The following is a 58,177-nucleotide window of genomic DNA, read 5'->3' as shown; positions in this document are numbered from 1 at the left end:
AATTAAGTAAATTTTGAGTAAATTGGGAAATCAAACAGTCATTGTAGTATTTGAGATTTTTAAAACTCCACTCCCAAGTGTTGACGCTTTTTCTCAAGAACGCGTGAAGGTATTAAAGGTAGGTATCAAGTGGAAATTAATATCAAACTCACAAGTCTGACAACCTTTGACGCTGTGGAAACAAATCAATTTTTTAAGTCGTTTAAAAGATAAGATAAAAAAAAAATATTGCACAGAACGAATACAATTATTGTAGTACATAGTACATTTATGCTGCAATTATTAATGAAAACATCAAAAAACTTTAGGTATAGTCAAGATAGGGTCACTTTGGAATGAAGCAATGTTTTTCTATATAGAATATTAAAGAAAAATATGAAAACCTTAATTTGTGCGCAAGACGGCCTTGCACTTGACTGGCTTTTGCAACTATTTTTGAACTAATATCCAATGTTTAGGCTACTTGGGTAATATTTCATGCATCTTTTGTTTTGTTCACTTTGGTTTGAGCTTATCTGTGGTGCTTAAATAAAACATTATCAAACGATAATTAGGAAAGAAATCAGCTGTTTATATTTTACAGCAGTGATTTTATCTAACGTCTAATCAAAGATTATATTAATTACTCTTGTGAAAAACACCAGTAGCAGAACTATATATAATATATTATATCAGATAAGATATAAAATATTTCATGTTTCAACATTCCAGACAATTTTTAAAATTTCTGCGACGCATTTGGATGTTTGTTGTCTCATTTTATTAGCGAATTTCCTATAACATTTAAATTGGTAAGTAAGTGAAATATTTACCAGACGGTTTTACATACATATTTTCCACCAGACAACATTAATTTTAAAGCATTGATTTTTGTCTTATAGAACAATCCCACAAACTACAAATCCCCAAACTAAGCAACGCTTGTACTTATAGAAGCCAAGCCAGAGCAGCGATAACGTATATACATAGGTACTTACTCGTACAAAAACTTGTAACATTGAGCCAGGACTAGGCTTTGTAAGCAAGGTCAGTCTCACTATCTAAGTACTTACTTACCAACTAAACTGATCTTAGTTTATTAACCATGCACATCCATAGCCCGAAGAAGGTTAATAACTCTTATAAACAAAGGTATTCGCGTGGATGCCCCAAATAAAATCAAAATGTCCAATACGATAATCGGGAATCCTAAATTTCCTTGGATGCCCCAAATAAAATTAAGATGTCCAAAACGATAATCGGGAATCCTAAAAGATCAACTAAATGTCAAAATGAAAACTTTGTGTTTCACTTGGGGGCAAAATTTGTTTAACCGCTCCTGCTAATATTGATAAGCGAGCAAGCGAAATATTCCGAAATTAAACTACGAGCGTAGCGAGTGGTTCGAAAAATGGAATCTTGAGCGTTACGAGGAAACTTTGTCCCCTTGCAATAGTTACTTGTTTTACAAGGCCTGTTTAACAACTATTTATTCTAATTAAAAAAAGTGACTGAAATGTAATGACGTGAACAATCTGTATTGAATCCAACAATTTGCACAAATATGGCTCTGCATCTCAGGATAATAATAAATAATGATACACGAATATTTGGGCTAATTCGAGACATTTTTAGACGCCACAAGAGATAAGTCATAGGATGGACCACCATTATGTTACAAGAAAATGACGGTACATTAAATTCAAAAAAGTATGCGCGAAACTTCGACCACGCATACAGATTTTGAATATGCCGCCGTTTTCCGAAACCAGCCCACAATTATCATGAAACCTGTAGTTAACCATGTATATCCATGGATTGGAGCAGATTTATAACCCGGTCATATACGTGAGTTTTGGCATCTTTTCCCCAAATAAAGTCAAGATGGCTGAATTTGGGATCAGGAATTCGGAAAATACCTACTGGTCTACCAAGTTCATTAAACAGCCTTAGCACGTCGTTAATATGTGCCAACGGGTCCGAGGCAGAGTAGTGAATGAAGACCGGAGCTGTTATTCTTCCAAGATTGTACGCAGGTGCTCTGTAGCTGCCGTAAATTCTCCTATTTCTTAATGCGCCGTGATCGAAACGCTTGAACGTCTTGTCTTTCACACTTTGGCCGTAATGTACTAATTGCCTCGTAGAAGCTCCCGCTGGAGTGTGGGCTAGCTTCACTGGAAGCATTGTCTATAACGAAACAAGATGGGTTATGATTTAAGATATTTGTCACGCGGCCGTTTGCTCGCGACTCTTAACGACCTCCTTGATTTTATTTATGGCAAAGTATGACCAGGACGAGAGACCTAAATTCACTCAGAATCGTAAATTGGTATCTATGACGCCGGCACAATGATGGCAAACAGATCATTGGCACTGCCATTCAAATATAAAAACTCTATCGTAAAAGCATTCCATTCATTGGCTCTATCTATCTATCTATCTATCTATTTGTAAAGTGTGCCTTATCTTCAACCGGTTGATGTAAATTAAACATAACACGATAAAAAAACCGAGTCGGACTCGCCTACCGAGGGTTCCGTACTTTTTAGTATTTGTTGTTATAGCGGCAACAGAAATACATCATCTGTTAAAATTTCAACTGCCTGCTGACAGACTGACGGACAGACAGACAGACGGACAGACGGACAGTGGAGTCTTAGTAATAGGGTTGGGTACGGAACCCTAAAAACTACGTTTCCAAAGTTGTACCTACAATTTTTATCTGAACTGTTAATAGGAATTTATCAAAGTCTTACCGCATTATGCTGGGCCTCGTTCCATCCACCCAGAAGGAACAGAATGTTGGAGCAAATCGGTTGGAAAATCACTTCATCCATACACAGGGCCTGGCCAGCCCATGCCATGATGAGATTGTTGGGCATGAATTCACCCAAACCAATAATACGAGCCAGACTCTGAAATATGAGAAATTAGTATTAATGTATTTAAAAAAATACTTAGTGTGTTTTCACCATGAGCAAAATAAAGAAAGTGAATGTTACTCACATCTAGTGGGTTGGTAAATTGAGCAATAGCTCTCAATAGTAGGTTTTGACTGTTGGCAAAATAGGCAGAAGGAGCTAAAGCGTGCATGGAAATTATCTTCTCGTTGTAATCAGGTCGAAGTGAGCCCATGACGAAGAAAGTAGTAGTTCCTTGGGAGTGGCCAATGTAGTGAAGTCTGTCGTTGCCAGTGTGTGCTAGTATGTAGTCGATCATTGCAGGGCAGTCAATGTTTCCGATTTCATCCCAAGAGAATTCCCAGTAATCAGTGTTGAAGATAGCGTCAGGACGAAGCCTGATGTGCTCGCGCGAATATGTGTTCCCGCGAGCATTGCCCATCCAGACATCGTAGCCGGCTTCGGCCAAGAGATAACCTGAAGCAAATATAACAATACTATTACTATTAAGTAAACCCGATTTTCTGATTTAGAAAAAGAATAAACATAACTATACCTACGTGTAGAGAAAATGGTTACCTAAAAGCCCTTGAAGTAAAAAATGGAGAAACTCACAAGGTCAAAATTGAGAATGGAAATGAAAATTCATATGTTATGATAAGTAACAAGTTATTTTGAGGATAAGGATTTGTATTTTAATATTAAGGGCAAATTTGCACCTACAATGACTATTTTTAGGGTTCCGTACCAAAAAGGTACAAAAGGAACCCTTATGGTGCGACTCTGTCCGTCTGTCTGTCTGGCACATTGCTAAATATCTCGAGAACTACTGAAGCTATCGATTTGAAATTTGGAATGGTTATGAACAACGCTAACGTAGGAAGTGTAATTCTTTATTTTATTTTTATTAATTATGAAAAATACTAATATAAAGAGGGGGCAAAATTTCAAAGTCTAGTTAGTGGTCGAGTGGGATATCATTTGAAAGAGCTCGAATTGAACATAACAAAACAATTTTTTTATTTGTTGTTCATAGTAAAAAAAATACTTATGACGGAAAATGTGAATAAAATACCCCCCCCCCCCTTAAGTCAAAATTTTGCATCAAAAATTCAAGTGGAAATTCCATCATCATCATTTGCCGTATAACTCGGTCAAACCCTGCAGCTACCCACAATATTAACGATACTAAAAGTTAAGCTTGTAATTTACTTCCGAACTGAGACGAGAATATCGTGTGAGATCTCAGCTCGGAAATTCGGAGTAAATTACAAGTTTACGATTTTACGTTTTTTTTTAACGTATTATTTAAGGTTTTGTCTTGTTAGGTGTAAGTTTTAACATTTTTTAATAATTATGTATTGATTTAATCTTGTATGTACCTACGTGAAATAATAAAATATTTAAAAAAGAGTGACCAAAAAACATTTAATGTAGACCTACATACTTTCGACCACAAGCTCGTTGAACAGGATATAATGATGGGAGCTATAGCTAAGTGATTTACGGAACTTAGATTTTAGGAAGAGGAGCCACCTTGCTTTTTGGTACGGTAGGGGGTGAAAGGGTGGGGGGTGATTTGTCCCATACAATCATAAATTTATGCAAGCATCTGTTTAGGTTTCTGCAATGAGTTTGGAGACATTTTCGAGTAAATCAAAAGGAAGAAATCATTTAGGTAATTAAATCTTCAAAATACAAAATAATGTAAATATTGACTAATATTCACCTTATTCCCCACCGTATATAGCTACGTGCTACGTCGGATTACGTTGTACACCGAGCATAAGCAATGTAAAAAGTGTTTACAAATACATAGGTAATAAAATCTATAAAATACAAAATAATGTGAATATTAGTCCATTTGTTTTTTTTTTAATTTCGAAAAATAATCGAAAATGACACCAAGCTTAATGCAGAAACCTAAACAAGTGCTTTCATAACTTTATGATTGTATGGGACAAATCACCCCCCACCCTTTCATCCACACCGCATCAAAAAACAAAGTGGCTCCCCTTCCTAAAATGATCTAAGGGTTCTAATGACTCACTATACCCTTTAGCATCTCATCATTATCAAACTCCGTAATTCTCATAGCTGTAACTCACATCAAAATCAAAAAAAATCAAAATTGTTTTATTTCATTCAAAAACTTTACAAATATTATAGTGGCTGGTGTCTCCTTTTAAGTTATTTACAAAATAACCTGTGCTAGGAGGCACCGCTCTTCCATATCCAAATTACAATTATTTAGTATTATACTATTCTTAAAGCTATGTTTCTTTATTAATTGTGTGTGTGTGTGTGTGTGTGTGTGTGTGTGTGTGTGTGTGTGTGTGTGTGTGTGTGTGTGTGTGTGTGTGTGTGTGTGTGTGTGTGTGTGTGTGTGTGTGTGTGTGTGTGTGTGCGTGTGTGTGTGTGTGTGTGTGGCTAGGCTAGGCTAGGCTACATATCCTAGTAAGTCTTCCACCTGATCGTAGTTTTTATCTTCCAACCAATTTGTTATTTTATTTTTTACATCATATTGTAGCTTTGGGTATATATCTAGTGATTTATTTAAAGTATTATATAGGTGCGATGAACGCTTATTATACTGTCTACTAGCAAAAGTGGTGTTGGTTTTAGGTAGGTGCATAGCAATATCTTTCCTCCGTCTTGTCAAAATGTTGCAATCAAAAGTAGTTGTTTTGTGCTTTCTTAGAACAGAGGTTAGTATATATAATTTTCTGACAGTAAGCAACTTACACAATTGATATAACTTGTCAGTTGAGAACCACATCTTCTTAAAGTACATAATTTTGAGAAGACTACGCTGAGCTCTCTCTACGTCTATAAAGCGAGTCTTGGCAGCACCACCCCAGACAGGCAAACAATAGGTTAACACGGGCTGAACCAACGATGTGTAGATCTCTTTTAAAATGTCTCTACTGTGGCCATGGGAATCCGGGACAGCTCTTGGCACCGCATGTCTTAAATTTTTAAAAATCCAATTAAGCTTTCGTAGTCGTAATATAACATATTCGAGATGTTGGTACCAAGAGAGTCCCCGATCCACAAAGACACCCAGATATTTGGTGCTATCAACTTTTAGTATGGTGGGACAGGTTCGCTGGGAGCAGTTTAGTACATTGTTGCAGCAGCTATGTATTTTAATGTCGAAACTATTAACAGGTTGTGTATTACTGTATATACTGTGACATATATAATTTGTTTTGGTGGTATTTAACGTAAGAATATTGTTCTTAAGCCATTCATTAATAGTTACAAGTCCAGTCTCCGCGAATTTCTGAATATCTTCCCATGAAGCACCAGTGAAGACGATGGCGGTGTCGTCAGCATACGAAAATATATCTTTGTATTCCATTCACCTACACCTATCGACCACAGTGAGCTTGTAGTCGAAAGTAGGTGTACGTTTATTTTTGTCCACATTTTTGGCCATTACGCCATGTGTATTCTTTTTTCATAAAAAATAAAAAAAATTGTGTGCATATTTAAAAAAAGCATTTATTTTGGAAAAAAATATAATAGAATTTTTTTATTTTTCTATTTTTCCAAAATATTTATATGAAACCGTATAAATTAAATATCAGAAATAAATTTACCATCCTTGAGTTGCACGAAAATGAAACCAAACTTAACCACATAGCAAAACTTTATTTTTTACAAATTTCAGCCCCTGTGAGTCAAAAACTTGCATCTAATATTCGATTGGCTCCCCTTCTTCAATCTGTGAGTCAAAAGGAGCAACTGTGCAAAAGGAAATTCCATCATCATCATTTGCCGTAAATCGCACTTGATTTTCGTGTGCACCGCGGACTATAGATGGCGATCACAATAGATCAGAAAAGGTCGCAGAAGCTTAGGAGCCCGACATAGTCCCTAATAATAAAGAAGAATATTGTGGATAAAATCTTGTGTTCATGGAGTTACTCCCTGACTTATTATTTCTAGTTAATATACAGGATAAATCTAAGCTACAATCATTCATAGAAGTTTGACGTTTAAAATAACACACTGCGTGTGCTATCTAAATCGTTGCAGACTTTTCTTGGTCTAACTCTATTTAAATAAGTGTCTAAGAGCCGATACTTAATTTTTTGTATATCTTGAATGTTTATATTTACGAAAACTAATAAAAACATCAACTACTTACCAAATGCAGTACCAGGTCCCATCAATACCCAATCAGCTGAAGATGAAAGTAGCCCATGCATCAAGAAAACAACTGGTCTCCTAACATTAGGGTCAGTATTCTGATCTCGACCGTGTGGAATTCGGTGCATATTAAGTATATAACCATCACTAGTCGTAAGTGTATGGATTTCCAAGGGATACCCATACTTTTTAATCAGTCCGGGCTGAAACAGTTCGAAAGAGTTAGTTTTTACGGTTCCGTACCCAAAGGGTAAAAACGGGACCCTATTACTAAGACTCCACTGTCCGTCTGTCTGTCTGTCTGTCTGTCACCAGGATATAACCCATGAACCGTGATAGCTAGATAGTTGAAATTTTCACAGACGATAATCACGTTTAATCACGATAGAATACTGTTCAATATACTACAATAACATCCTGTAACTAAAATTAAGTATTCTTGCAAATAAACTCGCGTTCCAAGGGTTCCGTACGTTACACAATTTAAACTATGTATTTTTTATGTGAAATGTCTTTAAAAACCCCGTAGGGGTCGGATCAAAAACTAAGTAATTAAGTCCAACTCACGCTTGACTGCACATTTCTAATAGGTTTTCCGGTAATCTATAGGTAAAGATCTATTTTGCGTATTTTTTTTCAAATTTTTGACCCAGTAGTTTCGGAGATAAAGGGGGGGGAAATGGTCATTTTTTGCCTATTTTCTTGAATAACTTCTAAAATGTTTATCTTAAAATTATAAAAAAAATATATTTGAGATTCTCACAATGAGCTCTTTTATTTGATATGTAACACGATATAGTTTGAAAAACTTAATTTACTCATTTACCCCCCAAAAGTGGCCCCCATGTTTAAAATTAATTTGTTTACGTTACATGTCCGTCTTTGGGTCACTATCTTACATATGTATACCAAATTTCAACTTAATTGGTCCAGTAGTTTCGGAGAAAATAGGTTGTGACAAACGGACAGACAGACAGACGCACGAGTGATCCTATAAGGGTTCCGTTTTTTCCTTTTGAGGTACGGAACCCTAAAAACATAATAAAATTAATATTTAAGTGGGACTCCCTTACAGCAAACGTGTTTTTTTTTGCCATTTTTTGCTTAATGGTACGTAAACCTTCGTGCGCGAGTCCGACTCCCACTTGGCCGATTTTTAAGATTAACCTATACCTAGTCATCATACACTAGGCAGCGAAGGTCCTGAGGTTAATAAACATGCACCAAAACTATTCAGACCGTCATTTATTTAGTTAAGACTCATAAATCGACTTTTATGTTAATTGTTTAAATGTTACAGCATAGGTACATACTTAAAATGTTAGTTTCTATAGTTCTAGTACCTATATGTTAAAATTCAAATTCATATGACAAGTAAGTCATATCCACCAAGGTAGGGAAGGAAAGCTCCTGTTTAATGGAACTTACCACATCCAGACGAACATCTTCGAGGATATTATCAGATAGTCTAGAACCAATTTCACTATATTTTACAAGCAGCTCTAGCTCTTCGGCATTAGATATACGGCTGGCTGCTACGCTTACCACCGCCACACATAACACGAAAACTTTACCCCACATCGCACGGAAGTTCTTGATAATTCAACAAAATCACAGCATTTATACTGCTTTAGGTATCAGATAAAGATATAATTTTCATAAAATTAAATAAGATAGCAATTATTATAATTGATCAGTAAGTTTGATAGATGTTTATACCGCCTTCAAAAAAGGAGGTTATCAATTCGATCGTATGTTTTTTTTGTATGTATTGTCATTACTGAACCGATTTGAAAATTATTTTTTTTGTTTGAATGGATAGTCCTAAGTTGGTCCCGTTTTTATCAAAACCCAGTTCTGATGATGGGATCCGTGAGGAATCTAGGGAACTCCTCAAATCTTATAGGCATATATGTGTTTTCATCAACAATCCAATCATTCAAAACAGTGCCATTTGATGAAGTGGAACTGCTGATGATGACCAGAACGGGACTTTAACGACGCATATTTCACTTTAGGCGATTTGTCCTCTTCGATTTGTATTAAGATCTAGTTCTGATGATGGGTTCCATGAGGTCCAACTCCTCATATCTTGATAGCCTCAGATCCAGACCTGGAAACGTGATACATACTCGAAGCGCAAATATGTTTAGTGACATGACAGTTTGGCCAGACAGGAACGAGTCTTATAAAATGATGCATCACTCCTTAGAAAAGCTTAGGTAAATGTAAAAATGGAAAAATAAAATTAATCTTTAAAAAGAGTAAAACCGACTTCAAAAAGGATAAAATAAAATATTATTCCTTTTTATATGCGCTAGCAACTGAAATGGTTGAAGTCGGTGCCAAGCCAAATTTTAAAAGCGGTAACACCCCGACACACGCGGACAGTTTTTCGCGTTTTCGCTGGCGCCAATTGAAGGGGATAACCTGACTACGGAATTTGTGTACAGAACCTCTCCTCCTATATGTTATTCATGCTTACCTGGATCCTTACAAGAGTGAAAGAAAAAATAAACCTGGTTTTACGATTAGTTGGAAAAAGACCAGGAGGGCGATTTTTGATTTCGGTCGCTCAGATTCGTCACACAAATACGAGCAATAGAAATTGGGAATGTTGTGGTTTTCAATTCTATTACAAGAATTTTAATGCTGGTAGTGGAGATATTATTGAACGAAATACACGAAATAGAGCGGTCGAAATTAAAAAATCAGCCCCCAGTCTTATCCCAATATAAAAATATATTTAATACCGTGAAGTGATATTGTGATAATTAACCTTAAAAAAAGTACAACCGACTTCAAAAAGGGTAAAATAAAATATTATCCCATTTTATATGCGCTAGCAACTAAGGCCAAATAGTTACAATACTAGTTTTTTCTTTCTTATCAAACCACCAGAGGGCCTACTGCGAACCACGTTCGACGTGTTGCCCTCAGGGTTGGCATTCGATTTGACGGGGTGTTACCGCTTTTAAAATTTGGCTTGGCACCGACTTCAACCATTTCAGTTGCTAGCGCATATAAAAAGGAATAATATTTTATTTTATCCTTTTTGAAGTCGGTTTTACTCTTTTTAAAGATTAATTTTATTTTTCCATTTTTACATTTACCTAAGCTTTTCTAAGGAGTGATGCATCATTTTATAAGACTCGTTCCTGTCTGGCCAAACTGTCATGTCACTAAACATATTTGCGCTTCGAGTATGTATCACGTTTCCAGGTCTGGATCTGAGGCTATCAAGATATGAGGAGTTGGACCTCATGGAACCCATCATCAGAACTAGATCTTAATACAAATCGAAGAGGACAAATCGCCTAAAGTGAAATATGCGTCGTTAAAGTCCCGTTCTGGTCATCATCAGCAGTTCCACTTCATCAAATGGCACTGTTTTGAATGATTGGTTTGTTGATGAAAACACATATATGCCTATAAGATTTGAGGAGTTCCCTAGATTCCTCACGGATCCCATCATCAGAACTGGGTTTTGATAAAAACGGGACCAACTTAGGACTATCCATTCAAACAAAAAAATAATTTTCCAAATCGGTTCAGTAATGACAATACATACAAAAAAAACATACGATCGAATTGATAACCTCCTTTTTTGAAGGCGGTATAAACATTCTGAAACTTGAGTCCTGTATATGACCCTTGAGGGCTCAAAAGACCCGGATATAATGTTAAGTAATATCCTAGAAATGTTTTTTATCCGTTATGTATTTGTCTACCTATAGTTTCTGGAAATCCCTTCGGGCCAAAGTGCGCGGTTGACTGTATTTTAAGACGATCTAGGTTATGATCTACGGTAAAAAAATTACAAATACTGAAGTCGACTTCTTTATAATAACATATTAGGCATAACAACAATTCTACTAAATATAAATACATAGGTAACTTATTCTGTCAAGAGGATACGGTAAGTAAGCCAAAGCGATGATCGGAAGATTATGGTAATGAATTAGCCCTGTAATTAACTAACGCAATTAATACCCTTCGTCCGATCCTATCAGTCCCCAATCTTACCATTGATCTACTCGTATTTGATCTCGACAAATGATAGGTGTGCAATATAAATATCAGAACAAAATATGCATCATGATCAATTTATTTAATCAGTACTAACCTATGTCAAAAAAAAATTCATTTTCATAATAGGTATTATAGTTTTTATGTAATTAAAGCCTCAAATCGGAATTCTCATTCAAACCATGCACATCCATTGCCTGGAGAAGGTTTATAATTCGATCATAAAGAAGTGTCTTCGCATCGATTGCCCACATGAAGTCCAAGTGGCTAAAGGTCCGATCACTGATCCTGAACTTTCCTACAGGTCTGCCGAGTTCCATAAAGAGCCTGTCCACATCGTTCACATGCGCCATAGGATCAGAAGCGGAGTAGTGAAGGAACACCGGAGTTGTGATCTTGGATAGGTCATAATCAGGCGCTCTGAAGCTGCCGTATAGTCTTCTATTTTTCAAAAGGCCGTGGTCGTAGCGCTTGAATGACTTATCTGCGATGCTTTGGCCGTAATGAGCAATTTGCCTCACGGAGGCACCCGCGGGAGTGTGGCCGAGCTTGACGGGAATCATTGTCTGGAAATCAGATAAATGCTATTGAGATAAAAGCCTAATTCTTAAATAAATTTCATAGAGTAGATAAAGAACATTACAATATTATAATATCACACACCTTTGCGTTTTTATCAATCGAAAACAAATTGAGTTTGAACACTTAATTAAATTAAATTTCGATTGGCCAATACACTAGATAGGTAAGTCTAGTTTATTAAATTGGTTGGTCTATTTAATTATAGGTATATTCATCCACTTCTTGGATTATTATCAATTTATCAAGTTATATTTATATTAAAAAATTGAAGCATATACCGAATTATGTTGAGACTCATTCCAGCCTCCTACAAGGAACAAGATGTTGCTGCATATCTGCTGGAAAGTGGCCTCCTCCATGCACAGCGCATGGCCGGCCCAAGTCATAATTGCATTGTTAGGCAAGAATTCGCCCATACCGATAAGACGAGCCAGACTCTGAAAACAATAAAATTGGTAGTTTTACATATCCTACATCCCAATTATGTTACGATAAAAGGACCTAACTTCAAAATCCCGCTATCATTACATGACATGGTGTGTGCGTGACCAACTGTCTCAAACCTGGTGCTGACACCTAATAGTTCTATTCAAACGAGCGACCTTACAGACTGCCGCACACGAGCGCCAGTCTGTAAGGTAGGATAGCACCGTTTTGACGGTTCGGTGCGATAGTGTGGAAGCCCACGCCAGTACTACCTATTCCTAGAACTGCTCCAAGGTCGAGGTGCAGTGCAATGGTGTGTTACGGCCTTAATAATTGCTCGGAGCAATGTTGAGCCGAACGGAGCCGAGTTTGCCCGAAGCGCAAGTTTCGCACCCCTGTCTCCACAGACCTTGCAATAAATCGCACGCGGTTTTCGATTCATTGCCGACTACGTAGGTGCATTCAATTGATCTATCTTTTTGGTGAACTTGGGCGAGTTCTCAGTTCGGAGCGAACTACTAGTTATATAACAATAAACTTACGTCAAGTGGGCTTGAAAATTGAGCAAGAACTCTAAGCAGCAGATTTCCACTATTTGCCAAGTACGCTACCGGGGCCATGGCGTGCATAGAAATGATTTTCTGGTTGTAATCCGGCCGGAGCGAAGCCATCACGAAGAACGCAGTAGTTCCTTGAGAGTGTCCGATATAGTGAAGCCTTTCCTGGCCAGTGCGTTCCAATGCGAAGTCGATCATAGTGGGCAAGTCAATGTTCCCTATTTCATCCCAACTGAATTCCCAGAAGTCGGTGTTCAAAAGAGCATCGGGGCGAAGACTGAGATGCTGCCGGGAATAGTAGTTTCCACGGGCATTGCCCATCCAGATGTCGTAGCCAGCCTCAGCTAGTATATACCCTGTAGAACAACCAAGTTAATGACAAATCATGTGATTTCTTGACACTTGAGAATGTTGCTATTAATTTCTGATGCAGAATTGACAATCTCGTAGATATCGACGTCCATGACAATTTAAAAGCGACTGTATACAATCTCATGCATTTACCGTGACGATAAACTTTGTCGTTACCGTGAACGACCACGGTAGGGTCCGTCTACGCTAACTTTGTACCAACTTGAATAGAACAAAGTGAGGAAGCCTCATTATAAACGACATAAATTGATGAAGCTATTGACTGATAAAAGCTATTACAATGTAAAAGATTTCCTTTCTCAAGATATACAGCCAGATTTGTAGTAGTTTCTAGTTTTAAGATTTTTGCATGCTAGTACAACCTGTATAGTACAAATAGCAGAATAAGCAACCAATTGTCACTTACCACCTAAGACACTATTGTACCTACTTATTCTTTGCAAATAAATACTTACTTACTTACTTACTTACATATTTTCATAGAAATTTTACATTGATGATAACATTGCCACGCTTTGTTATTGCAAATGTCATGAAGAGTTACCTTGATCCGACTCTAACGTAAAGAAGCGCCCATTAGTTAATAATGATAACGAATCACTGAAATTATTAAACTTATCATTCATTACGTATCGTGTACAAAAACAATCGCCACCCGTCACAAAAGTAGCAAAAGGTGCAGCAAGATAAGTCTGCAACGATTTTGATAGCACACGCAGAGCAAGTGTTATTTAAAACGTCAAACTTCTGTGAAATTATGACGTATAATCTATATATCGTTGCAGACTTATCTTGGTCTAAAGGTCTTTAATTTTCGTCATTCATCGTGATCGTCAACCTTCCAAGCAGGGCCGGATCTAGGGTAGAGCGAGTGGAGCGGCCGCTCTAGGCGCCGGTTGGCAATGGGGGGCGTCAAAATGGCAAATGAGAAAAAAAAGGGTAAAAAGCTTCAACGAAGGACGCCAAAACCCCATTTCACTCTACCCTGATCAAGGACTCGGGCCGCCACTGCTTCCAAGTATGAGGAGAGTGAAGCATTAACACGATACCTACATAATAAAATTACAACCATGTTACCATGTTAACTATCATAACTATCTTTTACTTTCTTGACTAAAAAGGTGCCTTACTGAGTTTTCTGATTCAAGTTACCTACCCAATGCACAACCCGGTCCCATCAACACCCAGTCGGCTGAAGAAGACAACAGGCCGTGCATCAAGAAGATAACGGGTCTCTTCACGCTAGGGTCGTTGTTCTGATCACGCCCGTGTGGGATGCGGTGCAAGGTGAGGATGTAACCATCACTGGTTGTGACCTGGTGGGTCTCTAGGGGATACTGGTACTTCGTGATCAGCTCAGGCTAAAACAATTAAGTTTCTTGTCACTAAACACGTACTTACCTACGTTAGAAACCAGCATTAGCGCTAAATTAAATTCATTGATGGACCCTATGTAGCTGCGGCCTTGACAAAATTGGACTTGCTCGATAAGCCATTCAATTTTTATATAGATAGAACATATAATTATTTATATATAATATATATAGATAGAAGATAGATAGAATTTCCAGGATTAGAAGTTCGTGATCAACTTGCACTGGAAATTACAAATAATAGTTTAAATGTAAAGACAGATCTTTGCTTATGACTGGTATACCTACATACTTATTAGGACAAATACATTGAGAGCGCGTGCCTGCGTGTCTAATCGAATATTTGATACGCATGATTCAAAACGAACACTTTAACCCTAAGAGAATCTCAAATCTCAAAGGGTTTAAGAGTCCCCGGCAAGCTTGGTTCTCCATATTTACAAACGTAGTTACGCTCTCATTTTAAAACGACTAGCTAGATTGCTCTGAATCTTTGTACTTACAAGTACAAAGATTCAGAGCAATCTACATAAATTAATTATTGATAAGTCAGTAATTAATTTATGTAGGTTCAGATACAATAGTTAAAAAAATACAGAGAATTTATGTTTTTCATACAAAACTTGTTTTTGCTCTATTTCGTTTGTTTTAAAATTTCGAAACTTAATTTTGCCTGCAATCCACTGAAATCTTCTTGAACTTGTCACACTTGTATACTAGAGCTATATAAACTAATTACAGACCTAGATATACCTCATGTCATTGTAAAGGACGCTCCAGACTACGCGGCGCGAAGCCGCGAACGCGATTGTGAAGTCGATTTCGCTGATTAGCGAACTAGACTCCAGACTCGCGTTCGCGGCTTCGCGCCGCGTTTCGCGCACGAGTGTGGAGGGCCCTCAAGTTTCATTAAAATCAAACACGTAGTTTTAAAATGAGAACGAAACTCCGTTTGAACACGGTTTGCGCCGGGGACACTTAAAAACTACTAATACCCAAATGGCTGCTATCAACCGGCTTTTGTTATGTTTATTGATTCACTTACCACGTCTAGTCTAGCATCTTCATAAATGTTATCCGAGATCCTTCCGATAAACTGCTCATCTTTAATGAGCTGTTCTATATCGACAGCGTGGGGCGAAGCCTTGGCCACCAACACTGCGCCAGCGCACAGCAAGAATCCTAGCCACATTTTCGCAATTGAAAAGACTCATGGACATCTGAGTACGTCGTTGTTTTTATACGGAAACTAAACTGATATAAGGATTTGCTAAGATTAGTGTTAAGGGTAGGTAAATCAATGATTTATGGACACGTCACGTGGGTACCTACGTAATTATTATAATATTTTTATTCTAAGCAATAGGTAAATTATGTTCCTAATCAAAATAACGAATGAATTGTCTTTTTATATTTGTGCTTATATTCTAATATAATGTGTATTTAATTTACTGTAATTGTGTGTATTGGAGTAGGTTTTACAAACGATTTTGCAACACGGGCTCTTTTTGAACTTTCTCTGATTCCGCTATCCAAAGGTTATGTGAAAGAGATTGCTTTCTCTACCTCTATCCGTAATCGACTGTTGTTTTTTTTTAAACTGTTTCTTTTTTGCAAAAATAGTAAATAGATTGTTAACCAAGGGTTGAAAGGCACCCATTCCTGTCCGGGTAATAGTCCGAGACGGAAATGGTGCCTTTCAGCCGAGTTAAACACTCTACTTTTCATATCGAATGCGAGGAAACCAAACAAGACGGCCATGATTATTTTCCTAAGGACTTACTTGCAATCAGAGACTTCATGTGTGAAGATAAATAACCCCTAGGGAAAAACATTCAGATTGCAATATTTACGAAAACACACATATTTTAACAAACTGCAGTAATTTACATACATACAAACTAATATTTGACATTAACTGTAATATTTTTTTAAGCATGAATATTTAAATTTAATTAATTAAGATATTGATAATCATTGTACATACATACAATCTCTAGATTTAAGTATACGCCGTGCCCTACCAGGGCCACCAAGACCAACTATTATGTAACACCTGTGTACCCAGGGGCGTAGCTAGAGGATATGGCGCCCGGGGCAGTTACCAAATTTGCGCCCCCTGACGACTGACAAAAGTTTCCCTGCTGCTGCCTTTTCGGCGCCCCCCCTTGGATGGCGCCGGGGCACTTGCCCCCTCTGCCCCCCCCCCCACCCCTAGTGTAGGTACACACAGTGGCGTAACTGTAACGGGATGCAATAAATATATGAGCATGAGTATTTTAATAGTACATTATGATACAAGTGTGCTAAGTTAATCATTACACACGAGGCGAGGCGAAAGCCGATGTGTGTAATGACCAATGCACACGCGTTTCATACGACGTTTTTCAACACACTTGCGAGAAAAAAAAGAAACTTTCATATTAATCAAATTTTCATAGTTAAAACAGTTAGTATTGTGTGTTTCATCTGTCATACTCGTACTGCCAGCCGGCCCTCGCTCGCCCCGGCCGGGCCGCGCACCGCGCAGGCGGTCGGGCGCGCCCGTGCCCGCCAGTCCGACCAATTAAAGAAGGCTCCCTTTCCATACATATTATTAGCAATCAGTTAGCTTCTTAACTCAGTCGGATAAAATAATGAAAAAGCACGAGTGGAATATTACACTGAAAGAGCACGCGTGTTTAATATCTAGGATTATGACCCAAAAATCGGTGGGATAAAAACGTCGTTTTGAGCAAGTGTGTTGAAAAATTATTTGTTCATTATAGCATATCAAAATCAGCGGGATTGCCTCTTACTTTTTAATTTTTAATTTTTTCGTTCTAAAACTCCCAATAGTCAATGGCATCCCAGTCATTAAGCCAACATAATAAAAGTATATATTTTTTATATAGTTTGTCAAAGGACTGATTTCTTCTCATTTCAAACATAGACAGAGAGATCTTAGATACTATCTTTGTCTTACACTAGTACTAGCACCCAAAAGAAAAGGATGACTATAGTTTTTTTGTTCTTATTTACTGACAATTTGGTTTGACCGACTATATTAAATAATAATTTAATGAATAAAATAAGCTATTTTTATCTTATATTTTATTTTATTTTCATGATTATAGTGCTAACTAACTTAAAAAACCCATTTAATATCGTACAAACTACAAACGTTTAACTGTGGCTGTATAAGATTCTGCCTTTGCTCATTTACGCAAGTGTAAGGTTTAAAAAAATATTTTGGTGTATTCCTTTTGGTTCCCGCCTTATGAAATCGAGTAAATACAATTCAACAAAATAAATCAAGAATAATTTATTTTACCAATTTACTTACTCGTACATCATTTTAAATAAAAAAAACAATGCGGGATTAGTAAAATTAAAACAATTACCAATTGTTCCAGGAGGGGAAATAAAGACACTATTTTTCCATTTTGTTTCCAGTTGGCAAAATTTTAGAGAAGATTGTTAGTGATCAGCTTTCTACTGCTATGCGGCGTCATATCATTTCTAACCAACATGGTTTTCTCAGCGGTCGTAGTGTCGAATCTAATCTTCTATCATATACAGAAGCCATATTAACTGCATTAGATAACAACTGTCAAGTGGACGCTGTGTATACCGATTTTGCCAAGGCTTTCGACAAGGTCTGTCATGAGCGCTTATTTCTGAAGCTGTGGCATTTTGGTATACGCGGGGATCTTTACCGTTGGATAAAATCTTATGTAGAAAATCGCTTGCAGGCTGTAGCTGTGAGAGGGCATATTTCTCATTACAGGTCTATCAGTTCTGGTGTACCGCAGGGTTCCCATTTGGGGCCTTTACTATTTGTCCTGTACCTTAATGATATCACTGAATGTATCAAGAACTCAAACATGCTTTTATACGCCGACGACACGAAATTTTTTAGTCATACGAAATCCAGACGATTGTAAGTTACTGCAAAATGATCTACATAATTTCTAGACTTTTTGTAACGCAAATGATCTTTTCTTAAATCCAGCAAAATGTTTTGTAATTAGCTTTAGTAGAAAAAGGACGGCTATTAATTTCAAGTATGATCTTTGCGATAAAGAGTTAACCCGTGTGAACCAGATCCGTGATCTCGGCGTAATCATATCAAAGCATGCAAGACCATATAAACAGTGTCCTAACAACAGTTTTAAAATGGCTAAACAGCCTTAACCTCCATGTCAACTTAGATAAAACTAAACTTATACAATTTAGAAATTATAAAACTGTGTCTGAATCTGTTGTAGTGTCAAATGCGAATACCTCAATAGATGACGTAAGCCATGTTAGTTTTCTCGGCGTTGAAATAGATACGCATTTAAATTGGAAGGCACATATAAACGAGATAAATAAAAAGATTTCTAGTAGGTGTTATGCTTTATCGATATTGTCAGAAACTTGTTCCGAAAAAATAGTTATCAGTGCATATTATGGAACAGTCTACCCACTACTTACGTACGGAGTAATTTTTTGGGGCAATTCTGTTGATGTTGATAAAACATTCATATTGCAGAAAAGATGTTTAAGAACTGTTTTTAGAATGTACACAGATGAATCGCTACGTGACGTGTTTAGGGAAAAGCGCTTTTTGACACTTACCGGCATTTATATATTAGAATTAAGTCTATTTGTAAAAAATCACCCTGAACATTTCACAAAGCGCTCATGCAAAGATAATATTAGATCGCAATATAAATATAATATGGTACTTCCGAGAGCTAGCACTTTAATATATAAAAAAAGCACATTCATATCCGCTATTAATGTCTTTAATCATCTGCCTAATGAAATAAATAGCCTCGAAGGAAATACCTTTAAAAGATGCTTAAAAAACTTTTTAATAGACAAAGTCTTCTATAACCTAAAAGAATTTTATAACTCTGTAAACCTAAATGTATATTAAAATTTAGTTTAAGATTACTTAGTTTAAGATAAAATAAATTGTATGCCCGAAAAGGGTAAAACTGTTGATACCCATAAAAAAAATGTACCTAGCTATACTTCTTGTACCTACACAGTTTGAACAATAAATGTTTCTGATTTCTGATTTCTGATTTCATGGACTCAAAGCTTACCTTTCTGCCCCACATTGACAATATCTTAAAAAAATCTTTTAAGCAGTTAGGATTCATATTGCGCGTAGGTAAGGATTTCAGGAGACCTTCGACGTATAAGATATTATTTAATAGCTATGTCCGTAGTCGATTAGAATTTGCTAGCGCAGTGGGGAATCCGCTATATAAAATTCATAGCGATAGAATAGAGGGTGCAAAAAAAGTTTGTAAAAGCAATTGATTATCGCACTGGTAATAAATACATAGATTACACTACCGCTATGAAAAGACACAATATTTCTCCTTTGAGCTTGCGTCGCGAACGCACTGATGTTATAATTCTGTATAAGGTCATTAACAACATTATCGACGCCCCTGAGTTATTAAAATCTATTTCCTTTAGAGTACCCCGTCGTTGTGAGCGAGCATGTAGAAAGAAGAACCTCTTTTATATTCCTCGTAGTCAAACTTCATACGCGAGAAACGGTTTCATTAGAAGAGCATGCAGGATGTATGATGATAAATTTCAAAATTTAGATATTTTCAATAACAAGTTTTGTACCTTCAGACGCCTGACCTTGAAGTGTATTAATAGGCTTTAACAGGCTTTAATTAGAAAATTAACTTTAATTGCACTTTTGTCTGATTTTTTTTTCAATTTTTCAATTTTTGTTTATTTTTCCATTCTTGTTTTATTTTTGTTAAAATGAAAGCATGTGAAAGAGTATTTTTGTAACATTGTTTTGACAACTTGGAATAGAAATAGAAATTTCTAGTTTAGTTTAGTATTTATATAAGTCACATGGTTTTCATACTATTTTTTAGGAAATTGTAGGTCTATAAGTCTATTAACCTATATTGTAACAACTTATTAATATAAGAGACTGTTTGTTTCTATACATATAAAGAAAATAAAAAATAAATAAAAATTTTCATTTTTTCATACCAAACTTGTTTTTTCTCTAGTTCGTTTGTTTTATAAACTGGAGCTATATAAACTAATTTCAGACCTAGATATACCTCATGTCATCGTATGTGCAAAGTTTTATTACAATCCAACACGTAGTTTTAAAATGAGAGCGGAACTACGTTTGTATGGGAAGGTGCAATTCGGCCGAGCTTGCCGGGGACTCTTAAATAAATATAACTACCTAAATAGATTCGAGTAGATAAAAATTAAACTTGATTAACTTGACTTTCCCTTAAGGTAGAACTGTTTTTACAAGGGATTAAAAAAGATAATCACAGTGTTTTTTATCAAAATACTCATATGGGTATTAATTACCCAATTAACTGATAGCAATTGATAGTTAAACAAATGTTAAGATAATTTTAAGAAGAAACAGGATCTATAATACCACGACACAATAATAAGATTAAATACATAATTGCATAATTCATCAAATGTGTCATTCATAATTAAAAGGTTTAAGATGCAGAAAGAATCAAACCCCCGAGTGAATTTTTTTAAATGATTTTTGGCAAATTGAAATATAAAATGAACTGTTTCGAGAACTTGGTGCAGCACGGCTACTAATTTCTAGTGACGTAATTGCTCCTAACACAACCGACACCCTTGAAGCCTTACGTTGTAAACACCCCACCCCGGATGACAACTTGTCTCTCCCTGATCCTCCTGACCCATCCGACCCTTATCTCCGTGTGTCCTCAGACGACATTTTAAAATCTGTTTTTTTCATTCCCGAATGGCTCTGCGGGCGGCCTCGACGGTTTATCTCCTCAACATTTAAAGGACCTACTGAGCCACACATGTGGTGAAGCTGCTGATGGACTCCTTAAAGAGGTAACGGCCCTGACCAATTTCATGCTTTCGGGATCGGTAAACCCGGAAATTACAGATGTTCTTTACGGTGCCAACCTATGTGCATTGGCAAAAAAAGATGGCGGAATCTTCCGGAGCATTTCCGGAGTTTTCCGGAATTTGTCAATCAAAATTACAGCAAGTTTATTACGTTTTCAGACCGCTTGCGTCAAATCAATGTTCATATGGCTTACACTTTAATCAAATACTGCCTTTTTGTCCCAAAATTTACGTATGCCCTTCGTGGACGTCGAATCGTTCCCGATATGGAAATTTCAAGTCGAAATCCTATTTAAAAGCTACGGTTTGTACGAAATTGTGTGCGCATCGACAAACGCCGTCGAAAGTGCCGGTTCGTCCCAACAAAGCCTGAAAGATGCGCAAGCTCAACGCATTATTATGCAAACTATTGATAAAAAACACTTAACCTTAATTATGACATGTGAAAGTGCCTACCACATGTATAAGAAACTATGTTTCCTATTCGAAAAATCTGATGAACAACAAAGGTGCAAATTGATGCAGAATTTCTTTCAATGCCATTATAAAAAGGGCACTTCAATGACAGAACACTTGGGTAATTTAGAAAATCTGTCATTTAAACTACGAGGGCTCGGTGAAAAAATTGAAGAAAAAATGATTATCTCAAAAATCATATCAAGTTTACCTATCGAATATAACAACTTAATAACTGCGTGGGAAAGCACTTCTTTTGCCGATAAAACTCTAGAAAATCTACAAGCCAGAATACTGAGTGAAGAAAAGAGACTGAACAAAAGCGAGCTTGATTCGTCTTCATCCGAAAAAGTGGCTTTCAAAGCATTTAAAAACAAAACTAAGGCGTGTAAAATCTGTAAAAAAACAAATCATCTAGAAAAAGACTGTTTTTACAAAAAGAAATGCAGCATCTGTAAAAAAACAAATCACGAAGAAAAATACTGTTTCTTTAAGAAAAATAAGACTAAGGAAAAGGTAGCATTTCTAACAACATTTAATAAAACAAGGAACCTTGACGTCGAAGAGTTCGTCGTTGATTCAGGTTGTACTTCACACATGACTAAAAACAAAAATATGTTATCCGAGATTAAAAAAGAAGAAACCAGCATCCAAATTGCTAAAGAAAATGAGAAGATAATATCCACTGGAAAAGGTGTAATTAATTCGGAGAATGTAAACCTGACAGAAGTACTATATGTTCCTGAACTACCAGAAAACCTGATCTCTGTAAATGAAATCACCGAAAAAGATGGACAAGTATTGTTCACTAAAAACAAAGTAATAATTTCTAAAAACAATGAAGAAGTGTTTACTGGTGAGAAAAATAAAAATGGCCTGTACTTCATAAAACTGCAAATTAAAAAAGAAGAGAGAAGAGACATCTTTATTAACACATAAAAATGATACAGCATTAAACTGGCATATAAAACTTGGTCATGCGGGCAAAGAAACAATGAAAAAAATGCTAGACAAAGTAGATGGCATAAATATAACTAAAAACGACATAGATCAACTCATCAACTGTGAAGTTTGCCTAGAAGCCAAACAAACCCGTTTACCATTTAATACCCAAAGAAAAAGAGCTGAAAGAAAATTGGAAATTATACATACAGACATATGTGGTCCCATAACACCCAACACCTGGGATGGAAAGAAATATATACTCACTGTGATGGATGACTATAGCCATTTTGCAAAAATATACCTGCTGAAAAGTAAAAATGAAGCGTTTGAATACCTGAAAGAATATATACAAGAAGCGGAAAGAACCCACAGCGAGAAAGTAAAAATGATAAGATGTGATAACGGTGGAGAATACACTTCTAATAACATAAAAGAATGGTGCAAACAAAAGGGAATATTAGTGGATTACACAATCCCATATTAACCTCAACTTAATGGGAAGAGTGAAAGATTAAACCGTACAATTCTGGAAAAGTAAGAGCATTGCTGTATGAGAATAACGTACCTAAATATCTATGGGGTGAAGCGACAAGAACCGCGACATATATAATCAACAGACTACCTACAGATGGAAAAGAGGTTACACCCTCAGAGCTATGGACTGGTAAAAGACCGGATCTGAAGAATCTGAGCTACTTCGGAAGTCAAGCTCACAGTAAAATACTTGGAAACCTGAGTAAATTAGACAAAAGATCTGAGAAATTCCTTATGGTCGGATACTCCCCTACTGGATACCGTCTTTGGGATGAATAAAAGCGACGTATCATAGAGCGAAGAGATGTAATTTTCTCAAATCTAATACAAAGATCTTTCCAACCTAAAAATATAAAACAACAACCTGTGGTAGAACTGGAAGTAATAAACCAGAACAGAAGAGAAGAAGAAAGAAACGAAGAAAACCTAAGACAAGAAGAAAGAAAAGAAACTCTAAACCAAGATAGAAGAGAAGAAGAAAGAAACGAAGAAAACCTAATACAAGAAGAAAGAAAAGAAACTATAAACCAAGATAGAAGAGAAGAAGAAAGAAACGAAGAAAACCTAATACAAGAAGAAAGAAAAGAAACTTTAAACCAAGAAAGAAGAGAAGAAATGCCAAACAAAGAAGAAAGAAGCAAAACTCAAAATCTCCAGAAAAGAGAAGAAACCATTGACGAAGAAGAAACACCTGAAACAATTCGAAGGTCTGGAAGAATAAGAAAACAGCCAGCAAAACTAAACGACTATTTCACTTACCTTACCTACAGCGAAGCCACAACCGGTTCTGAAAAAGAAGAATGGATAAAAGCCATCAACTCTGAAGAACAATCATTGAAAGACAACAGAGTATGGGAACTTGTTGATAGAGCTGAAGCTGGAACAAGAAAAATCTTGAGCAATAGATGGGTCCTGAAACAGAAAAGTGATGGAAAGTACAAAGCTCGATTGGTGGTGAGAGGATGTGAACAAAAACCTGGCATTGACTATGGAGAAACTTTCAGTCCTGTGATTAATAACAGTTCTATCAGAACTATGCTAGCTATTGCTGCAAATAAGCAATACCATATCATGAAACTGGATATAAAAACTGCTTTCCTCTACGGAGAGATAACTGAAGATCTGTACATGCAGATACCGGAAGGCTATGAAAAAGAAGAAGGAAAAATATGTAAACTGAAAAGAAGCCTATATGGACTAAAACAATCTCCTCTGAAGTGGAACCAAAAGTTCTCAATGACCCTAAAGAAGAAGGGATTATGCCCACTTAACACAGATCACTGTATTTTCAAAACAGAAAATGGAGATGTTATCCTTGGAATATATGTAGACGGCGGATTGCTGATAGGAGAAAATAAAGAAGAGATGCTCTCATTGTTGAAGAAGACTTTGAAATGACTTTTGTAGAAGGTCCTACTTCCTTTCTAGGAATGGAGATAGTTAGAACAGAAAAACAAATAAGAATTGGACAAGAAGAATATGCCAAAAGCATAGTGGAAAAATTTAAGATGGAAAACTCTAAACCATGTCCGACACCATTAGTAAAAGATCTGAAGGAAAAAGACAAAGAAGATACAGAAGATGTGAGATTTCCCTACCGTGAAGCTATAGGTTCTTTAATGTACCTAAGTAGCAAGACTCGACCGGATCTGGCATTCTCGGTTAATATTGAAAGTCGTAACATGGAAAAACCTACCAACACTGATGTGAAAAACGTAAAGAGAACCCTAAGATACATACAAGTAAGTAAGAATATAGATATCGGCTATGACACAAACTCAGACCTTACCAAATTAGAAGCCTACAGCGACTCCGACTTTGCTGGAGACCTGGAATCAAGAAGAAGCACTACCGGATACATTATTATGTACTGCGGAGGTCCCTTGCAATGGTGTGCAAGGAAACAACCTATAGTCGCACTCTCAAGCTGCGAAGCTGAATATATAGCTGCTGCAGAATGCAGTAAAGAAGTGCTGTATCTAAAAAGCTTAATAGAAGAAATGTTACAAATAAAAGTTCATGTGAATTTAAAAGTGGACAATCAAAGTGCTATAAAACTGATAGAGAATGGAGTGTTGAACAGACGCTATAAACATATAGATGTTCGTTATAAATTCATTCATGAAAATGTTGTAAGAGGTAATTTATGTGTAGAGTATGTACCTACTTCATATAACTGTGCTGACATTCTAACCAAGCCATTAGAACCTGTTAAGTTTAAAAATGTTTGTGAACTAATCTACAATTAAGGGGGAATGTTAAATAATAGTCTGTAAAACGTTAAAAACATTTTATTTTGATAATTGTAGTATTTGTAGTTCGTTTCTGAACGCAACCTATTGAAAGAATCCTCTGAAAGAATCGTGTAGAATCTGCCTGTCATTCTGTCTCCGTTTTTTTTCAATGTACACGAAATAATGTGTTTCATATAAAATAAATAAGTATTCAAGTATTAAAAACCTCTGATTTATTATTTAAAAAAACCTCTCACTTTGGATGTACCCCGACCTTTTGGAAAAACTTGATAATGTAATTAAGATCACCCTTTCATCTGTCATGAACATTGATTTGGACAACAACCAATGGTCCCAAGCCTCCCTTCCTATTAGATACGGAGGTATTGGGATCCGCAAAATTTCGATTATATCACTTCCGGCATTTCTTTCATCAATTCATAGTACACAAAATTTAGTTTCCAAAATTCTGAAAAACCCTATTGATCTCAAAATTTCTTTTGCTACAGAGGCCATGGATTTTTGGAGGGCGAACTGCCCTAACACTGACCTGCCTAATACGATCCCCCGCTCGCAACGACAATGGGACGAGCCGCTCTGCGTTCTGGTACGGGACCACCTTTACGAAACGTTTACCAGCCCCGTGGAGCGTGCTCGTCTCCTTGCTTGTTCCGAGTGGGAGTCGGGGGCGTGGTTACACGCTTTACCCTCCAAAAATTTAGGCACTCTTCTCAGCAATGAGACAATTAGACTTTCGATGGCACTGCGACTCGGATCTGTATGTGTTGCCCCGCACACATGCCACTGTTGTTCCATTGTCACTGGTAAGGGCCTGCATGGCTTGTCTTGCAGCAGAAGTGCGGGCCGCATCACACGCCACGCCAGCATCAACGACATTCTGCGTCGGGCCTTTACCAGTGCCGGAGCACCAGCCGTCCTAGAGCCCACAGGCCTGACCAGGGACGACGGAAAACGGCCCGACGGCAGCATGACTCTTGTCCCCTGGAAGTTGGGTCGGCCCCTAGTATGGGACGCGACGTGCGTCGATACTCTTGCACCGTCCCACCTTCCAGGGACCTCGACCAAGGCTGGGTCGGCCGCCGCAGCGGCCGACCACCTCAAACGGCGCAAATATGCTGTCATTGATTCTGGTTGCATGTTTGAGCCGTTTGGGGTGGAAACGCTCGGGCCTTGGGGACCCGGAGCACACTGTATATTTAGGGAGCTAGCGAAGCGTCTCATTGATGCTACGGGTGACCAGAGGGCTGGTTACTTCCTTGCCCAGCGAATTGGCATCGCAATTTAGCGTGGCAATGCTACCAGCCTTCTGGGCACCTTACCATCCGGCGCCGAGCTAGCTCCCATTTTTTACTTGTAAATATATGTAGATATTTTTAGTTAATTTAATTATTTATGTTTTTATATTTTTATGTTTGTACGATATTAAATTTAATAGCTTTTATAGACAAAAAGTTTTGAGATATCTAGTGTATCCATAAATTCTGACACAAAGTTAATTGTCCCTGTAGAGACTACCTATGGTTTTAAAGTTATTTATCTAAGTTTTATATACTTTTTTTTTAATGAGGAACACTATTTGTTTTGTTTTAAAATATTATACTTTAGCAAATTATATTACATACTTACATATATCCTCACGCAAGCCTATCAAAAGACCGGGATTTATAGGCCCGTGAAATCCAAGAAGATACAAACATAAATAATGGTAACCTAGCAACTCCCGTTTAAATAAAATAACAACATGGCATTTTACAAGATCTTTTATTTTTAAATAAACATAAATAAATGTAGAATTAAAGCGACCTTCATTACATACATTTTTTCAAGGGAATCCGAAAATAAATAAAAAATGCTATTGTGACTGCAATATACCTAAAGGCACAAAATCATTGTTATGAAACTAGTTTCATTTATTTAGTTTAGCACCTATGCAAAGGATTAATAATATTAGTTTTATAAAGATCTGTTAGATCCTGTTGAAAACATAATTATGACTTAACTAACCGTGTGCTAATAGAAGTTTATGCTTAGGCATCATGGTCATAGGACAAGTACCATTTTTAAAGACAAAATAAGTAATAAAGTAAAAATATACAATAACCAAAGTAACCTGTTGCTAGATTTGATGATATGGTTGTAGCTTTGCTGTATAAAATCTATTGTTTTGTATTTATTTTATTAAAACCTCTCCTTTCAAGTCTTAACGCATTATGTATTATTGTAATGGGATTAAAATAATTTAAAGCCTATAGTCTGTTCAGTTAAACTAATGCCAACAAATAAAACCACATAACTAAGTCATATTATCTCTTTCTGCCCCACCATGCTTAACCTTTTCGCAGCCACGTCAATGAAATAATAGTGTCATCAACGCCAAGCCACAAACTGCACGTAAACAACCCGTATAACATATCAAGTTATGGAGTGTGGGGCACGAAATGTACTGACTTTATATCAAGTTAATGGCGGCGATATGTACTGATTTTATATCAAGTCAATGGCGGCGAAAAGATTAACAACCATAACTGACATTGGAAAATGAAATTTATTAACCCATATATGCCCATTGGGTCGTTTTCGACCCACTGAATAAAACTTGCTCATACTCATTAAAATTAGCAGGAGACAGAGCCTGTAACGTAACCTTATAAGAAGAAGCTAAACAAGTTTTGGGTATATATGGGTCAAGACGAAAGTGGATGACACGCGAAATCGCCTTTCCATACAAAACATAGTCCCAATTTCCTCTCTGGATATTAACATAATTGAAAATATTTTGACACAGTTTATGTATATTAATCACAGCTATGCCCCTCTGTTTGATATTTCTGAAATTTCTAATTATTATAAGAGTTGGGAGCATTTAAAAATGTGTATGGAAATTGTTTTTCTCTTGTTTTTGTTGTTGAATGTCGGGATGTATTATAAATTCAATATACGCGATATAATCTGTTTTCACAGTTTTATTTCATGAGTAACTATCGCGGTAACCGAAGACAATATTTGTTTTTCTCCTAATTCTTATAATAATCAAAGAATCGAAAAAAATCAAAGTAAGGGGCATAACTATGGCTAATTAAGGGGCATAACTATGGCATATTAGCCATAGTTATGCCCCTTACTTTGACTTAACATTAAATATGTTAATATCCAGAGAGGAAAATGGGGACTATGTTTGTATGGAGAAGCGGCCATCCCCTTTCCTCTTAAGCGTGATTTTGTTTGTTTACATTCTTTTAAAATACCTAAACTAACAGACTACAGTGAAGTGGCCAAATCGGCTACAAATCATCATCAGAATCAAGGGCTGCCCTCCTCCTGTCAAATTTAACAGTGCTGGTTGATTTCCCCATCTGCTGGTTGACTGACTCTAGGAGTTGGATCAGTTCTTGCTCGGAGATCTTGGTGCGTACTTGTCCCATTTGAGCCATTCTGCAGATCATGTTTTCCACCATGGCACCTTTCTCTGGTCTGCTTAGTTTTATTGTGTTCACTGAAATTAGGTAATATGAAATAAGGTTAATTATTATACGGTACAAGTCAGCAAAATGGACCAAGTCAAATTCCAACTTTAAATAGAGTTGCCAGTACTTGCCAGATTGGAGGACAAAAATGTTCTTTTTAATCGAATTTAAACTAACACATAATTAAACATTGAATCATTTCTAAAACAACCAAACAAGTGAGTCTAAACCATGAAATTATTTAATGTTCTTTTTAATTAAGATTTTGGTCAATTTTATGACTTCACTACATTTTCCTGGATAACAATTCTGTAAAAATATATTCATTCAATTATTTATTAAATTAATCCCAACCAAAAGAGACTTGAAGGGACTGTCATATGGATATCATTTGATGCGAGAAGAATGGAAGGAAATGTATAAATCTCTATGCATAGGTATTTATGGGAAATTCAACTGAAAACTAGAAGTAGATTAGATACAATAAAAATAATCATTCATAAACTTTTTTTCTGAGGCAAATCACTATTTGAAAATTTAACATACCTAACCCAATAGAAAAACCGGACAAGTGCGAGTCGGACTTGCCCACCAAAAGTTTCGTACTTTTTTAGTATTTGTTGTTATAGAAGCAACAGAAATACATCATCTGTGAAAATTTCAACTGTCTAGCTATCTCTGTTCTTGATACAACCTGGTGACAGATAGACAGACGGACAGACAGACAGACGGACAGTGGAGTCTAAGTAATAATGTCCCGTTTTCACCCTTTGGGTACGGAACCCTAAAAAAATTAACAATAAACATTAGCAACAGTTTTCATGAAGTAAATCGCGTTGAACTTCATAATTCAGGTATTTAAAACGTATTTTTTAAGAGATAAAAACAAAGAAACTTCTAGTTTCTTGTTAAAACAAAACTTAACTCACATCTGGCCCGGGCATCTTGACTAAGGGCTTGTGCAAGAATCGTGTGTTTTGCTTCTTCCATTCTCTCCTCCTGCTGCTTAGCCTTGTTCGGATCGCCTGTTCCCTGAAATAATCAAGCATTTTTTCCATTAAAAAGAAACAAATTGAACCGACATTGAAAGATATGTCGGTATGTTGTTACTATGAATAGTTAACCTCAATCAAAGTAAAAAGCATGATACATACCCCATGTTGAGCTTGTAACTGAGCTAATCGCTGTTGTCTGATTTGTTCCAATTCCGGATCTGCCATTTTGTCAAAGAAATTTGTAGTCTTTCACTGTTTAAATCTAAAAAATATATATTTTGTTAGCAGTTACAATTACTCGCTAGTCGCTCGACGACGACAAAACAGGTGGTGTTACTAGTTGATTAAAATCAAAAATCAAAAACGCCAAATGCGCTATAAGTGCACTACACGCCATGCGTTTACATTTCTTGCTATAGCACTATTTTAACTAGAAACACAATGAAGGATGCTTAGGCAATCAACACTAGCATTATATAAATTAACTCGTACAATTAACGTATTTTATTTAAGTAGTTACGCCTACGCCAACTCTTAAATTTTAAAATAAGGTCCTCGAGTTTAGATAAACACTAGGCTAACAACACCAAAGAACTGTCACATTGACGTTGGCGAACGTGTTCGAGTGTTTAGTAAAAACACTTTAAATTTCTGCGCTTTCTTTATTTTCCTTTTCGGTCGCAAGTTATGTACGACCATGAATAGAGTGCTTTACAGCGTTATCTTTTTAAAATTGGATGGTGGTAAACAAGCATATGGTACACCTTATGCACAACTGGTGCATTCATCATAATTTAAATAAATAAAGAATAAGAATCAAACAATAATTGTAAGTTTATATATCATTTAATTAGTATTATCATGCCATTGTAGAGTTTGGTATTGAACTTGTCCATATATGTTACAAAACGCTAAAAGAGCTATTTTATTCACAGCTACTGACAATCTTCCAAATGTTATGAGGTTGATAGGTCTGAAGGATGTCTTATCATCTTTTATACAGCGAACCATATACATAGCATGAAATTTGACAGGGTCCCCTGTAAACAAATGTAGAAATATTATTAATATTGTAGTGGGGCATATAATATTAATCACAGGCCTCATTCTGAAAACAAAACGGCAGATTACACAAATTAAACAGAAACTATACATTTACCTGCATAAACAAGAAAATCTGATCCAAATTTGGAGCCACTTGTAATATAATGGCCTTTTTCCCAAAGATCATCAAAAACAGTGAAATGTAGAACTCCGTCTCCTTCCCTTATGCTAGGACTCAAAACATCTAAGCCAACTTTACTTTTTTCTGAAATTAAGTAATGTTACATTAATTTAGCATTGAGTTGTTTTAATATATTAAGAGGTAATATTATGCACATTAACTTAACTGATTAATTTAATTTGTATGTATGTATACATATACTTCATTGTACATAGAAATAATGATTGTAATTTGTGATAAGAGAAACTGGAAATAGAGGAAATATAATAATCATTTAATTACCTATACAATGTGACATCAAGTACCTATTATATAAATGTTGATTGCTTATTTAACAAAGCACATCTACAGGAAAGCGACAATATCAATGTTTTTAAAGATATAATTTTCAATTAAAAATATCTACTAGATACCCGGCATAGTATTTACCTGTATCCATATGGTGCTGTGTAGGTAAGTGCACAAGCACATGAGCTGGCAACAAAGGGGGTAATTTATCTATTTCTTCCTGCAACAATGCTTGTTTATTCAAGTTTTCTTCTGTAACTGCAAGAATAAATTGGAGTAACATGTTAACAACCTTCAAACTCAAATGATTTATTACCGAAACCGAAATAATTTGTTATTCTAAATGTCACTACGTATAAAATAACAAAATTTTATATTATTATTTTACACTTCAATCAACTACTTGATTTAGGTAATATTTAGCCACAAAATCTTACTGGGAATTTTTTTTGTAATAAGTTTCTGCCTTTTTCCAGCAACTATAATGTCAATTTTCTGTGATAGTTGTTCAATTCTTCGCTTTCTTAAGGCTTCTGTTTGCTCTGCTAATACTCTAAAAATATGCAAATTTTATAAATTAAGATTAGGTACTAGAATCCATCCAGTGGCGGATCTACAGTCTCTGCCGCCCTAGGCCCCAGGCCCTGTAGTAAGTACTAGCTGCCCCTTTCTCAGCACCCATCATGGGTAGACTGCCTAGTGCCGCCCCTAATATCTCGCTGCTCTAGGCCTGGGCCTACTTGACCTTAGGGTAAATCCGCTACTGAATCCATCCATGGATATACAAGGATGTGGTCACTTCTTCTCAAATATTTTATAATAATATGACATCTTTATCAATTTTGCCAGTAATCTAGGAAAAATGGTGCATAGGTACTAACTTTTCCTCCATACTTTTTGCATTTTGTTTGTCGGATTTATTAGGTTTGCATGTAATTTTTGGAAGTTCATATAATTCACATATTCCCTTATTTACTAACAATGCTGCTTCCTCAGACATGAGGGCCACCGGCAGACCTAAAAAGGTACAGTAAATACATTAGGTATACACAAAAACATGGTGCTGATAAATGTAATGTTTAATTGCAAGCTAAGCAAAAGGATTTGTACTATTTCATACTCACCAAAGAAGTCGTTTTGCCTCGGGTAGGAAGGCAGAGTTCCTACAAGTGCGCCGCATATTCTATGTTGCGTACGAAGGGTGAACCAATCTGAGACGATATACAATATATTATGTAGTTTAGAGTTTAGAATAAAAGTAAACAATAATTTGAGGCTTAAAATTTAACCAACCTTCTGCATTCCATACATATGCAACTCCTTTTTCCACGTAAAGGGATATCATAGCAAAAATATTGTAAGGCGTATTAAAGAATGTCTTAATTATTTTCTTTTCAATATATTTAATAAATATAAACTATTTTAGCAAGCATTAGACTATCATGTTATAATTAGATTATTTTGACTTTTGATAGACTGACGTGGTGACGTGACGTTTGGGTCTCTGATGATATTGTACGTCTATGCATGACAAAGACGACTTGACAGTAAACTTCTTATAGTTGGTCAAACCAAATTGGCAGTAAATAAGAACAAAAAAAAACTGTACTCATCCTTTTCTTTTGGGTGCTAGTACTAGTGTAAGAAAAAGATAGTATGAGTCTCTCTGTCTATGTTTAAAATGAGTCAGTCCTTTGACAAACTATATTTCAATATTATATTACAAAGACATTTTACAAAGTGAAAGTATATCAAGTCCTCAAGAAATTGTATATACATTTTGTACATGGTTTGTATTGCTAAATTATAATTAGAAATTTTATAAAGAATCATAAAAGAATGGGCTGTACGATGGTACATTGTATGAACGTTCATTACGTTTGACAGTTGAATAAAATCAGCTGTAAGTTCAGCTCGGCTTCAGATTATTTTGTCAGCTCTTCTTTGTATGCAGTTACATGAAAGTAAAGTTATAATACCGGCCGACAATTTAATGTAGTCTATTTATATCACGTACTCCTCGAAACAGAGACGTGAACATATAATTCATTTAGTTTTTAATAGTGCACGTTACATAATTTTAGTCCCAAAATGACAAATCTGAAAGTCTTAATCGGTTAGTTTATTTTTATTGTGTTCCTCCGAAACTTAGGGAGAGTTATGAATTATTTGTTTTTTTTTAGGCGGGGGCACTGGCTTCATAGGTAGGCGTTTGGGTGATCTCATTTCAAAACATGGATATGATGTGACGAACGTTTCTCGAATGCCGGGCAGAAACAACCTATGCTGGTCGGATATAGCGATGAGAGGTTTGCCCGACAACACGCATGCTGTGGTCAATCTTGCGGGGCAACAGTTTATGGACTTCACCAAGGCCTGGACGCCTGGGTATGTATTGTTATGACTCATAAACTTTTTGATACAGTTCAAAAGGTCGGTAATTTATATTACCGGTAATAATAATTAATAAATAAACTTGTTTAGTATTCAAATAAACTTTTTGATACAGTTCAAAAGGTCGGTAATTTATATTACCGGTAATAATAATTAATAAATAAACTTGTTTAGTATTCAAACACTTAAAAAACGAAAGAAATGCCTATTTGTGTAATTTTTTAATTAATATTTTCATTTCTAATGTTTTCAAACAACACAGACCACATTGAGGTCTGTACATACTTTTTCCATGTCACTATAAAAAGTATTCTAAAACACTTTTTTTCTTTTTAGGTTTAAACAAAATGTCCAGAATTCTCGAGTTTTCACTACCAAATCATTAGTAGAAGCCATAAACAAGGTAGAAGTTAAACCTAAGGTATTGGTTGTGGTCACTGGAGTTGGTGCATATGAGCCTTCAGAGTATAACAAGTATGATGAAAGTAGTGCTGTCACTGGCTCAGACTTCTTCTCCAGATTAACTATTGAATGGGAGGGAGCAGCCAGTAAAGTAGACCCATCAGTTAGACTTGTAAGTCCATACTGGTTATTAACACTTTCAGTGCCAAGCGCCCCAATTCCAATACAGAATGAACCTACTTGGCAGTGAATGTGTAAATAAAAACTTTCAATAATCCAAACCCATTCACATATTGATAACACGTGTTGATGGGATACATTTTTTTGTATTCCTATAGTTTAAATATTCTTATTCTTACATCTTAATCTTTCCTAAATTAGACTATTTATTTCAAAGTTTACAATATTTAAGTATAAATTAGAATAATTTATTGAACAATATTAAAAATATAACTTAAGTTAAAATGAAGTGACTTTCTATTTTAAAATTAAGTTACAAATAGCTAATAAAAGTGACCTAGTATTTACAAATATTTTTCAATAAACTTTAAATTTTGTGGTTTCAGGTTATAATAAGATCTGGTGTAGTAATTGGCCGAGAAGGTGGAATGATAAAGAACATGATCCTGCCATTCTTCCTTGGACTAGGTGGGCGTATTGGCTCAGGCAAGCAATTCCTGCCTTGGATACATGTGGATGATCTTACAGGAATCATCAAATTCGCGATAGAAAATGAAAAAGTTGATGGAATACTAAATGGTGTATCTCCTCACATTATAACTAATCGGGATTTTACAGCGGTAAGATATCCGTAAGAAATATATTCAGGATGCATATTTCAATAAACCAGCTGCAGACAAAAAATCCTTCTCTTCACATTAAAACTGTGGATCTAGTGAAAATAGTCTTGTGCATGTGAAGAAGGGCATAAGTTCCATGTAACAATTGTACCCTTTTTCACCCGAGCTGCGCAAGACTTGTACCCCTTTTCACTAGTCACAATTGTATTCAAGCATTTGAAATTAAAAACCATTAGGATACGGTGAGCAACCGAACTAGCTATGAAAGAAGTTCTATATCAATTCCTTATTCTGTAGTTACTCTGCACAGCTACTTGTTCTACTCACTGCATCATAAAAGCTTGCCAGGTTCAAGTTAATGTTTTTTTTTGCAGTCTTTTGCCAAAGCTCTCAAACGACCAGCTTTCTTTCCTGTGCCAGAAAAAATTCTAAATGTTCTACTCAACCCTGAGAGAGCCATGCTACTGACCAAAGGACAACACGTTACGCCTAAAAAAGTCATTGAACTCGGATATTCGTACAAATACCTCAACTTAGATGACGCATGCAAGGACGTCGCGCATCTGTTTCCAAAGAAAACAGCAAATTGAGGAAGTACGTATTTGTATTGTAGCTTTCGTAATACTTCTCTCGCCAATCGAATACATCAAGAGCAAAATAGATGGAGATCGATTTCGAAATCAAATATTCCCGCCTTTAAATTCTTGATCTTGACTGACTTGAATACAAATAATAAAAAAACCGGCCAAGTGCGAGTCGGACTCGCGCACCGAGGGTTCCGTACTTTTTAGTATTTGTTGTTATAGCGGCAACAGAAATACATCATCTGTGAAAATTTCAACTGTAGCTATATCACGGTTCATGAGATACAGCCTGGTGACAGACGGACAGACGGACAGCGGAGTCTTAGTAATAGGGTCCCGTTTTTACCCTTTGGGTACGGAACCCTAAAAATGGACAGCAGTCGGTGTTTCACTGTTATAGTTGGTCAAACCAAATTGTTAGTAAATAAAAAACAAAAACAACTACCTATATACTCGTCCTTTTCTTTTGGGTGCTAGTACTAGTGTAAGACAAAGATAGTATGATTCTCTCTGTCTATGTTTGAAATGAGACAGTCCTTTGACAAACTATACTTCCGTAACTTGCTTTCTGTTTTGAACCTTATAATTGACAGGACTAAACTTTCCTAATTTACGTTTTTCTTCACGGATTGATACGGATAATTTGAATGCCTTTTCAGACTTGCTCTTGAACTCTCAATAGACCAGCGCACTGTCTATTGCCAGGAATTATATGTCCAGTTAAACCCTAAAAAACTATGATGCTGACCAAGGGACAATACTCAGGATCTACTATGAGTATACATAATTAAAGGAATGAAAGTACGGATACTCGTAAAAATACAGTAACACCAACATCTACACTATCTACAATTTACAAGTAAGAATGTCACGTCACTATTTCAGGCAAAGATGTATGTAATGATATGATGTAAATAACAATCTAAAAAGTACCTGTTCAGTTGTTATTTAATAGCGATATCAAGTACCTAACTAACCTCGTAGTCTTACAGGCGTATTCTAATTTTAATTATAGGATATGAATTTGATCGGGATCGGATCTGTCAGTGTCAAAACTGTCAAAAGTGACGTTTTTCGTTGAAGAAATGGAGGACTTCCGGTTCGAACGCCATCTTAATAGTAGCCTCGTGATTAATTCCTTTGTTTTTTGCTCATTAATATTGTTTAAAGTGTAATATCGATAGCTTTATTATACAGTAATCTAATTTGGTAGTGTACAGTGAATGGAGAATTAATCTCAAAGCGTGTTTAACCACCATTTTGGAGTCAACGGCCGGTAGTCCACGTGCTTCTCGTAAAATCCAGCTATCGGTTTTTTTTTTAATATATAAACTGATCGGCGATTGGCCCTAGTCACACCTGATGGAAAGTGAAGACAGGGCCTAAGATGGAGCTCACCGGTTCAGTAACAGCCTATTCACTCTTGTTTTACGAGACAACAACAATAACTACCGAGCAACGTCGTGCTCTAAGAGCATTTGGTATTTCTACCTCTAACCATGTCTGGCTAGAGCCCTAGAAGCCCATAATTTTATTTACCGTACACTGGCTGAAGAAAATCAAGAAATATTAATTCGATCCCGGGTACACTACATAATTCGGAAAAAAATATTCCAAATTTTAAAATGTCGAATTTTATTACCGACTGTCGTAATTACGAATGATGAAAATCACGAAGATTTATATTTCCGAAAACCCGAAAACCCGAATTTTGTAAATTCCGAACTACATAATTCCGATTATAGCAATTCCGACAGTGACAAACCCCGAATTTAACATTTACGATTTTTAAAACACGAATTCTGAATTGCCCTTACTCCGAATTTTATAACTCCGAATTGACGTGATTCCTATTTTAAATATTCCAACTTTAAAATTTCCGATTAACGATATTCCGAATATATTATTAAAGTTCGTTTTCTTGGGGGGTCGCAGTTCTAACCTAACCTAACCTAACCCACTTTTCTGCCAGAAAAGTTCGTTTCCACGTTCCACGTTCGTTCGGTCCCAGTTCTAACCTAACCCACTTCTGGCAACTGTTCGTTTTCTTGGGGGTCGCAGTTCTAACCTAACCCATTTTTCTGGCAACAGTTCGTTTTCTTGGAGGTCGCAGTTCTAACCTAACGTAACCCACTTTTCTGGTTCGTTATCTTGAGGGTCGCAGTTCTACCGAATTTATTTATGCCAAATTATTATGCCAAAAATATTTTATGCCGAATTTAACGTGATGCGGCACGACAGGCACCCGTAATAATTACTAAAACTGACCATACAAAAACCGAATTTCTGAATACCGAATTACTAAAACGTGCGTCTTCATTTGAATATCACGAATTTCATTTTTCCGACCTTACAAAAGACGGATTTCTGAATACCGAATTATTATATTTCCGATCGGACAATGATTTTTCGGAATTTAAGATACCGGAAAAGTGTAAAATCGGAACTTTAAGCTTTCGTCGAATTTAAACTGTTGTGAGACATACTATCATATAATCATTTAATCAATCATTTAAGCTTTCGGTCAAATGACAATCGAATTTTTAGTTTTCGGAAATAGCGCATTCGTGATTTTATTCCATCGTGTTTTTAAAAATCGTAATTTTGATATTTCGGAATTATAAAAAAATCGGGATTATGAAAATCGTGGTTATAAAAATCGGAAAAACATGTTTCGGAATATTTGGTTGTTCCCTTCGATCCCACGTGGATCCCACTTTGACGTTGGCGAAATCATCGACAGTATCGATGGAGCCATACTACTTAAAGATTGAATTGAATTGACTTTTGACATTGACAAATCCGATCCACATCTAATCCAGATCGAATTCATATCCTATAATTAAAATTCGAATACGCCTGTTAGAATGTAAAGTCTATTTCAAAGGAATTAATTTTTTTATGGTCATAAACTAGATTCAAACTCATCTAGCAAAGATTTTGTACAGTGGTCTTTAAGACCCTTACGAGGTTTGTGTTTACTATCCATCATTTGTTTCTTAACAAGTAATCTCATCTAGAACCCCATTTATAATGCCATCATAACAACATTAAAAACTTTTAGACAATACCCACCAGTAGGTACGGTTAATGTATTAAATATTGGCACGGACAAAGTGACAGAAATATGTATAAAGTCACAGAAGTAAACATGTGTAGTGTGTACATATTTTTGGTTCTTTGTTCGTATTGAAAGTAGTTTTAATTAATACCTTGACTGTATAAACGAAAACATTTTGACTAAGTAGATTAGTTTGTTATAGAATTTAAATAATGTTGTTTTATGTGCAATATTTACAATATACCACATTTATAATTGGGTCTATCGCAGATTTATTTCGTTACCTTTATTTACCAACGTTTCGACACAGGTTTCACTGTAGGTTTCAGTTTTAATATGTGTTCAAAGCGCGAAGGTTTTAAATGTTATAATATTTACAATACTTTAGTGATGAAATAAAACTATGAAAACGGATTATATCGCGTATATTAACCACCCACCCGTTGACCACGAACGCTGTAAAGAGTTCGAAACGTCGGGATGTATTATAAATTCAATATACGCGATATAATCCGTTTTCATAGTTTTATTTCATGAGTAACTATCGTGGTAACCGAAGACAATATTAAATACTTTAGTGATTAAATTTAAGTTATTATAATGTAATTTAATAAGAAATTAAAGTAATACCTAGTTAGATGTAGGTACTTACTTGCACTTTTTTATTTTGTACAAACTATTTTTCCATTTTACTTTAGTTGGGTAAGTATAAATATTTCATGTATCATTCTTAAATCAGAACAACAAGGTTGTCAAATAATAATACGAGCAGGATAAATAATGATAGTTTTATTAGAAAATAATAAATTGCTCTATTTAAGCTACAAATAATATAATAATCAAATAAGAAAATATTTAAATGCATAAATCTTGACACTTGAAACACAAGAAAATTTTCACAGGCCCATTTATTTTCACAGATAAAGAAGTATAACCAATTTTTTTAAGCATTACTACTACACGTTCATAAAGTACCTAAGCATCTATGTGATATACAAAATACAAAAAAGTTTATTTACAAATACAGGTAATATACAAAATAAGTATATAATATATATTGTCATTTTGTACGTAAACGTAATTTAATTTGTACTTAATTGCTATTTTAACTGGGTAAAATACAGCCAAGAAAATACAATCTTAAACTATTTATTATATCATTTAAGACATGTATAAACTTTACAATAAATATGCTTATATGCTTAATTCTAACAATTGGTTTACTTAAACTATCTGTCTATATTATATTCTTAAGAGTTTTAATAGGCCTACTTACTTACTTACTGCTGTGGTGCGACGACCCGAAGTGGATCTTGGCCTCCGAAACCAAAGACCGCCATGCTACTCTGTCCAAAGCCGCTAGGCCTAATACGCTACGCTAGGTTTAATAGGCCTAACTAAAATAAACTGCTCCTATAGTCCATTAGGACCTGTCAGTATGTTAAAACATACAAACCCCCCGAAACTGGGTCGTTTGGGAAATCAATCAAATCCTAGATACAAAAATGATATTATTTGTTTACATTATTTTAAGGTCCTAAATAGAGTAAACGATAACAAAAGTGCTTCACTTTGACTAATTAAATTAGTTTTTGCCCCACAAACACTATCATAGAGTTAGACAAAGCTAAGTTGGCGGGCAGCAATGTGTGTATTGTGTGCAAGTGTTATTTAAAAGTCATAATCTTATAGAAGTTTGACGGTAAAAATAACACTTGCACCATCTGGGCTATCAAAATCGCTGCCAACTTAGCTTGGTCTAACTCTAAATAAGAACACATTTTAATAATAAACGAATTTTGAGTATTCAGTTAGGTACTACCTTCATCATATCAAGTCATCATATAGGTTATGGTAGGTATTCCATATATGAAATTATAATCACTAGCCAGACTCTGCGTAGTGACTTCATAGGTCATATGTCATATTGAACGACTTTTATTATGGTACCATTGTCAAAATCGCAAAGAAAACTGGCTGTTTCATACATTGCGGCTGATGTGATGCCGCTGATTTCTATGGGACAGCCAAATTCTTTTTTTTTCGCGATTTCGGCATTAGTCCCATAATAAAAGTATGACCTATAAAGTCACTACGCAAAGTATGACTGAGGTCTGTTTTTTATTCCGTAGACTAAAATGACGTCTCATGTGTAAGACATGACATTTCTTAGTACCAGATGAAATGTCATTTTAGTCTACGGAATAAAAAAACAGAATATAGTGACTAAAATTTCAACCTGTATTTCGGATAAATTACTGGCGGTATTAAATTATAATTGATGTCGAGGTTTTAATAAGGGGCAATGAAGTGTTGGTAATGTTTCGTGCCGCAGGTACCTTCAGGCCATTGCTGAACATTCACAGCCAGTACTTAATCTTAAGCGTTTGTTCTGATGGATCCAGGAGGTCAAAGATGGCAGGACCGAGACATGCGAAGGTAGTGAAGATCTTATAAAGAGTATATTTCGTACATTATAGCAACAATAGCAACTGCTACCATACGGCGGTTGGCCGCGCAGTCATCTTTTGTATACCGAAGCCTCATTAATGAGGAACGTTTAATTAACTGAAGTGGCGTTTTCAAGTTTGGAAAGTATCGCCGAAGCAGGGTGCGCAGCCAACATGACAATCGTTTACGCTCCGTAGCGAATGTAGCTTAAGGGCTTATTACACTTTGCTAAATTTAGTCATACTAATTAGACTGCTTAGGATAAGAAGGACGCTCCTGATTACACTGTTCTAAATTTAGTCACAACAGTTCTAAACTTAGACACGTCCGCCCGCCGCCTTAGGCGACTGACTAAACTAAATATTATTACACCTATCCTAACTAGGATGCTAAATCATTCAGCTTGTCAGAAACTATCCTTGCTCCTAATTAGGATATCTTTACTTGCTAATCGCGATTACACTTTACTAATTTAGGATTCTAAATCGTTTAGAATCCTAAATTTAGCAGTGTATAAAGCCTTTAAGGAAGAGTGATAGACACAAAGCGTTTCGTTTTCGTAGCGTAAACGACACCTTGTTGTCACCTTGGCTAGGCACCCTGAGATATTAGCATATCAATAGTCGAGGTAAGATGTGTCAATTTAAGCCATCTACCGCGGCGAATCGCTCAACAAGTTTTGAAACGTATTTGCGAAGAATATCCTGCCGCATGCGGCCGACATCCAGCACCTCCTCATGGTTGGCTTCGTCTGCCGCGTCCTCGCAAGTCACACACTCGTTGGTCACCAGCGACAGACCGAATACTTTCATATCGCAGTGGCGGGCGATGATAACCTGAGAAAAAAAAACAAATACATTAATAATTCATAATCATTCAAAGTAAGGGCACAGTTGATCGAATTAAAAATGATTTAATTTAATAATAAACCACTGGAATTTCGCGCCTTTCATTTCGTTGTAGGTATTTATCGACCCAGCAAAGATACTTTTTACGTTATAATCTTTAACAGAAAAAAAACCGACTTCTCAAAACAGTTTGAAATGCCATATAAATTATTGGCTGGTATTTAATTGATCACCAGATATAGTATAATTAATCCATTTCGTCACGTTTTTCTAGTAGCATTTTGTTTCTATAAGGGTCGCAGTTCTAACCTAACTTAACCCACTTCTCTGATAGCAGTTCGGTTCTTTGATGACCGCAGTTCAAACCTAACCTATCCCACTTATCTAGTAGCATATAGTTTCTGTAAGGGTCGCAGTTATAAGTGTTATAACTCTCCGGGTCCTAGTTCAGGTCCAGGTCCGAAGTCCGAACCGAGTCCAGGTCCAAGTCGAAATCAAAATCGTCAAACGTGTACTATGCGTCGTTGAAGAGTTCCATTCTGATCATCATCAGCAGTTCCACTTCATCAAATGTCACTTTTTTATATCTCAATGCTTGATTTGTTGATGAAAATACTAAAATAACTATATGTATGCCTTTAACATTTGAGGACTTCCCTCGATTCCTCATGGATCCCATCATCAGAACTGCGTTTTGACAAAAACGGGACCAATATGTATGTATATACTTACAATCAATAAAAGAATTATCAAAATCGGTCCAGAAATGATGGAGATATGGAGTAACAAACATTAGAAAAAACGAATTGATAACCTCCTCCTTTTGAGATTTGGAAGTCGGTTAAAATAGTATTTTTTATGTTGTTAGCTTAATTAGTAAGCTTCCAAGATACCAAACATTTCAATAAATATTAAATAGTAAAGGACATTCTTACACAAATTGGCTAAGCCCCACAGTAAGCTCACCTCTCACAGTATTAAGGATTTGCCACACTGGATGCGTTCTGCGGTCAGCGGTCAGGTCAAACCCGCATTATGTATGAACAACATTGACAGCAACCTTTGAAGTTGAAGTTTGACCTGACCGCTGCCCGCAGAACGCATCCAGTGTGGGAAATCCTTTAGGCTCGAAAATTCAGAATGTCGGGTTATCCCAAAAATGGACTGTAATATGAATTATGATGAAATTACTTAATGGGTGGTTTTCGGAATTAGCCGACATTTTGGAGTAGTCGAAATTATCCTAATACACCTTACTAATTTTTAAGCAGTTCCATTACCTCATGTACTGTTGACATGCCTACTGTGTCGACTCCCACCATTTGCAACATCTTCAACTCTGCTACAGTTTCGAAGTTAGGTCCTCCGAGACAGGTGTACACGCCTTCGCGTACGATGTTTTCTATATTCAATTCTTTCGCTACCTGAAAGTATATTAATGGAACCTTTTAGTATATTTGGGTACTTAGGTACACTTAGCAAGTAATACACCGACTGTCCGCGCGCGAACAGGAATGTTGGGCGTAAAGGGCCCTCCGCACTCATGCGCGAATCACGGCGCGAAGCCGCGAACGCGAGTGTGGAGCCTAGTTCGCTAATCATCTTCATGACCGAGTGGTGTCATTTTGATGTACGGGCGCGGCGCACACCCTCCCACTTCCTCGACCTCCGAATGCACGGAATTGGCGCGCGGACAGTATCTGAGTAGGTATATCAGGGTTAATTGACTCCATAATTAAACTTGTATTACACTATGACCTACATAATTATTATAGATCTCTTCAATCCAAGTATGGCTAGTCATTAGAAACCACCTTACTTAGAAGCCACTATAGTAATTACTCGTACTTACTTACAATTGGCATTCGTTAGTAATTGACCTGAGTGGAGCTGATCATACATCGGAAAACAAAAAAAAACCGGCCAAGTACGAGTCGGACTCGCGTTCCAAGGGTTCCGTACATTACACAATTTAAACAATGTATCTTTTGTGTGAAATGTCTTTAAAAAACCCGTAGGGGTCGGATCAAAAACTAAGTAATTAAGTCCGACGCACGCTTGACTGCACATTTCTAATAGGTTTTCCGGTGATATATAGGTAAAGATCTATTTTGTGTATTTTTTTCAAAAAAATTTGACAAAGTAGTTTCGGTGATAAAGGGGGGAATGGTCATTTTTTGCCTTTTTTCTTGAATAACTTCTAAACTATTAACTTTAAAATTATAAAAAATATATATTTGAGATTCTCACAAAGCGCTCTTTCATTTGATATGTAACACGATATATTTTGACAAACTTTATTTTTTAATTTTCTCATTTACCCCCCAAAAGTAGCCCCCGTGTTTAAAATTAGTATGTTTACGTTACATGTCCATCTTTGGGTCACACACTTACATATGTGTACCAAATTTCAACTTAATTGGTCCAGTAGTTTCGCAGAAAATAGGCTGTGACAGACGGACAGACAGACAGACGGACAGACGCACGAGTGATCCTATAAGGGTTCCATTTTTTCCTTTTGAGGTACGGAACCCTAAAAACCGGCCAAGTGCGAGTCGGACTCGCGCACCGAGGGTTCCGTACATTACATAATTTTAAAAATGTATTTTTATGTGAAACGTGAGTGAAAGGTAAATTGCGGTTTACGATTTATGACGTATTAAAAAAAACCACTTACTAGATCTCGTTCAAACCAATTTTCGGTGGAAGTTTGCATTGTAATGTACATCATAGATTTTTTTCAATTTTATCATTCTCTTATTTTAGAAGTTACAGGGGGGGGGGGGTGACACATTTTACCACTTTGGAAGTGTCTCTCGCGCAAACTATTCAGTTTAGAAAATAGAAAATAATTTTTGAAGACCTATCCATAGATACATTAGATACCCCACACGTATGGGTTTGATGAAAAAAAAGTTTTGAGTTTCAGTTCCAAGTATGGGGAACCCCAAAAATTTATTGTTTTTTTCTATTTTTGTGTGAAAATCTTAATGCGGTTCACAGAATACATCTACTTACCAAGTTTCAACAGTATTGTTCTTATAGTTTCAGAGAAAAGAGGCTGTGACATACGGACGGACAGACAGACAGACATGACGAATCTATAAGGGTTCCGTTTTTTGCCATTTGGCTACGGAACCCTAAAAATACCCGAACGATACTGGAACCCCGGGATGAATGTCTGTTTTTTATGATATAGGAGCAATCGAGCAGACGAATCGCCTGATGGTAAGCGATTACCGTCGCCCACGGACACCCGCAACATCAGAGGGGTTGTAAGTGCGTTGCCGGCATTTAAGATGGGAGTACGCTCTTTTATTTAAGGTTGGAAGTTCGTATCGGCCCGGAAACACCGCAGGCGACAGTTTTTTTTCAGAGTGTATATAGAGAGCTGTGCGAGGCAGATGTGCTTGCGACATACATCGTCTAAAATTGGTCCCAACGTAGTTGTCGAAAATAAAATAAAAACAGAAATCAAATACAGAAAAAGAAAAATGTAAACACTAAATCTGTGTAATAACCCATACATCATCTACAGTTTCCCAATAAGTAGTAAACGACATTAATTATTCCAGGAATCGTAACTAGTAACAACACTAACAACTGGTAAATATGGTTGTTGTGTACATACATGAGTATGGAATGCGTGGAATAGACAAGAATTTCGTTCTAAAGTTAATGTCGTCCCATCAATGGTCATGGTCCTTATCTTAGTTCCAGAATGTTTTATCATTCATTGTTAGCCGATAACTGTGCTTATATTCTTGTGGTCTAATCTATACTAAAGCATCGTAGAGATAAGCTGTTTTGTTATGTAAGTGTGCCAGATGCAATAACCCTCGATAACCTCGAACTTACTCGGAGCAGTTTACGGTTGCATCAACATCAACGACGATGGAATCATTTTTATCCGTGCCGGAGGGCCGTGTATTGATTGTACTTAAGTACTAGATTTTTTATTTTACTTATCACAAAGTACACAACAAATTTCTTGCAATTATATTCCTCGCCAAACTGCGATTGCAGTTTGTTGGCGAACTAAAAAAATATGAAATTACTAAGAAAAAATCGTGAATTCGCGTTTGACAGTAGACGTAGATGGCGTCGTGCGGTGGTATATTACCTACGGTACGTAATAGTCAACTTCTGACGACCAACGTTACCGCATAATGTACGGAGCCGTACAGCGCCGTCTACATTAGCTGTCTAAATTCAAACCATGAATTTGTCTTGTACTTTACGCATCTTATACAATCAATGAATCTTTGAAATCCGTCCATGCGTGCAACCATTTTTTTCCGCTGTTTCAGTTCAGGTTCCAATATGTTTTTTTTTCTAGGTATTTCTGCTCGGCGATAGCAAATAAGTAATTTTTTTCTTTTACTAAATTATGGTCGCGATTTATCGTTGGATAATGTACTTACTTCATTAGCTATTTTCCTATATTCCAAGTTGTACGCCTTGTTCATTGGAGGGAAGCGAGGTCCAAATCTCTCGTCGTTGGGTCCGTGGAGGGGATTGTTTCCAGCGAAGCCCATCATGTTGATGTGGTCCTTTACAATCATGAGGTCTCCGATTTTGTAGTTGGGGTTGAGCCCGCCAGCTGCGTTTGTAGCGATCAAAGTTTTTACTCCCAGGAGTTTCATTACGCGAATCGGTAGGCAACACTAGAATGAAAAGAAGTACCTACATATATTATTATATTATAATATTACCTACTGCGGACCGGCTCTTTTAAAATGAAGCTGACGTTCTCGCGGCATACATAACGCTCTTATAACCTAGTGTTTTTTGTTACTTAATGGGTTGATCTTTACCTGCAATCAATACAATAAACAATAAGTATAATAAACGTATGTATTAAAACTAGGTTCGTTTCCGCGTCGCCGATAAAAAATTGCGATTTCTCAGTATAATTTAAACCTAGCATAAATATGATAAGGCATCCATACGGAATTCAGCATCTATGTACTTAGTAATTTATGACAAACACCTTGTCGTCCTTGTTTAAGTATCTTCAACATCTAATAGCCCTTTATAATCTCATTTAATAATTTAATGTACAAAGATCTTCTTTACATGCATTTAATTTGGCAATTGCTTAAAAAAATCGTCTATTAGACGAGAAGATTCGCGTATGTAATCAATGCTGAAGGACAGTCCATCATTTTTGATAAACACAGCCGGCTAAAGAAAAAAATAACCAAATATGCTGACGCAACAGCCTTATCTTTTCGATAATGTTTACCCTCTCATTGTGATGCTAGTAAAAACAACTGATAACCCCGCCGCTGGGGGTCGAGCTTGCTTTGCATCAGCCGCAATATTTTCCATTCAACCTTTGAATTGATTGAATTATAAATAATCTATAGTAACAACATGTAATGAAACTACCGCTAACGTTATTGCTATAGATATTCTTTGGTGTCACTGCGGTGATTAAATTAGTCGCTTTTATGTACCTACAACACAACTATACTTCCCTACATAAATTGGAATAGATTTGTCAATAATTACCCAAGTACTTAGGTAATAATAACCGCCATATATACACGCAACTCAAAATCTAATAGAAAATTGGTTTTTGGTTAGCCAAGTTTAGGATAAGAGCCCGTATGCGTATTATATTTATTATTTACATACATCAAAATACAAGTTTCATCAGTTCATCACCCAAAGATCATCATAGCAAAGATGCAGCTTTATACCTATGTGTTTTGTTAAAGTATAATTTTACATAAAAATCTTGTATATTTGTAATTTTCCGATTAAAACTATCGCTGTTGTTGAATGGGAATGTAAAGTTGAATATAAAAATTTACTTACCATCCAAAGGGGGTAGCCTTCATAATAGTGGAATCTGCCCTGCATGGCGACCACTGGGACGCCCGATATCTTGCCGAACACCAGTCTGCCATGATGGCCCTCCACCGTGCTCACGGGGAAGTTGGGGATTTCTTCATAGTCTACACTGTCTGGGTCTTCTATGTGTTCTGCTAATGAGCCTGAAAATAGGAATATACAGTAGAATCCTTATATGTATAATGACATCAAAGGGAAGTGACAAACATGTCATACTAACTAAGCGGATGTCATATAAAGCATAGTGGATTAACTTCTTATTTTTGTTAATTTTCCCAAATTAAGGTCAACCAGGATAATTGCCACAGTTACTACAGCTCCTACCATATAGTGATAAAGGTTTGAACTACTTGGAGGGCAACACGTAACATAGAGGTCGTTTTACCGAATCGTATTCAAAAGTTGGCCATTTTGAAAATTAGTTTCACCCCAGACTTACACAGTGTATGCATGAGGTAAGTGAACAAAATCCGTTTACTTCCTTGTTTTTCTTTAGATATTTGGTAATATTTAAATGTGCTCAATATTAATTAACTAAGACAGTGAACCACAATTTGTATTAATAATACTTCCGTTTTGGAAAAAATCCATGTCAAATTCTTGAAGAATATTTTTTTAACTTGGCAAAATGCGTCAATAATGTTGAGGTTATTGCGTCTATGTAACGCATATCTCCCAATGTCAGTGGTCAATAGGGTGTGTCATTTTCCAAAAAAATTTAAATTTCAAATGTTACTCCTCTCAAAAGTTACAGTTAAATATAATTACGATCTGTATTCAAAATATCTACTTCAGATGTCACTTTTAGTTTAGCTCGCTCAACGGCCTTGAAGTTTTGAAAACTCCATACAAACCTAAATTTTCAAATGTGTTGCTTATTCTGATATTTTTATATGATCAAAATATACATTTATAGTAGTTTATGTGACTGCTACATAATGAAAGGCATTAAAATTCGAGTGTGGATTTATGAAACGAACGTAGTGAGTTTCATAATAGAATCACACGAGTGTTTTAATGCCTAATTATGTACAGTTACATACACTGCTTTATCTACACACATATTATAAACTTTCTATGATATATTCACTAACCTCATATTGCAGCCAACATTGGGGCATAGTTGCTCTCTGGCGGAATTCGCGGATATGAGGTGGCGTCTCCGAAATATCTTTATCGCACATTTTACACGAAACGTTTGCTAGAGTTACTTTAAAAACAACAAAACAAATTATTTTTTACTTACAAACCAATTAAAAGATAAACATAAACTGCACGTCAAATGGCGGCAAAGAAAACTTTTTCACGCATGTCAGGCATCCGTAGTTTTTTTTTAATTCAGAGACAAATTAGAGTGGGGGTCGATTGCCATATCGTTCGATACCAACTAACAAGCGAGATTTGTCAAATTTGTATGCAATTGACATTTCATTTCGAATAAAACGTCATCTCGACTGATATTAGAATAGAGGTCAAATCATATTTCTTTGTTTTTCCGAGATGTTCGAAATTTGAATAAAATAATATTATCGAAATCGATGTTATTATTTAGCAATAATAACATTTTCACAGATAAAATATTTGCTGTGACAAAACAGTTTATCTTAATGTTGGCCATTATTTACGGATTTTGAAGGCATCATAGAGGGTTTATGATATGTGTGTAGATAAAACATCTTTGAACTTATTTTTACCATAATGACTGCATTTTATGTGTAAAATTAAGAACCCAGTCAAAAGTTCGTCTATCGCTAATTCCCAATGTTTTTTATTTGAAAAATGAACGCCAGAGGGCCTGCCGCAAATCGCGAACGAAGTTTTGCCTCTTTGTCGAAAATGTGATTACGTGCGTAAGTGCGACAGAGAAACATAACGTTCCTTTGCGGTTCGCAGTAGGCACTGTATTCTAACAAAATTATATACAAATAAGTAAATAAAGGAGCTTTTTTTCACAAATTTCTATTTAATTTTGCACTTATCCCTACTAATATTATAAATACGAAAGTAAACAAATTTCCGTTCCAGGTTTTATCTGTATTTCTTTAAATTGTACCAAGGAGTCAGTGAAATTCAAAAAATTCCAAATTCAAAATTATTTATTTTTAACTAATGTTTACAAACATAGGGTGTCGAATCCTCCTTTTAAGTTAAAAAACTTGTGTTAGGAGGTATTCGCTCTTTCATACAGTTATATTCAGCGCTAAAAACAAAAACAATATAATCTTAAATACTATTCTTAACTAATTATATGTAATTAATAGCTAATTTGCAATGCTAATTAGTTATTGAGATTTTTTTGTTTTTTAATCTAGTTCTAGTTTTTTTTTACTGCATAGTTAGCTATAGCAAGATACTTATTTTACTTATTTTATAAAAGTGAGCTAAAAAATAACATAACAAAAAACCAATGTCTATGTATGGAAATACACGTACAATACTTATTCGAGCCGCACGTAAACGTATATTAACATACACATACCTACTCAAGTGATTTACCTATCCTATCTATTCTATGAGTGATTCAGTTTCATCATAGGTTTTACTTTTTAACCAGGTTGACAAACGTGCTTTGCACTCTCCATAACTTTTTGTGTAGATGTTCGTTAGCCTATTCACTTTGTTGTATAGATTAATTGATAATACATAAAATTGTCTTCGTGCAAAAGAAGTCTTAGCTATATGAGGTTGTTTAATTACCGAATATGGATTACGTTTTTTAAATAAATTTTCATCAATTTTTAATTTTTTGTGAAGCTTGAGAACACTATTTAGTATGTAAAGCTGTCGCACTGAAAGCACATCGGCATCACGGTGAACGTCGACAGTGCCGTATCTTATTTTTTTTACCCTGAAGTACCTTTAGGACAGATCGTTGCGCCCGCTCAAGTGCTATGAGTTTAGTTTTATGTATACCACCCCAAACTGGTAAACAATAAAGAATAATGGATTGTACTAGCGTTTTATATATGTATATTAATAGTTCCTTATCTGAGACATTCCTGAGATATCTGAATAACCAGTTCAGCTTTCGTATTCGATTAGCAGTTACTTCGTTTTGCTGATTCCATGAAAGTAATTGATCTAAATGGACACCCAAATATCTAGTACAGGTAACATGATTGATGTTGGGGCATGAGCAATTTTTATTTGGTTGATTAACGCAATTGTGAGCAATTAAGTTACGTTTATGCCTATCAGGTTGTGTGCTGTTTAGAATCGAGAAAGTTATGTAATTGGTTTTTTTTATATTTAATGTAAGTAGGTTGGTTGGTTTGTAACCATGTCACCTTTAAAAGACCAGCCTCAGCATGAGCATAGACTTCATCCCAGTTTTCCCCATGGAATAGCAGAGCTGTATCGTCTGCATATGAAATCACTAGCCCATTCGTAAGTTGGATGTTAGTAAAGTCGTTTAAGTAGGCCAGAAAAAGGGTTGGACCTAAGACACTGCCCTGAGGCACGCCAAACTGCGTTGATCGCTCAAATAGCTCAATAGGCTTGTCCGAAATGTATTTGCTAGACGATATTGAAAGCATCATAACATAAAGTCCCTAAAATAAAAATAAAATAACCTTATATCAGATATGGCTTAAAACTACCCTCAGATCAAATCCTTAAGGATTTGCCACACTGGATGCGGTCAGCGGTCTGGTCAAACCCGCATTATGTATGAACAACATTGACAGCAACCTTTGAAGTTGAAGTTTGACCTGACCGCTGCCCGCAGAACGCATCCAGTGTGGCAAATCCTTTAGAACAAAGTAATACGAAATTATGCACATATAACTAATAAATAACAGTTAGACCATGTAGATAAAGTCCTTATCTAAACGATGTTAAAAAAGTTCTGGATAATATTTTATTTTAGTAGACTTAGCATTCTACCATATCAGATCCGTTTATAGGGTTCCGTACCAAAAAGATACAAAAGGAACCCTTATGGTGCGACTCAGTCCGTCTGTCTGTCTGTCACATAGCTGAGTATCTCAAGAAACTACTAAAGCTATTGATTTGGAATAGATATGAACAACGCTAACCCAAACACATTGGAAGTGTAATTTTTTTATTTTGTTTTTATTAAATATGGAAAATGCTCAATATAAAGAGGGGGCAAAATTTCAAAGTCTAGTTATTATGTCGAGTGGGATATCATTTGAAAGAGCTCGAATTGAACATTACAAAACATTTTTTTTTATAGTGAAAAAAAAAATATTTATGAAGGAAATTGTAAAAAAAATACAATTTTAATTGCTTTTTGTAAAAAAACTTGCAAATTTGCTTGCTTTTTGTAAAATGTCCTAGTGCGGAAAGGTATCACTTTTTGCACACTTGATGGAACAACAGTGACCCACTTTCAGAGCATGAGAAATGAAAAATAATTTGTTTGTTGTTATAGCGGCTATAGTAAATACATAGATAGGTACTGAGAAACTGTCTACCTATAACGATTTTTGAGATAAAGGACGTTGACAGACATACGGACGGGCAGCGTGAGCTTAGTAAAAGGATTCCGTATGTCATCCTTCGGGTACAGAACCTTAAAAATTACCCCGACGTGAACATGGACACCCTTCGACTCAAAATGCAAACGCAGCAAACTCACTCTACGGGTGGCATGATACCTATTGCTCGTACTTCAAGCGTAATAGAATCTATAAGGAAGGACGCTAAATAATCATTTATGTTTGTAAAATTTTGGTTAAATAAGAAACGTGAGTTAGGCACATTCCTACTCTAAACGTTAACTTGTTAAGATGCCCAAAGCATGCCTAAAAATGTGTCAATAAATACCCTCTTTCCAATACGCACCCAACCCAGACCCGCAGATGATCCCAATGTGAGGCCGCACCGAGGTTCTGGACAGAAGGAAGTTGGCGGTTTCCACCAGGGTCTCGTACGAATATGAGCTGAAACCAAGCATACACGACTCTTTAACTGTCTATTTACAGTATAGGTATGGGTACAGTAAGGAACAGTCATAATCTACAATACCTAAAAGATATATTACACGCCATAGAAAATTCAAGAGAATTAAGTTAGTCTTCACCTGAGGATCAACGCAAAGATTGTATGGCAACAATGACCGCAACGAACAGAAAAAGGGATTGAAGAAGGTAACGCGTGTATTAGATTTCTACGTATAACAGGTATTTATAGGTATATATGATATTTATTTTGGCAGCCATAATCATATACGAGTCACCTTATTGTAAGAGGTCTTTGTCTATAAGTATTAGGTACATATCGTATCGGCACTACTTTAAAAAAAAACCTCGTATCTCACACTGCTACTCAAAGTAGATAGATAGGGTAGGGTAGGGGACGGGGACAAACGTTATGATTGAAACAAGTCAAATTTCTTAAAAATTACACTACCTATGCATGTGACGCAATACTCAAGCTATGCGGTCAGTCATTCTTAAATGCTGGACCAATAGTGCTCAAGCGCGCGAGTAACGCAGTAGTATGGACTAATCTTGAGGAGTCGTTCAAAAATTTCGCGGTATAAAGTGAAGGACCTGTGCTCGCATACTTTTTCGTTAATTTTTTTTACTTATGTATTTTGACTATTTGAATTCTTTTGGTGTTTTGGATGGGAATTATGGAATATTTAAACTGCCTTTAAACAGCGATGGAGTGTTGTTTGTAAAGAATATTGGTCCTTGAAGTAAAACATGTGACGTGGGGACGGTTAAAACAACGTACTTGGGGACAATTGAAACGTTAAAACGTACCCGCGTTTTTCACAAGTCTTACAAATAGTTGATTATTGATATTTAGACTTCTTGTTTTTTCAAAATAATACATGCTTTGTGAAAAAAGGGAGTGACAATGATTTTATTATGGTCATGAAACATTGTTGTAATTGAAACTTTTGATTTTTGTATGAAACACAATTATGTATTTCTACTAAAATTCCTTATCATCATATCTTGTTGTTGCATTAAAACACGTTTGATTAAGCTATATGTATAAGGTAATCACAACAAAGAAGTCTAAATGTCTTACTTTTTTTACATCCCTTTCTTTGATCAAGATCGATCTTCAGACGCAGATAAATTGTGAAATGTTTGTAATTTATTTGCGAACTTTAGTTGATCTCTTTAAATACCGTGATAGTTATTTAAAAAAGATTAAAATAACAAATTATCTTTCATTTTGCCGAATATATTAAGGTGTTTCAAACGTCCCCACATAGTGTTTCAATGTCACACCTATGGGGTCAATTGAACCACTCTTCCACATTCTCTTTAATTCACTATCATTACGTAACCGTGGGCGATAGTCTTTTCAAACACATTTTATTTAAATAATCGTAAATAATACAGGCACTTATCTACCCTTCTTACTGTAAAAATAAAATAATTACAGGCAGTTAAACATAAAGTGTTTTAAACGTCCCCGTCCTACCCTACTACATTTATCTTTTGGTTGACAGAACAAGATGCGAGTTTTTTCAAAGCAGTGCCGATATTAGATACCATATATTACACTTCATTAGTTCATTACTGAGGCAAAATCATTAGTAAATAAATTGTAAGCATAATTTAGCAATAAAGTAAGTACCTAGGAATAGAAAAACCTAGTCTTTCAAAAGTTTCAAAACAATACAAAAATTCCACCATGGCTTATTTTACAATTAAGTTACTCGTATTTCAATAAGTAGAAGCCTTTGCCATCATTACGAGTATATAACTACTACCAGGTAAAATATAGGTAGGTACTACTTAAACCATACATGTGGCGTTTCACGTTTCTGATGATCTCAATTTTCAATTTAGTATAATGTATATTGTTGTATTATAATCGTGACGTGATGTAAACCTATAACTAGGTGGTAAGCTTATTACTTGCTCCCAAATTGCCTAATATTCGACTTTATCCTGTACAACTTAGAGTTCATCTTTACTTATAGTTTAACCATTTTAATGTTCCTAGTATTGAACATGCTCTAGGTATTTCTTGTGATTATGGTCATTTTGTTGTGTTGTGTTTCCGTCCAACATAGCGAGGCTGTCCTTAACAACCTGATACGTGATTGACCAGATTCCTTTGAGGGTATTGGTACTAAATTGCCGCAAGTTTTTCTTTTGGTATTAACTCGACCAGTTTTAATATTCCTTTTGGAAATAGTAAAAGAGCATATCAAATATATGGAAATCAGTGTGATTTAAACTCTTCAGCTTTCTGTCTAAAACGAAATAATAGTAATTTTAAGGCGACGTGAATTTCCCATTTTATTACCTTGGATAATATTATGTATGAAATTTAGGAACCGATGGAAAGGATTTTTTTTCATTACTTTTCCTTTTTATTTGTCTGAGTTTGTTAGGAACCTGCACACATTTTTAGTAATTTTGTTGCATTTTTGCATTTATTTTAAGAAGGGATCTTATTGCTTGTATGCGGCACGACCGGTTTTGATCCCACGATTTAAGTTACATTAAGTAAGCTTCTGCCCACGTCTTTGTCTGCACAAAACGATGATTTTCATGCTAGAAATATTCTATGTCCTTCCCCGGGACTTAAACTGTCTACATACCAAATTTCATCTAAATCGGTTCAGCAGTAAGCGTGAAGAGGTAACAGGTAGACAGGCAGACAGAGTTACTTTCGCATTTATAATACTAATAGGGATACCCATACTCATACGAGGCAAAGTTGTTGTTTAATCGCTCGTGTATATTGATACCCGAACAAGCGAAAGATTCCAAAATTGAACCACGAGCGTAGCGAGTGGTTCGAAAAGTGGAATCTTGAGCGTTGCGCGGGTTTCAAGGCAACGAGGGTTAAACAAATTTTGCCACCGAGTGAAACACAAAAATTTTCACTAACTACGCAAGGAAAATACCAACTGTAAAACATCAAACAAAATGAAACCAAATCAAATCCAAATGAACGTTATTAAATATTAATCATCCAGAATCATCATTTAAAAGTCAATTCTATCAGCCAATATGAGCAAACAACTCAAAATGCAACTTTCTTATCAGTTTTTGAAGTACAAAGTAAGCCTCTCCGAGCTGGTGTGATGATAAAAATTAAACGGGCAAATTTACAATCAATATTTTTTCGAAGGAGCCGCAAAAATTCAAGATAATCTTTTATTTAGTAAGTCACCACAACTTGAAAGCACCATGCATGTCCTGGCCACTAGGTACTCTGCTCTAGCAAGCATAAATAGCTATAACAGCGATAGGAAAACTCATTCAATTGTTTACAGTACCTATATAAGTATTTTTGCGCAACAAATCCCAATTCCCATTAGTTTTTCAATGGCTTTACGACTGTCATGCTTAGTGAAGCAGTAAAGTGGTCGGTATTAACATGGGCATTGTCCTTAGGTACTCATAAAGTTATAATTTATTTTGATAACGTAATATGTATTTTTGAAATGGTAAAGACGATAGTATTACATACTTATACTCGTACAAGTGTTCTCCAATAAATCGAAAACATTCAAAATCGTTATTGTCTCGTTGATATGAGTGTTCTTGCGTCCAATTAACCCTAGTTGACATTATTATGAAACTAGTTTTTATCATGTTAGTACGATGTTCCAGAAGAAAAAACGAATGTTTATTTTATTATAGTTTGTATGACATCTTCATTATATTTATTTACTTAGATAACGATACGCTCAGTAAATCACAACTTTATTCATACCACCCTTGTAGAGTAGAATTGCGTAATATATATTTTTAAGAAAAACATAGATATTATTATTTATAACAGAATTCACAGAATTGTTTTACAGTAAGTATAACAAATACGCTAATCTTAAAAGTTCATAAAAAAAAAGTTTTGCAACATTTTTCAATCGTTTTCATTTGTAGGTACATTGCTAATGATATTTAAAAACTATTTATCTATTATTTAGTATTGTATGAACATTTTAGAACAACAACACAAAAAAACGTGAAACAAAACAGTATGCTGCAATTGCTAGAAACCTTTTTATTTGAAAATTTACCCGCCCATATCCGTTTTAAATTTACCCGCCCATATCCGTTTTAAATTTACCCGCCCATATCCGTTTTAAATTTACCCGCCCATATCCGTTTTAAATTTATATATGTGACCACTAGAAGTTATTAGGCAAAAATTTACTTTCAAGATAGGTACATACTTATAAGATTATTGTAGATGAACTCACAAGTAACATAAGGTTTGTATATGCGACTCACCTAGCCTTATTTCCATTGATATGTCCATTATCCGAGTTCACTTCAGGCAGGGCTTTCTTCGCAGGAACGTATTCCGCGTTGTTTAACACTTTTTCATTAACTGGAGCCATGTTTACGTCTAGATATGTTTAGAACTTTAGAGATTAGATCGAGCAGTTCTGTAGCGTTTGATGTCCGAGCATGCAATGCGGGGACCGTGTGGTCTCTCGGTTAGTTTTATATCTCGATATGACGGACCCAGGGATGATACTACTCGGCGAATCAACAAACGCACGTTTGTTCAGTTTGTTGATAACCGTGTAAAGTCTGATTTCTTTTATACATACTAACTATTTCTAGGGTTCAAATTAATAATAGACAAGAGGTCGTTATCGAGGAATATTATTTTGTGAATAACACTTAGATATTGTTCAGTTCCAATTGTTTCTGTGCTCATCAATGGATGAATTGCACTTGATAAACTTTAGGGGTCAATATTTCCAAACTGCCATAGACTTACTCAATTATTATGTTGTTCTTACGTATTCTTACGTTACATACAATATTTGAAGTTATACATCCCGACGTTTCGAACCCTTTACAGCGTTCGTGGTCAACATACGCGATATAATCCGTTTTCATCATAGTTTTATTTCATGAGTAACTATCGCGGTAACCGAAGACAATATTAAAGAGTTTATTTTCGATAAAATAAGCTTTATTTTATCGACCTAAATAAATAACATTTTTTATTTATTTATTTATAATGGCATAAATAGTTACATTTAAGACAAAATACCTAACAAATATACAATAAATATATAATATTTCATTATTACAAGCTTTTATTTGTTGCACTATTTGCATTATTTAACTTGGTTAGTTAATGTACCAATGTACTTATATAATTAACTATGTACAGTAGCGATCAAAAGTATTTTGACAAATGAACCTTTTTCAATATGTTTAAGAATAGGGTATATACTTTAATCTTTACGTTACGATTATATCTTATTCAACCTACTACTAAAACTAAACAACAGACTGAACAGACATAGAATTAAGACTGAGAATTTGCGCTACAGGTAGATCAAAAGTATTTTTACACTAATGAAATGTTTTTGCTGAACTGGCAACACGGTTAAATAAAACATTTCATTAATATTTAATGGCATATCCTCTGGCCTTCCT

At 35.7% G+C, this 58,177-nt stretch overlaps 6 protein-coding genes across 7 annotated transcripts; 1 reads left to right on the top strand and 5 right to left on the bottom strand.

Moving 5' to 3' along the window:
• Positions 1–1,723: 1,723 nt before the first annotated feature.
• Positions 1,724–8,646, bottom strand: LOC134745261 (lipase 3-like). Its single transcript, XM_063679253.1, has 5 exons — positions 8,466–8,646; positions 7,036–7,240; positions 2,986–3,356; positions 2,736–2,894; positions 1,724–2,166 (listed from the first exon to the last, which is right to left on the bottom strand). Exons 1-5 carry the CDS (start codon positions 8,616–8,618, stop codon positions 1,777–1,779), a joined length of 1,278 nt encoding a protein of 425 aa, XP_063535323.1. The 5' UTR covers positions 8,619–8,646; the 3' UTR covers positions 1,724–1,776.
• A 2,565-nt stretch (positions 8,647–11,211) lies between these two features.
• Positions 11,212–15,608, bottom strand: LOC134745145 (lipase 3-like). Its single transcript, XM_063679121.1, has 5 exons — positions 15,422–15,608; positions 14,160–14,364; positions 12,617–12,987; positions 11,927–12,085; positions 11,212–11,632 (listed from the first exon to the last, which is right to left on the bottom strand). Exons 1-5 carry the CDS (start codon positions 15,566–15,568, stop codon positions 11,216–11,218), a joined length of 1,299 nt encoding a protein of 432 aa, XP_063535191.1. The 5' UTR covers positions 15,569–15,608; the 3' UTR covers positions 11,212–11,215.
• An 11,579-nt stretch (positions 15,609–27,187) lies between these two features.
• LOC134745499 (programmed cell death protein 5) lies at positions 27,188–30,226 on the bottom strand. Its single transcript, XM_063679544.1, has 3 exons — positions 30,064–30,226; positions 29,839–29,941; positions 27,188–28,938 (listed from the first exon to the last, which is right to left on the bottom strand). The coding sequence occupies exons 1-3, from the start codon at positions 30,127–30,129 to the stop codon at positions 28,727–28,729; spliced, it is 381 nt and encodes a 126-aa protein (XP_063535614.1). The 5' UTR covers positions 30,130–30,226; the 3' UTR covers positions 27,188–28,726.
• Positions 30,227–30,731: 505 nt separating this feature from the next.
• LOC134745260 (tRNA-splicing endonuclease subunit Sen34) lies at positions 30,732–32,900 on the bottom strand. Its single transcript, XM_063679252.1, has 7 exons — positions 32,711–32,900; positions 32,542–32,628; positions 32,299–32,434; positions 31,855–31,970; positions 31,559–31,675; positions 31,064–31,213; positions 30,732–30,944 (listed from the first exon to the last, which is right to left on the bottom strand). Exons 1-7 carry the CDS (start codon positions 32,760–32,762, stop codon positions 30,751–30,753), a joined length of 852 nt encoding a protein of 283 aa, XP_063535322.1. The 5' UTR covers positions 32,763–32,900; the 3' UTR covers positions 30,732–30,750.
• A 471-nt stretch (positions 32,901–33,371) lies between these two features.
• Positions 33,372–39,111, top strand: LOC134745498 (epimerase family protein SDR39U1). Its single transcript, XM_063679543.1, has 6 exons — positions 33,372–33,533; positions 33,601–33,805; positions 34,148–34,385; positions 34,780–35,013; positions 35,388–35,607; positions 36,257–39,111. Exons 1-5 carry the CDS (start codon positions 33,509–33,511, stop codon positions 35,601–35,603), a joined length of 918 nt encoding a protein of 305 aa, XP_063535613.1. The 5' UTR covers positions 33,372–33,508; the 3' UTR covers positions 35,604–35,607; positions 36,257–39,111.
• Positions 39,112–39,430: 319 nt separating this feature from the next.
• Positions 39,431–57,176, bottom strand: LOC134745497 (purine nucleoside phosphorylase-like). Of its 2 annotated transcripts, none has more exons than XM_063679542.1 (6): positions 57,008–57,176; positions 52,629–52,726; positions 47,784–47,962; positions 46,382–46,624; positions 43,238–43,381; positions 39,431–41,945 (listed from the first exon to the last, which is right to left on the bottom strand). In XM_063679542.1, the coding sequence occupies exons 1-6, from the start codon at positions 57,115–57,117 to the stop codon at positions 41,748–41,750; spliced, it is 972 nt and encodes a 323-aa protein (XP_063535612.1). In that variant the 5' UTR covers positions 57,118–57,176; the 3' UTR covers positions 39,431–41,747. The 2 variants fall into 2 exon arrangements, with proteins under 2 accessions (XP_063535612.1, XP_063535611.1); XM_063679541.1 differs by having other exon boundaries at positions 52,611–52,726; positions 57,008–57,174.
• Positions 57,177–58,177: the final 1,001 nt, after the last annotated feature.

This window comes from Cydia strobilella, chromosome 11, assembly GCF_947568885.1.
Source record: "Cydia strobilella chromosome 11, ilCydStro3.1, whole genome shotgun sequence".
Taxonomy (NCBI): Eukaryota; Metazoa; Arthropoda; class Insecta; order Lepidoptera; family Tortricidae; genus Cydia; species Cydia strobilella.
Note: the sequence above shows the minus strand (reverse complement) of the source record. Positions and strands in the feature narration are given on the sequence as shown.

Bases quoted from the DNA above. Each gene is read 5' to 3' on its own strand.
- LOC134745260 (XM_063679252.1), bottom strand. From the start codon at position 32,762: ATGATATCCCTTTACGTGGAAAAAGGAGTTGCATATGTATGGAATGCA. The intron at 32,629-32,710 runs GTTGGTTAAATT...ATATCGTCTCAG, and splicing joins ATATGTATGGAATGCAGAAG to ATTGGTTCACCCTTCGTACG. The intron at 30,945-31,063 runs GTAAATGTATAG...ATTTGTTTACAG, and splicing joins AGATTTTCTTGTTTATGCAG to GGGACCCTGTCAAATTTCAT.
- LOC134745145 (XM_063679121.1), bottom strand. From the start codon at position 15,568: ATGTGGCTAGGATTCTTGCTGTGCGCTGGCGCAGTGTTGGTGGCCAAG. The intron at 14,365-15,421 runs GTAAGTGAATCA...TAATTGTTTTAG, and splicing joins AAGATGCTAGACTAGACGTG to CCTGAGCTGATCACGAAGTA. The intron at 12,086-12,616 runs GTAAGTTTATTG...TATTGTTTTCAG, and splicing joins AATTTTCAAGCCCACTTGAC to AGTCTGGCTCGTCTTATCGG.
- LOC134745499 (XM_063679544.1), bottom strand. From the start codon at position 30,129: ATGGCAGATCCGGAATTGGAACAAATCAGACAACAGCGATTAGCTCAG. The intron at 29,942-30,063 runs GTATGTATCATG...TGATTATTTCAG, and splicing joins AGTTACAAGCTCAACATGGG to GGAACAGGCGATCCGAACAA. The intron at 28,939-29,838 runs GTGAGTTAAGTT...ACCTAATTTCAG, and splicing joins TCAAGATGCCCGGGCCAGAT to TGAACACAATAAAACTAAGC.
- LOC134745498 (XM_063679543.1), top strand. From the start codon at position 33,509: ATGACAAATCTGAAAGTCTTAATCG. The intron at 34,386-34,779 runs GTAAGTCCATAC...TTGTGGTTTCAG, and splicing joins TAGACCCATCAGTTAGACTT to GTTATAATAAGATCTGGTGT. The intron at 35,014-35,387 runs GTAAGATATCCG...TTTTTTTTGCAG, and splicing joins CTAATCGGGATTTTACAGCG to TCTTTTGCCAAAGCTCTCAA.
- LOC134745497 (XM_063679541.1), bottom strand. From the start codon at position 57,117: ATGGCTCCAGTTAATGAAAAAGTGTTAAACAACGCGGAATACGTTCCT. The intron at 52,727-57,007 runs GTGAGTCGCATA...GCTTGGTTTCAG, and splicing joins ATCAATGGAAATAAGGCTAG to CTCATATTCGTACGAGACCC. The intron at 46,625-47,783 runs GTAAGTAAATTT...TTTTCATTCTAG, and splicing joins AAGGCTACCCCCTTTGGATG to TGTTGCCTACCGATTCGCGT.
- LOC134745261 (XM_063679253.1), bottom strand. From the start codon at position 8,618: ATGTGGGGTAAAGTTTTCGTGTTATGTGTGGCGGTGGTAAGCGTAGCA. The intron at 7,241-8,465 runs GTAAGTTCCATT...GAACTGTTTCAG, and splicing joins AAGATGTTCGTCTGGATGTG to CCCGGACTGATTAAAAAGTA. The intron at 3,357-7,035 runs GTAAGTAGTTGA...TATTTGCTTCAG, and splicing joins GGGACCTGGTACTGCATTTG to GTTATCTCTTGGCCGAAGCC.